Source organism: Apium graveolens, chromosome 5 (assembly GCF_009905375.1).
Source record: "Apium graveolens cultivar Ventura chromosome 5, ASM990537v1, whole genome shotgun sequence".
NCBI classification, from domain to species: Eukaryota; Viridiplantae; Streptophyta; class Magnoliopsida; order Apiales; family Apiaceae; genus Apium; species Apium graveolens.
The window spans coordinates 127704182-127776270 of NC_133651.1; the positions used below are offsets into that span (position 1 = coordinate 127704182).

The 72089-nt window shown below is 35.1% G+C and overlaps 1 pseudogene; it reads right to left on the reverse strand.

The window, feature by feature from the left end:
- Window positions 1-28382: 28382 nt before the first annotated feature.
- Window positions 28383-30967, reverse strand: LOC141724480 (uncharacterized; annotated as a pseudogene).
- Between the last annotated feature and the right edge of the window lie 41122 nt (window positions 30968-72089).

Sequence of the window (72089 nt, forward strand, 5' to 3'; positions counted from 1 at the left end):
ATTTGCATGCTTATTGGTTAAAAATTTAATTTTTATGCCATGTTTAATATTTTATGTAGTGGGTTTGATGTTTGATAGTGTAGATCTTAATTTGGTGTGTGTTTTGGTATGCTAGTATAATGGGTCCGTGAGTTTAATTTGATGTTTGCATGTGGGTGTTGTTAATTTGCTACTTTAAAATTTCAGATCTAGTGTTTTGAAGTAATTTTGGTGGTGTGTGATTTTTCCGGCGTGTTTTTAAACTTTTCCGGCCAAGTTCCGGCACAAAATCGATTTGTGTTAGGGTTTGGTAAATATTTAATTTTTTGTAATAATTATTCAGCATATATTTTAACTGTTTTTAGTAGTTTATTTTAATTTTTGTTTCAGTTTTATTTAAATAATAAAAAAAATAGTTTAACAGCTTTATTTCTTTCTCCCTTGTCACTTGGATTTTTTTAATTGTCTGCTTCTTCCTCCTTGTGCAACTGTTTTCTTGTGCAACCACAATCTCCCTCTTCTCCTCTTTCAATTCTCTACCACCTTATAACTCCACCATACACCATAAGCCATCCCTTCCATCATTTTCTTTACCCCGTTCTCTCTCTCTCTCTCTCTCTCTCTCTCTCTCTCTCTCTCTCTCTCTCTCTCTCTCTCTATCTCTCTCTATCTCTCTCAACAGTGCACACAACATAACACAACCTCGTTCTCGATTTAATTTAGAAATTAAACGAAGAATATATAGTCTCTATGGATACAAATCTGAAATATTAAAACGATTATCATGCGCTTGCGATATTAAAACTCTATTTCCGGCACATCAGGCACCTTGAGAAGGGATCTGAAATTCTATTAATATTTAGAATTAGTTTTCTCAAACGTTGCCCCAAATCACATAAACCCTTATTTCTTCCCTAAGATATCTAAATCCTAATTTTTGTAGTTCTATACGATTACTAGATCATAAATCTCAATTTGATATTTCGTCCTTGACAAATATTGGCATCAACATTTGGTATCTTCTATGAGAACTATGAAGAGAACAAATCACCGTCAAAGTCATCTATAATTATATTTGGCTAAAAAAGAATTGATGCTAAGAAGTAAAAAGATTGCCAATTCAATTTTCACGAATCATGATGTATAAATTTTATTCAATGTTTAATTCAATGTTTTAAATTTTATTCAATACTTAATTCAATGTTTTAAATTTTATTCAATGTTTAATTCAATATAAATCTCTTTCTTAATTTTTATTAAGTACTTTATTTTTAAAAAATAACTTAATTGTTTTAAATTATAAATATTATATTTGTTTTAAATTAAAAATATATTTAAATCAGAAACACATTTAAAGCACATATTATTTAAATAAAAAATTAAAAAAAAAGAACAAAACGCTTCCGCGTTGTATCAATGCGGCTTCCGCAATGTATCATAGCGGATGTCTTCCGCATTGTTTCATTGCGGACGCCTTTTTTGTTGGCTCCAAGCCACGTGGAGCCAACCGTGGCTGTGGAACTTTTGTCATTCAAGTTTTTCATCATCTCTCTATCTCTCTCTCTTTACTTTCATGCTTTTAGATCTACTTTCATTTCCATGGCTATGAATTTTTATAAATCCAAGAGGAGGATCGCGTCTTTGTATTACCACTTTTGGTTAAAAAATGCGTTTTAAATAATGTTCTTAATTTAGTTTAAGTGATCCTTAGTTTTAGCCCCTTTAAATTTTCGTTTTACTGTTGGATTTGAATGTCTGATGAGTTATTATGATTGTTGCCTTGTTCTTGATGATTTGCATGCTTATTGGTTAAAAATTTAATTTTTATGCCATGTTTAATATTTTGTGTAGTGGGTTTGATGTTTGATAGTGTAGATCTTAATTTGGTGTGTGTTTTGGTATGCTAGTATAATGGGTCCGTGAGTTTAATTTGGTGTTTGCATGTGGGTGTTGTTAATTTGCTACTTTAAAATTTTAGATCTAGTGTTTTGAAGTGATTTTGGTGGTGTGTGATTTTTCCGGCGTGTTTTTAAACTTTTTCGGCCAAATTCCGGCACAAAATCGATTTGTGTTAGGGTTTGGTAAATATTTAATTTTTTGTAATAATTATTCAGCATATATTTTAACTGTTTGTAGTAGTTTATTTTAATTTTTGTTTCAGTTTTATTTAAATAAAAAAAATTAAAATAGTTTAACAGCTTTATTTCTTTCTCCCCTGTCACTTGGATTTTTTTAATTGTCTGCTTCTTCCTCCTTGTGCAACTGTTTTCTTGTGCAACCACAATCTCCCTCTTCTCCTCTTTCAATTCTCTACCACCTTATAACTCCACCATACACCATAAGCCATCCCTTCCATCATTTTCTTCACCCCGTTCTCTCTCTCTCTCTCTCTCTCTCTCTCTCTCTCTCAACAGTGCACACAACATAACACAACCTCGTTCTCGATTTAATTTAGAAATTAAATGAAGAATATATAGTCTCTATGGATACAAATCTGAAATATTAAAACGATTATCATGCGCTTGCGATATTAAAACTCTATTTCCGACACATCAGGCACCTAGAGAAGGGATCTGAAATTCTATTAATATTTAGAATTAGTTTTCTCAAACGTTGCCCCAAATCACATAAACCCTTATTTCTTCCCTAAGATATCTAAATCCTAATTTTTGTAGTTCTATACGATTACTAGATCATAAATCTCAATTTGATATTTCGTCCTTGACAAATATTGGCATCAACATTTGGTATCTTCTATGAGAACTATGAAGAGAACAAATCACCGTCAAAGTCATCTATAATTATATTTGGCTAAAAAAGAATTGATGCTAAGAAGTAAAAAGATTGCCAATTCAATTTTCACGAATCATGATGTATAAATTTTATTCAATGTTTAATTCAATGTTTTAAATTTTATTCAATGCTTAATTCAATGTTTTAAATTTTATTCAATGTTTAATTCAATATAAATCTCTTTCTTAATTTTTATTAAGTACTTTATTTTTAAAAAATAACTTAATTGTTTTAAATTATAAATATTATATTTGTTTTAAATTAAAAATATATTTAAATCAGAAACACATTTAAAGCACATATTATTTAAATAAAAAATTAAAAAAAAAAGAACAAAACGCTTCCGCGTTGTATCAATGCGGCTTCCGCAATGTATCATAGCGGATGTCTCCCGCACTGTTTCATTGCGGACGCCTTTTTTGTTGGCTCCAAGCCACGTGGAGCCAACCGTGGCTGTGGAACTTTTGTCATTCAAGTTTTTCATCATCTCTCTATCTCTCTCTCTTTACTTTCATGCTTTTAGATCTACTTTCATTTCCATGGCTATGAATTTCTATAAATCCAAGAGGAGGATCGCGTCTTTGTATTACCACTTTTGGTTAAAAAATGCGTTTTAAATAATGTTCTTAATTTAGTTTAAGTGATCCTTAGTTTTAGCCCCTTTAAATTTTCGTTTTACTGTTGGATTTGAATGTCTGATGAGTTATTATGATTGTTGCCTTGTTCTTGATGATTTGCATGCTTATTGGTTAAAAATTTAATTTTTATGCCATGTTTAATATTTTGTGTAGTGGGTTTGATGTTTGATAGTGTAGATCTTAATTTGGTGTGTGTTTTGGTATGCTAGTATAATGGGTCCGTGAGTTTAATTTGATGTTTGCATGTGGGTGTTGTTAATTTGCTACTTTAAAATTTTAGATCCAGTGTTTTGAACTGATTTTGGTGGTGTGTGATTTTTCCGGCGTGTTTTTAAACTTTTTCGGCCAAATTCCGGCACAAAATCGATTTGTGTTAGGGTTTGGTAAATATTTAATTTTTTGTAATAATTATTCAGCATATATTTTAACTGTTTTTAGTAGTTTATTTTAATTTTTGTTTCAGTTTTATTTAAATAATAAAAAAAAATTAAAATAGTTTAACAGCTTTATTTCTTTCTCCCCTGTCACTTGGATTTTTTTAATTGTCTGCTTCTTCCTCCTTGTGCAACTGTTTTCTTGTGCAACCACAATCTCCCTCTTCTCCTCTTTCAATTCTCTACCACCTTATAACTCCACCATATACCATAAGCCATCCCTTCCATCATTTTCTTCACCCCGTTCTCTCTCTCTCTCTCTCTCAACAGTGCACACAACATAACACAACCTCGTTCTCGATTTAATTTAGAAATTAAACGAAGAATATATAGTCTCTATGGATACAAATCTGAAATATTAAAACGATTATCATGTGCTTGCGATATTAAAACTCTATTTCCGGCACATCAGGCACCTTGAGAAGGGATCTGAAATTCTATTAATATTTAGAATTAGTTTTCTCAAACGTTGCCCCAAATCACATAAACCCTTATTTCTTCCCTAAGATATCTAAATCCTAATTTTTGTAGTTCTATACGATTACTAGATCATAAATCTCAATTTGATATTTCGTCCTTGACAAATATTGGCATCAACATTTGGTATCTTCTATGAGAACTATGAAGAGAACAAATCACCGTCAAAGTCATCTATAATTATATTTGGCTAAAAAAGAATTGATGCTAAGAAGTAAAAAGATTGCCAATTCAATTTTCACGAATCATGATGTATAAATTTTATTCAATGTTTAATTCAATGTTTTAAATTTTATTCAATGCTTAATTCAATGTTTTAAATTTTATTCAATGTTTAATTCAATATAAATCTCTTTCTTAATTTTTATTAAGTACTTTATTTTTAAAAAATAACTTAATTGTTTTAAATTATAAATATTATATTTGTTTTAAATTAAAAATATATTTAAATCAGAAACACATTTAAAGCACATATTATTTAAATAAAAAATTAAAAAAAAAAAAGAACAAAACGCTTCCGCGTTGTATCAATGCGGCTTCCGCAATGTATCATAGCGGATGTCTTCCGCATTGTTTCATTGCGGACGCCTTTTTTGTTGGCTCCAAGCCACGTGGAGCCAACCGTGGCTGTGGAACTTTTGTCATTCAAGTTTTTCATCATCTCTCTATCTCTCTCTCTTTACTTTCATGCTTTTAGATCTACTTTCATTTCCCATGGCTATGAATTTCTATAAATCCAAAAGGAGGATCGCGTCTTTGTATTACCACTTTTGGTTAAAAAATGCGTTTTAAATAATATTCTTAATTTAGTTTAAGTGATCCTTAGTTTTAGCCCCTTTAAATTTTCGTTTTACTGTTGGATTTGAATGTCTGATGAGTTATTATGATTGTTGCCTTGTTCTTGATGATTTGCATGCTTATTGGTTAAAAATATAATTTTTATGCCATGTTTAATATTTTGTGTAGTGGGTTTGATGTTTGATAGTGTAGATCTTAATTTGGTGTGTGTTTTGGTATGCTAGTATAATGGGTCCGTGAGTTTAATTTGATGTTTGCATGTGGGTGTTGTTAATTTGCTACTTTAAAATTTTAGATCTAGTGTTTTGAAGTGATTTTGGTGGTGTGTGATTTTTCCGGCGTGTTTTTAAACTTTTTCGGCCAAATTCCGGCACAAAATCGATTTGTGTTAGGGTTTGGTAAATATTTAATTTTTTGTAATAATTATTCAGCATATATTTTAACTATTTTTAGTAGTTTATTTTAATTTTTGTTTCAGTTTTATTTAAATAATAAAAAAAAATTAAAATAGTTTAACAGCTTTATTTCTTTCTCCCCTGTCACTTGGATTTTTTTAATTGCCTGCTTCTTCCTCCTTGTGCAACTGTTTTCTTGTGCAACCACAATCTCCCTCTTCTCCTCTTTCAATTCTCTACCACCTTATAACTCCACCATACACCATGAGCCATCCCTTCCATTATTTCCTTCACCCCGTTATCTCTCTCTCTCTCTCAACAGTGCACACAATATAACACAACCTCGTTCTCGATTTAATTTAGAAATTAAACGAAGAATATATAGTCTCTATGGATACAAATCTGAAATATTAAAACGATTATCATGCACTTGCGATATTAAAATTTTATTTCCGGCACATCAGGCACCTTGAGAAGGGATCCGAAATTCTATTAATATTTAGAATTAGTTTTGTCAAATGTTGCCCCAAATCACATAAACTCTTATTTCTTCCCCAAGATATCTAAATCCTAATTTTTGTAGTTCTATACGATTACTAGATCATAAATCTCAATTTGATATTTCGTCCTTGACAAATATTGGCATCAACATTTGGTATCTTCTATGAGAACTATGAAGAGAACAAATCACCGTCAAAGTCATCTATAATTATATTTGGCTAAAAAAGAATTGATGCTAAGAAGTAAAAAGATTGTCAATTCAATTTTCACGAATCATGATGTATAAATTTTATTCAATGTTTAATTCAATGTTTTAAATTTTATTCAATGTTTAATTCAATGATTTAAATTTTATTCAATGTTTAATTCAATATAAATCTCTTTCTTAATTTTTATTAAGTACTTTATTTTTAAAAAATAACTTAATTGTTTTAAATTATAAATATTATATTTGTTTTAAATTATAAATATATTTAAATCAGAAACACATTTAAAGCACATATTATTTAATTAAAAAAATTAAAAAAAAAACAAAACGCTTCCGCGTTGTATCAATGCGGCTTCCGCAATGTATCATAGCGGATGTCTTCTGCATTGTTTCATTGCGGACGCCTTTTTTGTTGGCTCCAAGCCACGTGTAGCCAACTGTGGCTGTGGAACTTTTGTGTTCAAGTTTTTCATCATCTCTCTATCTCTCTCTTTATTTTCATGCTTTTAGATCTACTTTCATTTCCATGGCTATGAATTTCTATAAATCCAAGAGGAGGATCGCGTCTTTGTATTACCACTTTTGGTTAAAAATGCGTTTTTAATAATGTTCTTAATTTAGTTTAAGTGATCCTTAGTTTTAGCCCCTTTAAATTTTCGTTTTACTGTTGCATTTGAATGTCTGATGAGTTATTATGATTATTGCCTTGTTCTTGATGATTTGCATGCTTATTGGTTAAAAATTTAATTTTTATGCCATGTTTAATATTTTGTGTAGTGGGTTAGATGTTTGATAGTGTAAATCTTCATTTGGTGTGTGTTTTGGTATGCTAGTATAATGGGTCCGTGAGTTTAATTTGATGTTTGCATGTGGGTGTTGTTAATTTGCTACTTTAAAATTTTAGATCTAGTGTTTTGAAGTGATTTTGGTGGTGTGTGATTTTTCCGGCGTGTTTTTAAACTTTTTCGGCCAAATTTCGGCACAAAATCGATTTGTGTTAGGGTTTGGTAAATATTTAATTTTTTGTAATAATTATTCAGCATATATTTTAACTGTTTTTAGTAGTTTATTTTAATTTTTGTTTCAATTTTATTTAAATAATAAAAAAAATTAAAATAGTTTAACAGCTTTATTTCTTTCTCCCCTGTCACTTGGATTTTTTTAATTGCCTGTTTCTTCCTCCTTGTGCAACTGTTTTCTTGTGCAACCACAATCTCCCTGTTCTCCTCTTTCAATTCTCTACCACCTTATAACTCCACCATACACCATAAGCCATCCCTTCCATCATTTCCTTAACCCCGTTCTCTCTCTCTCTCTCAACAGTGCACACAACATAACACAACCTCGTTCTCGATTTAATTTAGAAATTAAACGAAGAATATATAGTCTCTATGGATACAAATCTGAAATATTAAAACGATTATCATGCGCTTATGATATTAAAACTCTATTTCCGGCACATCAGGCACTTTGAGAAGGGATCCGAAATTTTATTAATATTTAGAATTAATTTTCTCAAATGTTGCCCCAAATCACATAAACCCTTATTTCTTCCCCAAGATATCTAAATCCTAATTTTTGTAGTTCTATACGATTACTAGATCATAAATCTCAATTTGATATTTCGTCCTTGACAAATATTGGCATCAATATTTGGTATCTTCTATGAGAACTATGAAGAGAACAAATCACCGTCAAAGTCATCTATAATTATATTTGGCTAAAAAAGAATTGATGCTAAGAAGTAAAAAGATTGTCAATTCAATTTTCACGAATCATGATGTATAGAAAAAAAAAGGTGAATATCAACTCGAATGACCATATAAGATTTCTACAAACTATCTTTTTATCTTGGTGATTTGGATGTCATGATAGATCAATTTAATTTATATAATATGTAAGGACACAAGATTTGAGCATATTAGATTTCAATATTGTAAAACATTATTGTATACACATATGTGCATATAGATTATAACCTATTGACTGTGCTCGTTAGATTACTTATTTTTTAAGTTTGACCAGCCAGAAAGTAACATGTTGTCCCAAATTAGCCAACTTGTTTTAAGCGTACCAATTACAACTAAGTCAACCGGTGAACCTGGGAAACTCTGTCAAATCTAAAAATTAAGCAGATTGTAAACACACCACGTTGCAACTAAGTCATACTTAATCTTGGGCATCTTTGTCAAATCAAAAAAGTAAGCAGAAAGTAAATACATCACATTAATGACAACTAAGTCATACTTAATATTGGAGCACTATAAAGCATGCCCCAGATTTGTGATCTGCCGAGTATTACATGGTGGCAGCAAATTGATCAAATTCTAGATTTGTGATCTGTCGAGTATTACATGGGGGTAGCATATTTGAGCAAAATCCCGGACTTATGGTCCATTGACGGTAACTCAGGATAACAAATTTTATCTGTCCTAAACTAGTGATGTACAATTTTAACATTAAAAATAATAAATCACTTATAAGCAAAAAATATGTACGCTTTTGTGCGCATCTGAATCAAAGATATTTATATAGACTTTTTAGATTGGAAGCATAAATTGAACCGAAAAATTATATTTAGTACTTTGATGGTTCATATACCAGGGATTTTGTACCAACACTACAACATAAATTATTTTCAACAACATTCAAAAACAGTGTTGCCACAAAAAATGTTGTCTTATGTGGCCTAAAATTGAAAAGAATGATGTATAACAACATCATAACTGAATGTTGTTATTAATGTTGCCTAAGATTTGCTATGCCAACACCCATATCGTTGCTGTTGCTTTAGACAGGTGAAAAAATGAAAAAAAACGGGGAAAAAGTCTCGCTCAAATAAAATAAAAAGCCCGCTCAAGTAAATAGAAAGCCCGTACTCTTCTTTTTCAATTAAAATACAAACACACTCCTCTCCACATCAACTCAAAAACACTCCGCTCCTTTCCACACCAACACAAAAACAATTCGCTTATTCATCCATTCCGTCGTCGCCGCTGTTCATCTCTTTTCAAAGCTCAGTCACTCATATCTCTGTCACAAAGCTCTAGTTCATCTGCTCGCCTCTGTTTCAAAACTCCACAATTCGTTCTCTCTTTTCAAAGCTCTAATTAAAGGTACACCCCGATTATAATTTGTTAATATCGGGTTTACAATCCCTAATTATTGGGGTTCGATAATATTTGTTTACAAACCCGAATATATTGGGGTTTTGTAGAATTTCTTCACGAACCCTAATTTTTGGGGTTTTTTTAGAATTTGTTTACAAACCCTGATTTTGGGGGGGTTTATTTGTTAAATTTGGGGATAACAGTTTTAAAAGATTCTCTATGTTAGTATTTTTAATGTTAGTGATGAAATTTAATTTACATAGATCAGATTAAAAGAAAGCTTTCGTGTTTTTAATGTTTTGTTTATGGTTAACAGGAAGCTTGATGAATATAGGAGCTTCTAATCTAAACTATCAGAATCTTTTATGCCAAGTCTTTTTTAAAGATTTTCTATGTGCAAAAATTAACATTATATGTGAACAATTTTGTAGTGTTGAAGGAACAAATTTACGAGGAACATTTTCGAAAAGAATGGTATAGTGTATGTTGGTCAGCACCCTGGCACCCTGGTCAGAAGCAGTAATAGTTTACATGGACCTTACCATGTTTGGAGGAGAATTAGATTATCTGAAAGGGGCCATGTTCTTTTTGGGGTAGAATGACATGGCTTTTAGGATTCCTTTTTGCACATTCAATCCGTAATAGATGATGTTGATATACAAAAATAATCAAATTTTAGTGTTAAAGCTGGGTAGCTAAAGGAAATTGTTAGTCCCTTAACAATATAGCAAGAATTACAGAAGGGGGGTTGAATGGAATTCTTGAACCTTTTTCTTGAAATAAAAATGTTCAACTCGATTATGGATATATTTGTTTTGATTAGCACAATGCGGAATGTAAACTTGAATGAATCAAAACATAAGTAATTAAAAATAAGAGTCTTTAAAAACTTTCTGGTGGATTTAAACAATTCCACCAGAGATATATTTAATATATCGAGAGGACTCTGTGTGCAGAAATGCTCACAGCTGCTTACACAAAATAGAACTGCTAAGAACACAGAAAATGCTAAAGATAGTGCTTACAAAGATTTCTCTGTTGTTGTTTCTTAGCTATCTCGGTTGTTTTTCTATTTGCTACTCTCTTGGTTTATATATTACCAAGATTACAAAGTCAAAAGAACTGAACAAATATAAAATCTAACAGTCTTGATCTTTGCTGCTTTTCGTCCTTTATTACCCAGTTAATGGGCTTCCACAGTGTACTTGTATCCAACTCAACGGCTGTGTGTCAGCTTTCACTGTTCAACTGATGTTTGAATCTTGAAATGATCATCTGTCGACTTTCAGATCATCCGTCGATGACTTCATTGATCATCTGTCGACTGCTATGTTAAACATCCGTTGATAGTCATTTGATCATCCGTCGAAGCTTTGTTAAGCATCCGTTGGTAGCTATTTTGGTCATCCGTCGAAGCTTTGTTAAACATCCGTTGGTAGCTATTTTGGCACTTGACTTCATTTCACTTATACAGAATTACAAGACATTGCTTATGTACAGTTAATCAACCTATTCTGCATATCTAGTTAAAGTCAACATGACTTATATGCTACTCCAGATTCTATACAAAGGTGCATACAACACTGTGCTACAAACTTATTATTACATAAGCTACTCACTCAATGGATAATAAGTTAATCATCCGTCGGGACTATAATGAGTTATCCGTCGGGATTATAATTCTTATCTGTCGACTGCTACATTATTTCACTAAGTAAAATCTACTTAGATGTTTTGTTTAGGTAATCATCAAGTACACAACATATTCACAACAATCTCCCCCAATTTATGTCTACTGGAATTGTAGCCATAAATTAAGAGATACTTGATGATAACAAAACATCCTAAACATATATCTTTAAAGATAAGTAGATAAAACTGAAAGTGCTTCAATTTAAACAAAAATGTACAAGGTTTGGCTCACAGTCAGTTCAAGATGCTCCTCTAGTCTGAGCAGATTTTTCTAGATTCTTGAAGGTCTGGATCTTCTTCCAAGCTTTCTGTTATTTTCTTCAATTTGATTCTGGAGCTGTCTGTGGAATTCTAATTCATCAGATTCTGAGAGATCTAACATTTCTTGCATTTCCAAGAGAGTCTCATTGCTAGAGATACTCAATTGGTCTTCTAATCTGAAGAATCTTCTCACACCCTTGTCATCCATGAATTCCATCAGCCAGTAGGGCCTTAGATGCACTCTTCTCCCTGTGTATGGGATGATAAGAGTTTTGGGTAGTGCATCTTTGGCTCTAACACTCCTTAGCTCTTCAATCTTCTTCAATACTAATCTTCTTGCAGTTACATTGAACCCAAAGTTTTTCTTGAAGGATGAATAGACTTTGATCAACACAGCTTGGCTTTCTTGAAGTATCCTGTGAAGAGGCCACTGAATCTCCCTTCCCCCTTTGTACTTGAACACCAACCTTTCAGGTAGGTTTCTGTATGCATCAATTGCCCTTACCTCATCCAGCTCCTCCAGATAAAGGTTTAGATCTGAGAATTCTTTGATGTCACACAAGTACAAGTAGTCTCCCATGTTGACCTTGGGTTGAGCTTTGACTACTGACTTGGATTTGAGAGGTGACAGCTTCACTTTCTTGACTGTACTTGATTTTGTCCTTCTTGGCTTAGTAATAATTGGCAAGTTGAAGTCAGGAATTGGTAATTTATCCCACTCTATTGGCTCATCCTTTGGCACAATAGGCTCTCCATGTATGTTCCAGTAGGGGTCCACCACCCTTATGTCTTCAAACACCACAGAGGGCTTTGATGCTTGAGTTTCAGCTTGAGTGGATTCCTTTGGAAATTGATCTTCCAATTCCTTGTCAACAACATCCAACTTTCTTTTTGTTCTTTTAGCCAGTTCTTTCTTTCTTGGGGATTTCTTCTGTTTTTCAATCTTCTTCTCTGATTCAGTAGCTTGAGATGGTTGAGAGGGAATTTGTTGAGAAGAATTCACAGCCTGTAGCTTGGCCAAGATAGCAAACTGTTCTTTCTTTTGTTTAGACTTCTTTGCATCTAGAGCAGCTTGCCTCTTTTCCTGCTTCAATCTAGCTTTTTCTTCTTCCTTTGCATGAGCAAATTGTGGATGTCCAGCTACCACACAAATTTCCGTCCCATTTCTGAATATCTTTGCAATTCTCTTTCTTGAGGCTGAATCAGCTGGATCTTTGTAGAGGAGAATAAATCTTGACAGAAGCTTCTTTTCATCAGGCTTGGGTGTCTCATACACAGAATCCATAGGGTTCTTCAAAGATAACTTTTGATAGTTTGCCCTTGGTTTAAGAATTATCTCAGCCTTTGTAGTCTTGATGCAGGAAGATTGTCCTTTCTCCAGATAGTTCATGCTCATCTCATTCACATTGATTGGCTTGACATGAGAGTAATGGATGGTTGACTGATCTGGTTCCTTGACTAATTGAAACTTTTTCTGTATTTCCTCATCAATCTTTTTCCAGTTGATCAGAGTCAACTCTTCTTTATCAGCATCTTTCAAATTTGCTGCTGCTGCATTTATAAGATCTATACCATCTGCAACTGGTGGCTTGGAGATAGTAATTGAAGGTACAATTACTTTGTTGATTTGAACTAGAAGTTTCTCCCCCTCAGTTGGTCCTTTCTCCCCCTTACTTGATTCTCTCTCCCCTTTTTTGTTATCATCAAGTGGAGGAGTAAGGCCTTGTGCTTTAGCCAGTTGCATAAGAAGATTTGTCTGAGTCTGTTGATTTTGAAGAAGTAGAGCCACTGAATTCTCAATAACCCGAACTCTGTTCTCCAGCTTGGCTATCTTCTTGTCAGAATCTGATTATCTCCTTAATTTTAGTAATAGATCATGCATGGTATATATGGCATTATTGAATCCAGCTTCTCAGAGTTATATGTCTTTAAGTCAGCTATCTCCTTTTTCAATTCATCCATACTGAGATTCTGTCTTGAGTGTTGGATCTTCATTAAATGTAAAGACTCTAGGTAAGCTTGAAGAACAACCTTGGTACCAGCATCTAAAGCTTCCTGAAGGGCCTGCTGAATAGCTATTACTTGTTTTACCAAAGACACCTCAAATTGCCCTGGTGAAAATTCCTTTGCCCATGCCCATTTAGGTAAACTGAAAGCAGAACTTGGGCCTTCAGCTCCCCCTAAGTTCATGCTTCCATCCAAAGAACCAGAGTCATCATCATCAGAATTTACTCCAAATTCTTTATATGGCTCTCCAGCTTGAGAAGGCATTCTGTTCACAACAGCTTTATCTCTTTGAAGAGATTTTGTGGTGTGCACTAAATTCAATGTCTGCTCTGCCTTCACATTGCCCTGAGTAGCCAACAGTTGATAGGCTGAAACAGGGTGAGTAAAAGTGTCATCATCCAAGGAAATGTTATCAATTACAGCTTTGTAATGTTGCTGAAATTGTCTTTCCTTTTCAGCATCATCCACAATCATTGACTCACTAGCAATGGCTGGTTCCATCCTTATTTCTCCAGTACCTGACTTTCTCTCATATTCTCTCTTTTGTTGCATCAGGGTCTCACCCTGGCTCCCCACCTTCACACCCTCACCTTCACCTACTAAGGTGGGACTCCTCTCACTCACTTTTGCCAATCCTGAATGAATGGATTGCTGAGATTCACTCTTTTCCTCTCCTTTTGCCTGGGAGCAACCCAGCCTCTCACTCAATGCACTCTCCTCTCTCAGTCCTAAGAGTGATTGTATTACCACCAAATCTTCTGCACTTAAAATGATTGAAGTTTGAAGTTGTGCAGAGACACTCGACGGATAAGTGATATCCATCGGGTGAGTGGTAAAGCTATCCGACGGATAACTGCTGTTAAGCTTATCCGTCGGGATACAATCACTACTCGACGGATGAGCAATATCCATCGAGAGAGTAGAAATGAATGAGGTGGGAAGAGAAACTATTGTTGACTCTGTGTTGATTGAAGTTATTTGAGGCACAGATGTCACAATAGAATCAGAAAGAATTGGCAAGTGAGCCAACAAATCATCTAAAAGATGATGCTCACTTGCACTAGATTTTGGCTTCCCCAACAGAGTTAAAGAAGGGGAATCAGGAATTGAAGTGTTTATCATGTCCACTTCCAGTGAGTTAGTTGGTGAGTATTGTGTTTCTGTGGCTTATATTATGAGAGATTTTGGCTGTGACTCTACATTTATTGGAGCCACATCAATCTGAATTTGAGAAGGTGCAAGGACTGTGTCTTTAGCACCAGTTTGCACTAAGTGTGTACCCTGTGCATCCCTAGTTGTTTTGGATTTCTTCTTTCTAGTGTAAGTTTGGTGTGAGCTTGTGTCCCTAACCCTCTTGGCCTGTGCTCTTGGATGAGAGCTTTGTTCAATAGCCACATCCTTTTGGGAGGATGCAGCTAGAAGTGAGCTTTTGTCCTTTTTAAGCACTACAGTTTATTGGGAAACTGCAGTGTGGCTAGGCTGGGATTCACTCAACTTTCCAACCTTATCCTTGGGGTTTCTTTGATGTTCACCCCTTCCCTCACCTATCTTACCCTCCTTCACACTCCCCTCTTTGGTTTTGGTAGATTTTTGAACTGGTACCTTTTGAGAGATACCAGAGGGGGGTTTCTTTGATTTGGATTTAGAAATTGCAGTTGTTTTGGCAGCTTTGGTAGGCAACTGTTTGGTCATTGCCACAGTTGCCATAGCCATGCCTGAAGTCAAAGAAATAGAAGAGATTGGAATGGTTGAGGGTATGGATGAACTTACCTCACTTACCTGAGGTGTCAGCATTACAGGAAAATAGAACATTGGCACATCCCTGTGATGGTTGGCTCTGTTCAAGACTGCAATGATTCTTCTCTCTTGAACCTAACAAGCTAATTTGTTGTTAAGGTTCTCAAGTACAATCTCTTGACAAAGATGGTTAGCCAAAAGCATAAAAAATCTAGCATAGTAAACATTCTTTCCTCTTTTGGCTAAGTCACCTAGTTTAAAACCTAACTCATACACAACAAGGTCACTGAAATTGTAATATTTGTCTGTAACTAGCATGTATAGCATGTTAAGCATGGAAATATTCACAGAATCAAAATTACTGATTTTTCCAGAAAAGACTTTAGTTACTACATCACACAAGTAACTCCATTCCTTCCTAAGACCTAGTCTTCTAATTTCACTTAGTTTTGCAGTAGGAAGTGCATAATGAATGGAATTAAGCATATTGACAATATCAGTGTCAGTGTGTGGTGCAGTCACATTATCATCAGGAATCTTGAAACATGCTTTTATTACATCACTATTGATACAGAAATCATTACCTTTGATGGTCAGAGTGATTGTTTTGTCAGTAGAGTTGTAGATTGCTGTTGTCCACATCTCCTCAACAACTTCACAATAAATTGTGGGTGATTCCAGCATTGCAAAACTTAACTTGCAGTTTTTCACGAAGTCCATCATCTTATGATAGTCTTCAGATTGATGAATTCCCTTATTGACCAAAGCAGTGAAGTTGTTCTTCTCATAGATGAACCCAGTCTGTGACATGATCTTTACTACGGATGCCATTGTTAGAGAAGAAAAGCTTGAAGAGAAAGAGGATTTTTGCTTGAGAGAGAATGAAATAACACAGTTGAATTTGAGAGTGATAAAAGAAAATGATTAGAATGAAATAAGCTTTTATACTTTACTCAAAATCAACGGATAAAAATAATAAAGAGAAGTAAATTACCCAAAAGAAATTGCCTAAAACAGCCGTTTTAAAATAAACTGTAAAAATTCTACCCATTATCCGTCGTGTAATGCTTACAAACTGTAAGTATACTCGATGGATAATGTTCAGGGAATTCACAGTTAAGATTTAGACACTTCGACGGATGAGGATAAGCTGTTATCCGTCGAGCTTTAAATACTCCAGAAAAGTAATTAATTTTTATTTACAATTTGTATATCGACGGATGACTCAACTCGATGGATAATGGTCATCCGTCGAGATGCAAATTTTGTCTTAGCCAAAATTTTCATCCAAGACTAAAAATCAGTTAAATTTCTGGCTACTTTTCAACTTGCAAAATAATTCAGATAAATTCAAGAGTAATTAAGCATGCCTAACTCACTTACCAACCTAGAAAAGGTGGATTCATCCAGTGGCTTGGTAAAAATATCTGCAAGTTGCTTCTCACTTGGAACAAAATGTAACTCTACAGTACCATTCATTACATGTTCCCTTATGAAATGGTACTTGATGTCTATATGCTTTGTCCTTGAATGTTGCACTGGATTTTCAATGATGGCAATTGCACTTGTGTTGTCACAGAAAATAGGAATCTTTTCAACTTGCAAACCATAGTCTAGCAATTGATTTTTTATCCATAAAATCTGTGCACAGCAACTGCCAGCAGCAATATATTCAGCTTCAGCTGTAGAAGTAGAAACTGAATTTTGCTTTTTACTGAACCATGACACAAGCTTGTCTCCTAAAAATTGACAGGTTCCTGTTGTGCTTTTTCTATCAATTCTGCAACCTGCATAATCTGCATCTGAATAACCAGTTAGATCAAAGCCAGAATCTCTAGGATACCAAATGCCAAGGTTTGGTGTTCCTTTGAGATATCTGAAGATTCTCTTAATAGCTATCAAATGAGACTCTCTAGGATCAGCCTGAAATCTAGCACACAAATATGTAGCAAACATTATATCTGGCCTACTAGCTGTTAAGTACAGAAGTGAGCCAACCATGCCTCTATAACTTGAAATATCCACAGACTTTTCAGTTGTGTTTAGTTCAAGCTTAGTTGCAGTGGCCATGGGAGTTTTTGCAGATGTGCAATCCATTAGATCAAACTTCTTTAAAAGATCAAAAATATATTTAGTTTGACTGATGAATATTCCATCACTAACTTGCTTAACTTATAAACCAAGAAAGTAAGTTAGTTCTCCCATCATACTCATTTCATACTTGCTTTGCATCAGTTTGGCAAACTTTTTACAAAGTTTCTCATCTGTAGAGCCAAAAATAATATCATCTACATAAATTTGAACAAGTATGCTAGAGCCATTCATATTTCTGAAAAATAAAGTTTTATCTACAGTACCTCTTGTGAAGTGATTTTCCAAAAGGAACTTTGATAAAGTGTCATACCAGGCTCTAGGTGCTTGCTTCAGTCCATAAAGTGCTTTCAGTAGATAATAGACATACTCTGGGAAATTTGGATCTTCAAAGCCAGGAGGTTGACTTACATACACTTCTTCCTCCAAATCTCCATTCAGAAAGGCACTTTTGACATCCATTTGATAGACCTTGAAATTGGCATGGGCTGCATAGGCTAAGAAGATTCTAATGGCTTCAAGTCTTGCAACAGGAGCAAATGTTTCATCAAAATCTATTCCTTCTTGCTGACAATAGCCTTTAGCAACCAATCTTGCTTTGTTCCTTACTACTATGCCATTTTCATCCATCTTGTTTCTGAATACCCATTTGGTGTCTATTGGATTCTTTCCTGTAGGCTTGGGTACCAGCTTCCATACTTTATTCCTTTCAAATTGGTTTAGCTCCTCCTGCATAGCTAAAATCCAATCAGGATCTAACAAGGCTTCTTTTACCTTCTTTGGTTCTTCCTTAGACAGGAAGCTACTGTATAGACATTCTTCTTGAGTTGCTCTCCTGGTTTGAACTCTGGAAGAAACATCACCAATAATCAGTTTAAAGGGGTGATCTTTTGTCCATTTTCTTGGTTGAGGTAGATTAGCCCTAGATGAAGAGACCTCAATGTTGTCTTGATGTGTGATTGAGTTTTGATTGCTAGAAACTCCCCCTGAGTTTGTGGATCTTTGATTTGAGATTGGGGTGCTTTCTATGGGTGATCTGCCTTGACTTCCTGCTCCTTTTAATAACCCGACGGATGGTGAATTTTGAGTACCGACGGATGAGGCAGGTTGTCTTCCGACGGATAATACAGATTGCCTTTCGACGGATGAAGCATTATGTAACTCGACGGATGTTGAGTTTTGTGCTTCATTTGTAGTAGATTTGTCTGCATTATCCTTAGACACTGTTTCTTGATCACTCTCATCATCACTTTCATCACTGACCATCTCAACATTGTCGAATTTGAGGCTCTCATGGTAATCTCCATCTATTAGTCCTTCAATCTTTTTATCATCAAACACAACATGTATAGATTCAACAACAATGTTGGTTCTTAGATTGTAGACTCTATATGCTTTACCAACAGCATATCCAACAAAAATTCCTTCATCTGCTTTAGCATCAAACTTCCCATTTCAGTTTGATTTCTCAGAATATAGCATTTACAGCCAAAGATATGAAGAAAGTTCAGAGTTGGCTTCTTGTTCTTGAACAATTGATAAGGTGTCATGCATCTTGCTTGATTAATCAGAGAGATGTTCTGAGTGTAGCATGCAGTATTTACAGCTTCAGCCCAGAAGTATGTTGGTAGTTTTGATTCTTCAAGCATTGTCCTTGCAGCTTCAATAAGAGATCTATTCTTTCTTTCCACTACTCCATTCTGTTGTGGAGTCCTTGCTGCTGAAAACTCATGCAAGATTCCATTTTCCTCACAAAATGCTCTCATGATATAGTTCTTGAACTCAGTTCCATTATCACTCCTGATTCTTCTAACTTTGAAATCAGGATGATTGTTAACTTGCCTTATGTGATTGATGATGATTTCACTAGCTTCATCCTTGGACTTTAGGAAATAGGTCCAAGAGAACTTTGAGAAATCATCTACAATTACTAGGAAAAATCTTTTCTTTGAGATTGACAATATATTGACTGGTCCAAACAAATCCATGTGAAGCAGTTGCAGAGGCTCTTCAATTGCTGAATCAAGTTTCTTCCTGAATGATGCTTTAATCTGCTTCCCTTTTTGGCAGGCATCATACAGTCCATCCTTTGTAAACTCCACCATAGGAATGCCTCTAACTAGCTCTTTCTTTACCAGCTCATTCATGGTCTTGAAGTTCAAATGGGATAGCTTCTTGTGCCATAGCCAACTTTCATCTTGACTTGCTTTACTGAGAAGACAAGTTACAGATTCTGCTTTAGTTGAGTTGAAGTCAGCTAGATACACATTTCCTCTTCTCACACCAGTGAGAACCACTTTGTTGTTTTAATTATTAATCACAACACAGGTTTCTTTGTTGAAGGTTACTGAGTTGCCTTTATCACAAAGCTGGCTGATACTCAACAGATTGTGTTTGAGACCATCCACTAAGGCAACCTCTTCAATGATGACATTGTCCTTTAAAATCAAGCCATATCCCACAGTATAACCTTTGCTGTCATCTCCAAAAGTGATACTTGGGCCAGCTCTCTCTTTAAACTCTGTGAGCAGGGTAGAATCACCAGTCATGTGTCTTGAACAACCACTATCCAAGTACCCAAGATTCCTTCTGTTTCCCTGCACACATCAAAATCAAATCAAGTTAATTTTGGTACCCAAGTTTCCTTGGGTCCTGCCTTGTTAGCTTTCTTCTTCTGTTTCTTAGGTGTTAACTCATTTGACTTAGGAATTTCAGATTCTTCCTTAGTCATTTGGGTTGGGCCTTTGAAACCACTAGATGCAACAGAATTATCATGCATGTTATGGCTAACAGGAAATGGCATGCTTGGTGCAAACATGTTATTCCAGTAAGGCATGCTAAATGGCATTTGAGGCATATTGTATGCAACATAATATGGATTAGGTGCAAATGGCATATTAGCAAACTGTGCATTCATGTTCTGTGTAGGCATAGCATTAACAGGCATGGGAGGCATGGCATTCATGTTAGAGAATTGAGGCTGAACAGACATGGGAGTAGGCATGGCAGATTTGCAATTAACAGACAAATGATTTACACTACCACATTTGACACAGATTTTTCTAGGAGCATATTTGTCAGGTGTGTAGTAATTATGTTTGTTAATCCCTACTTTACCATTCCTATTGTTTTTCCTTTTAGTCTCTGTTTTTACCTCTATCTTCTCAAGTCTGTCACTGAACTGTTTGACAGTCATGTGACCAACATTAGCCTTCTTCCCTTTCTTGGCTTGACTTGACTCTCCTGAAACAAAGTTCTTGGAAATAGACCAATACTTTTCATTTAGCTTGGTTAATTTGGCTTTGCTAATGGGTTTGCTCACAGCCGACGGATGAGGATTTTTATCATTCGACGGATAACACTTTTTGTTATCCGACGGATAGTTCTCATCATCCGTCGAGTCTACATCTGTCAGCAATCCATCTACCAAAATAGGTTCTAGTTTCTCCTTATTCTTTTTCCAGGATTCATCACAAAAAGACTCAATTCCTTGAACCTTGGTGATTTGAGCATGAACATCTCCAGATGTTTTTCATGCTTTAATCACCTCCTGTTCACGATCGAGCTGCTTCTTTAAAATTTCTTCCTTTTTCAAGGACTCAGTTAATTCCTCCTTGGCAATTCTACACTCAATTTTTATTTTCTCAAACTCAACAAACTGAGACTCAAGCACATTATTCCTCTCACTCAAAAACAAGTTATTTTCTTTGATTTTAGCATTTTCTTTAGTGAGAGACTTAAGTGTAACACACAAATGATACAATTCTGTAGACATGTCATTTATTGCATCATTACACTCAGCTTTAGATAAATGTGCAAGGTTTGTAGTGATTACCTGATTGCTTGAGGAACTTGTCTCTGTTTCATCAGACTTGGTCATAAGGGCTAGATTGACATAGCTGACATCCTCATCTTCATCCAAACCATCAGCTGCCCAGTCATTCTCTTGTGTTATAAAAGCCCTTTCCTTCTGTTTGAGTAGATCAAAGTATTTTTGCTTATAATCTACAGACTCAAATATTTTCTTACTGGAATCTGACTTTCTACACTCATTTGCAAAATGCCCTGCCAAGCCATATTTGAAACACTTGAATTTTGATTTATCCACCATGTTTCTATTAGGCTTGGCAGCTCCAAAGTTCTTCTTGAACTTGAGCTTGGCAAATCTTCTTGAAAGGAATGCTAGGTGCTCATCAATGTCCTCCATGTCATCTTGACTCAATGAATCTTCACTTTCTGCAGCTAGCCCTTTACCCTTGCTTTCACAGGCCTTTGAAGTTGATTCCACAGCTTCCATCTTCACTTCCTTCTCCTTTTCCAGTTCAGCCACTAGTGCAATGGATCCTCCTTTCTTCTTTCCTCTCTCCATTCTTTCATCCTGCTCTATCTCAAGCTCATAGGTCTTCAGAATGCCATACAGTCTCTCCAAAGTAAACTCCTTATAATCTTGTGAGTTTCTCAATGAGACTATCATTGATTTCCATTCCTTTGGAAGAGATCTGAGAAATTTCAGATTGGAGTCTTTAGTCTAATAGACTCTTCCATGCAATTTAAGAGCATTTAGTAGCTTTTGGAATCTACTAAAAATGTCAATGAGTGACTCACTTTCTTCATTGTGAAAATGCTCATATTCCTGAATCAGGAGCTGCATTTTATTTTCTCTTACTTGCTCAGTACCATCACAGATTATCTGTATTGTGTCCCAAACTTCCTTGGCAGTCTTGTAGTTGATGATGTTATCAAACATGTCTGCATCAACACCATTGAACAGAATGTTCATGGCCTTTTTATCTTTCCTGACTTGTTCAATATCAGGATCAGACCATTAATGCCTTGGCTTTGGAACAGATGGTTCATTTCCTGTTGCAGCTCTCATAGGAACATGAGGGCCTCTTTCTATGCAGTCCACATAGGCCTCATCTTGAGAAAGCATATGAAGATGCATCTTTACCTTTCAATGATGGTAATTATCTTTATCAAGAAAAGGAATCTTGACTCCAACATCTTTCTTGTTCATCTTGCTGAATTGTTTTGATCTTTAAACTCTTTGTAGATTAAGAGCTTGCTCTGATACCAATTGATAGTCCCTTAACAATATAACAAGAATTACAGAAGGGGGGTTGAATGGAATTCTTGAACCTTTTTCTTGAAATAAAAATGTTCAACTCGATTATGGATATATTTGTTTTGATTAACACAATACGGAATGTAAACTTGAATGAATCAAAACATAAGTAATTAAAAACAAGAGTCTTTAAAAACTTTCTGGTGGATTTAAACAATTCCACCAGAGATATATTTAATATATCGAGAGGACTCTGTGTGCAGAAATGCTCACAGCTGCTTACACAAAATAGAACTGTTAAGAACACAGGAAATGCTAAAGATAGTGCTTACAAAGATTTCTCTGTTGTTGTTTCTTAGCTATCTCAGTTGTTTTTCTATTTGCTACTCTCTTGGTTTATATATTACCAAGATTACAAAGTTAAAAGAACTGAACAAATATAAAATCTAACAGTCTTGATATTTGCTGCTTTTCGTCCTTTATTACCCAGTTAATGGGCTTCCACAGTGTACTTGTATCCAACTCAACGGCTGTGTGTCAGCTTTCACTGTTCAACTGATGTTTGAATCTTGAAATGATCATCTGTCGACTTTCAGATCATTCGTCGATGACTTAATTTATCATCCATCGACTGCTATGTTAAACATCCGTTGATAGTCATTTGATCATCCGTCGAAGCTTTGTTAAGCATCCGTTGGTAGCTATTTTGGTCATCCGTCGAAGCTTTGCTAAACATCCGTTGGTAGCTATTTTGGCACTTGACTTCATTTCACTTACACAAAATTACAAGACATTGCTTATGTACAGTTAATCAACCTATTCTGCATATCTAGTTAAAGTCAACATGACTTATATGCTACTCCAGATTCTATACAAAGGTGCATACAACACTGTTCTACAAACTTATTATTACATAAGCTACTCACTCGATGGATAATAAGTTAATCATCCGTTGGGACTATAATGAGTTATCCGTCGGGACTATAATTCTTATCCGTCGAGTGCTACATTATTTCACTAAGTAAAATCTACTTAGATGTTTTGTTTAGGTAATCATCAAGTACACAACATATTCACAACAGAAATGATCATGAGTCGGATGCAAGCATAGAGCGTAGTGATTTTGTCATGGAGGATATGATGATTTTTTAGCAGTTGGACTTGGGGACTCATGTACAGGTTTATAATGATCCTATCATTTTAGAGACTATATGTATGAAGAAAAGCAGTTGTTTTAGCCTATAGTGTTTTTGTACAGGAAATATGCACTGAATGGGAGCAATATGAAATTGCACAAGAGCTCAGGAACAAACTTACTAAGGTGAGATGATATACTTTTATCTAAATGATATATAGTTGTTACTGATTATTTTTCATAATATTTGTCATTAAGGAACTAAAGTTGTTCTTTGATTTACTATGTCTTATGCAAAAATGTTTCATATTCTACAATTACAAAGAAAATTACTAAATTATTATTTGAAGTTAACTACACTTGTTGATTAAGTTATCCTATTAAAAGGTTGATGCTGAAGTTATCAAGTAACAGGAAGCGAAAAGGGGATCGACTTTGAAAAGTGAGTCTCATGACAAATCTATATGCATTTTAGGACTTCGGTGAATTTATAATGTACTTGAAACTGCTTGGTCTTCTGTATTTCCATGTAAACTATGTTGTATTATTTTTTTGGTTCCATCGTAGATAATTTTGTTTTACCGAAGCATCCATTTTAATGTGCTTCATTCTTTCAGGGCAGACCTACATGATGCAATTCAGAGTGAGAATTATGCCAAGGCAGCTTCACTACGAGATGAGATTTCGGAGCTAGAGTCTCAGTCTCTAGTTGTATCTATTAAAGCTCATGCATACATCAATACTCAGTTTTCATTTCGTTTAGGTTAAAGATAGCCGGGCCTCCCTAATCTAAGGCAGAGGTTCCAGAAGGTCATTCAGATTGAGAATCTTACGGTCTGCTTTTTTGTTTTACAATTATTGCTTACTGAGCCGTTACTTTTATGTGACCGGAAGTTTATAACTTGTACTAGTTATATAATTTAAGTAAGAATTTAAACTTTAGGTTGGAATTGTTATCTAAGTTTGACTTGAAACTTTCAAGTTGGAAGTTTTTTAATCAAAGTATTTATGTTGGATTTTAAGTTGATTTGCATTTGGTTGATATATTGTTGGGATGAATATTGATTAATATCAAGATTTATTTATTTTTTTGGAAAAAAGCTATTAAATAATTACCACAAAAAATGTTGCCTTAGCTTGTAAAAATTTTGTTAAAACCTTAACAGTGCAAACTAGTCCGTGTTGCTATAAACTGCTATAGAAGGGAAAAGATGTTGCAATAAAATTTAAGGCAACACCCTATGAATGTCGCAATTGACTAAAGGGTGTTGTCAAAGGGTCAAAGCCAACACCGGTACTGGTGTTGCTATTGAGTAAAAAATATTGCTATAGAACTCTAAAATAACATAATATGGATGTTGACATAGCTTTCTAAAATGTGTTGGCATAATATCAAAGGCCACATGCAAATTTCCAACACTCTCAAAATTGACTAAAGTGTTGCCTTATGTCTTATGGCTGCATTTTTCAGCATTTTTAACATTTTTTTTTGATATTGCTGAAGACCATTTATGGTGTAGTGCAAGAGATAATAAATTGGTAAGTAGAGTCCTTAGGCAATTTTGTGGATTACAGACAACCCGCATCAATGTGTAAGCAGAGTCAAGTATAATATCTAATAATTCAAAATAAACGATGCTTGAAAGCATACAATGCGCAGGCAGACTCAAACATGATTCGGATCCGAATCGAATTGTCAGAGATTGCAAAACAAGGGTTTAACCATAAAATCTCTCATATATATTAACTTATGGAAGGGATAACAAAAGAAATATCTTAGAAAAGATATATCCTAGTAATTGTTGTTGTAATAATATGAATAAAATTAAATTAGTTTCTTTATTTTTATTTTTATTTTGTAACTCCTAATTTAGTGATATATTAATGGGGAGGTTAAAAAATTAAATGTATATAATCATGACACAACCATTTGTAACTTATTAAAAACCATTTAATTTTGTAACCTCCCCGTTAATATATCACTAAATTAGGAGTTACAAAATAAAAATAAAAATGAAAACATTAATCTAACTTTATTCATATAATTCCAACACTTGCGTGTATGTACTTTGTATCCATGTACTACATGCTAGAGAAATTAGAGAATTGTTCGTGACTCGTGAGTATGAAACATAAAAATTACAAATTAAAAGGTCAGAGATATGTCTTAGTTGACCTTAATGTATGGTAGAGACAAATCAAACCTCGAATAACTAGCTATCGTAACAAGTTTAATTTTATATTAACTTAGCAAATATAAGTAAGCAAAATAAAAAACGTAAGGTAATCAAAACCTTGAATAACTAGCTATCGTGACAAGTTTAATTTTATGTTAATTTAAGAGATATGAGAAAGTAAAATAAAAATAAGTATTCACTCAAGGAAACCTTTAGTAAATAGGGGGACTTGTTGATACTATATATAAACCTAATTTCATAATTGTTATCGGGTCATAATAAAAGATTAATAAAGGTCCAGGTCATTATAAAACTAAAAAATCAAATATAATGGAAAAAGAATAATAAACAAAGAAACTTATTATATACGGATGACTTACTCCCAAAGAAAAGAATTATCGGTTCCAACACGAATTACGTGGACTTTATTCCTATACAAGAATACATAAATATTTTGAGAAAAGATTCGAAATTGTTATCATTTAGAATTAGTTTTTTGAAGTGTATCCCCAAATCACATAAACCCTTGTTTTTTTTCCAATAATATCTTAACCCTAATTTTTATAATTCTCTACAATTACTCGATTGTTACAATTTAATATTTTGTTATGGTTGACATATTTGTAAATATTTATAAATATATTTGAGCGAATTATTGTAAATAAATATGTACATGCGTATTTATGTATGTGTATATTTGAGCGAATTGTTTAGATAAATATATAAATATCTGAATATGTATGTTGCCAAAAAACTGTTAACTTTATTTTTAAAGAACCCAATGAATGTGGCATTCTATTCTGGATTATATAATATCTGGTAATTGTAATTGAAAAAAGAATAAATAATCATGAATTTGGTTTTCTTTAAATTTTGGACTGTCAACCCCTATTAAGAAAGAATTTTTGCGCTTACCTCTCATTTTTGTTCTAATATAACAAATTTAATAAAAATCACATCACTTACAAAGAAGTACAAATATGCACAACTGACTAAACAACATTCTAAAAATACATTTGTGGAAAAATGAAGATGCTAAGGTTATCTTTGGCTCAGATGTAATGACATGCAGGAAGATGTATTCTAGAAAATAAAAGATTAAATTAGAACTTCAACCTTCAACATTTTGCCAGAATCTCTGTGGTACGAATAATCTTAGTTCACAACAACTTTTGTGAACTTTTATGCATGGGAATGAAAATAATTCTGGGAGAATGGAACTTCTGATATACACTAAGCACAATAACAACAAAGCACATGAAGTGACATTTAAAAAATAAGCTTGACGATTTATGAACATAAACTGTTGTAGGAAGGAGGCCACATGATAACATCAAGGGAAGATTTGCCATAATTTCTTTTCCATCTGACATATATTGCTTCTTTAGTAATGCAGATGTACATATCTCGAGGTTCTACTTAGAACATGAAAGGCCCTGTTTGAAACTGCACACGTAAACCTTAGCATATATCTCAAGAGCCTTATGTACGCAACCTATCAGACACTAAAGTATATTCAAATCCAGGTCAAAATAATATGGTATAACAACATCAATAAGCTCAAGGAGATATTGATGTAGCGGATGATAGATAATGATAGAGATTCATAATTTGTCGGACTTTGTGGCAACAACACCATGCAATTTAACTTTGAACGTCAGCTACACATGATAAGAATAAGAATTAAAAAAAATTCCAAGATCAGACCAACTAAACTTAAAATGTCAATCTAGTAGGATACAAGACAGAAAACAATTAGCAATAGGATATAAGATTGTTGAATTGTAACCATAGAGAAGACAGAGAACCACATAATTGAATGATTATTATCCTGCCAAAGCCAGAAAAAAGGATTATGACAGAAGGGGAAGATTCATATTGTGGCAGTGCTGTATAATGATGTATAGACTAGTGTACAAAGCTTGAGGTTCTTACATTTCCACATTCTAATTTGGAATCATTGTAGGCCTTGTGCTAGCTCAAAATTCTTACATACACAATCTATACGATGCTACAGTATATTGAAGGCCCAAATTATAGTATACAACAGCATATATCACTGGTCATTGTCTGACCAGCATACTACATGTTACAGGCAGCATAAGTGGCTAGCAAGATCATTAGGGGTGAGCAAAAAACCGCATAAACCGCTCGCACCGCACCAATCCGCACCGCAAAACGCGGTTTTTAATTTTCGTGGTGCGGTTGCGGTTTCAATTTTTAATAAACCGCGCGGTGCGGTGCGGGTTGTGGTTTAAATTTCTGAAATGCGGTTCAAACTGCACTGCACCGCAATATTTAATATATATAAATAATACTTATATTTCATGATTCCATTTATTAAGTTTGATTTCATTTAACATACTATGAGTGTTTGCTTAGTGATCATCTTGTTTCTGCAAGACCAATTGTTGTGTGACGATCATCCTATTTGTGTTTTTTCAAAAATATTGAGAAACATGGTACAAAGCCACCTATTTAATAGTGAACTCATTTAATTTAATTTCCGAGCCAAGCTTCTACGTTAAACTTTACAGTAAATTTCTAATTTGCATTATTGAAGAATATTGGCGACTTTGTTATATTATTCGGAAATTTAATTAATTTAAGTTTTGTATTTATTTAAAATTTTCGAACTTGTAATGTATAAACCACAGTGAACCGCACCACACCGCACGGCATTTTTGTGGTGTGATTTATGCGGTTTTTGAGGGTACGCGGTGCGGTTGCGGTTTGAAAATTTGATCAAACCGCATGTGCGGTTTAGTTTGCGGTTTGAGGAAAAAACCGCACCGCCCGCACTGCGCTCACCCCTAAAAATCATAGTGACTTTCAGGAATTCCAACTGAAACTGCAACTTTATGTGTCTATAGGTTCAATAGCATGTTCAAAATGATTTCCTCTCTCTTAATTGGTCCACCTTCGCAATTCTGTCTGATAGTCTACTCTCTTCCCCTTTACGAATGTGTGGATCAAGTTGGCGAACATTCGCAATAAATTTAATTGCCTCGCCACGACGGTTAAGCTTACAATACCAATCTACAATGGCATTGTATGTGCTTTCATTTGGTCTACATCCTTGCTTGATCATGTATTGAACCACATCAACAGCTTCCACGAACATTGCATCAGCTGCATAGCTAGCCACAAAGGTGTTGTATGTGATTGCATCTGGAGTAACTCCGGATTTCTTCATTTCTGTAAGCAGACGTGATGCGTCTTTTAATCTACCTCGTCTGCAGTAAGCATATATTACTGTTTTATATGAAATGACATCAGGCTTGATTTCTTTCCCTAAAAGATCTCTCAGTAGTTCTTCAGATTTCTCATAATTTGCTGATCGACTATACATGTATATCAAACTAATTTATGTTGTCAAAGTAGGAGTTACCCCACTCCCTAACATGAAGTTGATAATCTCATTAGCCTTGGTAACAAGCTGTCGCCGGCCATATATAGAAACCATGGCATTCAGAATAGTTATATCAGGGGAATAACCTTTTTTTCTGAACTCCAAGAAAGCCCTTTCAGTTTCCATTAAAAGGTCGCATTTGCTACTGACCAAGATAAGGGACTTTAAAAGAACAACATGTGGCTCAATCTTGCCGGAATAAATATCATCTGCAAGAACACGCACCCGTTCAATTTCTTTTGCATTTGCGTAAGCATGCAGTAACGAACTATATGTTTGCTCATTAGGCTTGCATCCTCTATCCTTCATTTCAGCGAGTACTTCCTCAGAGTCTTCCCAAATCCCTCCTCGTGCCAATGCTGCTAAATAAGTATTATAGGTGGAAAGGTCAGGAGTTACTTCTGCTTCTAACATCCTCTTATAAACAATCATTGCTTGGTCAAAAGCTCCGCACCGGCTATATGCGCTAATTAAAGTATTAAAAGTGTCCCTTTCAGCAGCAAATCCCGATCTCTTCATTTCTTTAAATACTCCAAAAACCTCCGTATCCATACCATTCTGCCCGAACACTGCCAGAAGTGTATTCCAAGTGACAATATCCGGATCACAACCAGAAAGCTTAATCTCTTCAAAAACCTTCATCATTTCATTAAAATTCCCCCTGTTACCATGCATCTTAATCAGGGCATTAAAGGTACAGATATTTGGATTGCATCCTGTACTCCTCATCTCTTCATAAATCCTTGTTGCAGCCTCATCTTTGCCAGCTTTCTCAAAGCCTGACAATAAAGTAGTATAAGTGAACACATCTGGCTTCATCCCTTTTTCCACCATTTGACTTTTAAACTCCATGGCTTCATCCAACATACCATCCCTAGCATAAGCTGAAATTAACGAATTGTAAGTAACAACACTAGGCAATAAACCATGGAACTCCATCTCCTTCAGAACATTCATAGCTTCCTTAGGTCTCCCGCACTTCCCATAAACATCCAATAACGTATTGAAAGTAACCTTATCCGGTGTAAAGCCGGCTACTTTCATTTCCTCAAAAATCTGTTTAGCTTCTTCATACAAAGACCCACGTCTACAAGAACTTATCAGAGTATTATAAGTATATGCATCGGGAGCAACCCCGGCACGCTTCATACCATCAAAAACTACCATAATCTTTTTCCAAGGCATACCCATTTTTGCATACACATTCAAAATCACATTATACGTAATCAAAGTAGGCTTACAACCCTCTTCCTCCATTTTCTTGAAAATCGATATAGCTCTCTGTACCTCCCATTACTAGCACACGCAGTTATTAAAGAAGTATACGCGTAAACATCAATTCCAACAAAACCATCTTTTTCAAGTTTATGAAACAAATTTGAAGCAGTCGAAACCTGACCATCTCTACCAAGCATACTAATTATCACAGCAACAACAGACCCATCTAACAAATTCTCCAAACCATCCCGATTTCAAACCCACTCAAACACCCTCAAAGCTAAATCACATTTCTTATGATACCCTAACCCCTTAATCACCCCCAAAACATCAAAAGACAAAGACTTTACATCATAACAAGATTTATCCTCAACTGAACTCAACAAATTACACAAAATTCCATCAAATTGATCAGTTTCGAAATCAGAATTCAATAAAGCTTGAAGGGTTTGCTCACCTACTGGAGAAAGATTGGAACTTGACCATGGCTTGCCTTTATTTGGGTCCTTATGCTTTCCAATACGCTTTCGAGTTCTCGAAAAGGAATTGAAATTTGGGGTTTTGGGTTTATGGGTTTGTGGGGTTTTGCTGGAGAAGATAATCTTGTAAAAGAGGGGTTAGTGAAGGAGAAGTGGTGGTTGGATTGTGGTGATTTTCTTGAAAAAATGGTTTTGTGGGTGGTGGGTTTGGAAGAACAAGAGGAACTGAAAGCTTCTCAGCCATTAAAGATTTTAGTTGAACAAAGGAAAGTATGAAGAGATTTTTTGGGGGTTATGAGAATATGTGAATTGGGTTTTAGCTTCACAAAGAGTCAAGGACACTAACTGCTTTGAGCGGTACTGACAATTTGACAAAGACCGCTAATTAGGGCATCTCCAAGGTTTAAAATAAAATTATTTAGCATTCCAATCTTCCTATCTCCTTAACAAACAAAAATATATAGATTTATATTTAGTTTGTTGTAAATTAATAATATTGCATAAAATATTATACGAGGTAGGGGTGTATACGGATCGGGTTGGGCGGGTTGAGGGAATTTAGCAACCCAACCCAATTAATTCGGGTTTTCAAAATGTCAACCCAAACCGAACCGTTTAAATTTGTAAACCAAACCAATTTGTAATACTTCGGTTTGGATCGGTTTGATCGGTTTAGTAAATATTCAATACAAATACTAATAATTATAAAATAAAGCGGAAAGTCTCAAAGTCTGAAACACTCGAAAATAATTCAACAAAATATTACAATCATCAATGTCAGATATGACTTAAACATCCAAAAGAGAGTGATAATACAATATTTAGTCTTTAAACATTGAACTCGATAAACAAAAAGAATGACACATTCTTTAAAAAATTAATAAATTAACATGTAAATATATTTTTAATCGGGTTGGACTGGATCGGTTTAAAAATATCGAAACCCATATCCAACCCAATTAAATCGGGTCGACATTTTTTCAACCCAAATATGTATCGGGTTGAAAAAAATCGGTTTGGATCGGCCGAAATAGGGTCGGTTCGGATTGGTTTGGTCGGTTTGATTGGGTTGTGTACACCCCTAATACGAGGACAAGAGGGGTGGGAGAGAACTTGAGGATATATTATTACTCTTTCCGTCATTCTAGTTAAGGCAGACACAAGTCCTATTTATAGGACTCCGGAGATTTTGCCGCCTAAATATAGTAATATATATAAGTTTTATCTTTCTAACTAAGTTTCTTAACCGACTTATATACAAGCTTCTGGATTATCTGGCAATCAAATATTACAACACTCCCCCTTATGGTCAGATGTGAACTTTTACAGGTATTGACTGCCTCGTTAAAACCTTGCAAGGAAAAACCCGATGGGATAAAAACCTTGCAAGAAAAACCCGATGGGATAAAAACCTTGACGAAGGAAAAAAGTCTTACCCTGAATAAAATATCTCACATGTTGACATCTCGATGTAATAAGTTCTTCAATCTTCGCATTCCGATATTATTTCTCAACTTTTCAAATGTTGATGTGGGTAGTGACTTTGTAATTATATCCGCCAAATTATCACATGAGCGAACTTGTTGGACCTCAATATCACCATTCTCTTGTAATTCGTGAGTGTAGAAAATTTTTGGTAAGATGTGTTTCGTCCGATCTCCCAATCTCCCTTGATATATCCTTTTTTAGCTGTTTAATGCAGGCCGAATTATCTTAGAACAAAATAGTAGGATTGTCTGTGACATTTGATAATCCACATGATTGCGGAATATGTTACGGATCGTAGCCAGACACATTCTTTGTTTGCTTCATGAATTGCTAGTAATTCTGCGTGATTTGATGAAGGTGCAGCCATGGTTTATTTTGTAGATTTCCAAGAGACAGTTGTTCCATAGTATGTGAATAAGTATCCTATTTGTAATCGTCCAATATGAGGATATGACATATACCCAGCATCTGCGTATCCAACCAGTTGCGATTTCGAACTATTTGAAAAGAATAATCCCATGTCAATTGTTCCACGGAGATATCTCAATATATGCTTGATTCCATCCCAATGTCTCTTAGTTAGATCAGAACTGAATCTTGCCAATAGGTTCACAGTAAAAGCTATATCAGGTCTTGTGTTGTTTGCAAGATACATTAGAGCGCCAATTGCACTGAGATACGGTACTTCAGGTCCAAGTGAATCTTCATCTTCTTTCCTAGCATGGAATGGATCCTTTTCAACTTCAAGTGACTGAACAACCATTGGCGTAGTTAGTGGATGAGATTTGTCCATGTAAAACCGATCAAGAACTTTTTCGGTGTAAGTTGATTGATGAACAAATATGCCCGAGGATAAGTGTTCCACCTGTATACCTAGACAAAACTTTGTCTTTCCAAGATCTTTCATTTCAAACTCATTTTTCAAATAATTAGCAGCATTAGTAATATATTCAGAAGTACCTACAATATTCAAATCATCTACATATACAGCAATAATAACGAAACAAGTTTGAGATCTTTTAATAAAACACACAGACATACTTTATCGTTAACATGCCCATCATTCAATAGGTATTCACTAAGTCTGTTGTACCACATACGACCAGATTGCTTCAATCCATATATTGATCATTGTAATTTAACTGAGTATAAATGACGAGACTTAGTCTCATCCAATTTTAATCCTTCAGGGATTTTCATATAGATATCACTATCAAGTGATCCATATAGGTAGGCTGTCACAACGTCCATCAGACGTGTTTCCAGTTTTTCCATACAAGCCATGCCCATAAAAAAACGAAAAGTGACTCCATCCATTACAGGAGAGTAAGTTTCCTGGTAATCAAATCCAGGCCTTTGAGAGAATCCCTAGGCTACCATCCAGGCTTTATATCTCACAATTTCATTTCTCTCATTTCGTTTTCGTACAAATACCCATCGATTCCCAACAGGGATCACACCAGCTGGTGTTTAGACTGAAGGGTCCAAATACATTTCTCTTGCGCAAGGATTGCAATTTCTTCCTGGATTGTAATTTTCCATTTTGGCCAATCATCCCTTTTTCGACAATCTTCTACACTTTGTGGTTCAAGATCGGAGTTCATAATAATATCACATGCCACGGAAAAAGCATATACATCATCAACATCAGTATTCTCACGATCCAATAATTTTCCGTCATGTACATAATTCAATGAGATCTCATAACTTTCAGGTACCTCTGTTTCTCTTGAAGTCTGTGCCACTTCAGGGGCAATATCCTCTTCAGGAGGCATTTCCACTTCTAGTGGTTTTATCATAGCCACTTCAGAGGCTTTAACCTCTTCCGGAGGTAATACCACTTCTGGGGTATTATCTGGAACACTTACCACTTCTGGGGCATGTCCAGTTAGTTTTCATTTTCGTGGTACAACATCTTTTGCACCAACAAGTCTCCCACGCTTCTGGCGTGTTTTTGAATTACTTACCATTTCTTCGGGAATTGATTTAAGAATAGGTATTTCAACCCTTGTCGGAGCATTAACAGCAGGTATATGTGATTTTATAATATGTTTAGAATCACTAAAAGCATCCGGCATTTGATAAGCAATATTTTGCATATGAATAATCCTCTGAACTTCAGCTTCACATTGATTAGAACGTGGATCTAAAGCATTTAATCCTGATGCATTCCATGTCAATTCAGTTTTTAACTTATGCAATAATTTATCTCCCCCTAATGTCGGGAATACTGACTCATCAAAATGACAGTCAGCATAACGAGCAGTAAAAACATCTTCAGTCAGTGGTTCAAGGTATCTTATAATAGATGGTGAATCAAAACCGACGTATATACCTATCCTCCTTTGCGGTCCCATCTTTGACCTTTGTGGTGGTGGAATGAGAACATATATGGCACAACCAAAAATCTTAAAATGAGAGACATCAGGAATTTGACCAAGAGCTAGTTGGTGGGGAGATTGTTTATGATAGGAGGATGGTCTGACCCTTATTAGATTCGCAACATGTAATATAGCATGACCCCAAACAGATGTAGGCAAGTTGGCTCTAAGAAGTAACGGACGAGAGATAAGTTGAAGTCTCTTAATTAAAGATTCTGCCAACCCATTTTGTATATGCACGTAAGCTACTGGATGTTCGATTGAAATTCCTACTGACATACAATAGTCATTGAAAGTTGAGGATGTAAATTCAGCAGCATTATCTAATCGGATTGATCTAATAGGATGTTCAGGAAATTGGGCTCGTAACTTGATTATTTGGGCAAGTAGTTTGGAAAAGGCTAAATTTCGGGTAGAAAGAAAACATACATGAGACCATCTAGTTGATGCATCAATTAAAACCATGAAATATCTAAATGGGCCTGAAGATGGATGAATGGGACCACAAATGTCACCTTGTGTCCGTTCTAAAAACTTTGGGGATTCAGTTTGAAGTTTAACAGGAGATGGTCGGACAATTAATTTTCCTAGAGAACACGATGAACAAGGAAGCTCATCTTCTGGTATGATTTTATGGTATCTAAGGGGATGTCCCGTAGAATTTTCTATAATACGATGCATCATAGAAACTCCCAGATGACCAAGTTTATCGTGCCACGGAATAAGGGAATTTGGATTAACAATCTTGGGAATAGTGACATTGTGAGACTCAATGACCTTGATTTGTGTAGTATACAACCCAGAAGAGACTGATGGTAATTTCTCCAAGATTTTCTTATAGCCTGAGGTAGTTGAAGTGATTAGGAGATATTCTTTTCCACCCTCACTAGTAGTTTCCACGTGAAAATCGTTAAGACGAATATCTTTAAAGCTTAAAAGAAATCTAGTTGACTTGCTAGAGTATAGAGCATTTGGTATATGAATATGTGTCTCATTTGGTAGAATAAAACTAGCTTTCCCAAAACCTCAATTATATTAGACGTACCCGAAATTGTCCATACTTGTGAGTTGGTTTTAGTTAACTGTGAAAAATACTTCTGATTTGTAGAATTGTGTGAGTAGTTGCGCAGTCAGCAATACATATGTCTCCCATATTTGTGCTGTGTACATATATGTAAGTAAGAAAACAACTTTATTAAGATAAATAAAGTACATAAAACTAGAACATAGAACAAGAACATAAAAAAAGTACACGAAAGTAGATGCCAAAACAAGTAGATGCTACACATGACATAAAAGAAGTGCATATGAAAACTACTCATCTAGGCCATAGTAGAGATTAGCAGCATTTTCTAGTTCAATTGAGGACTTATTCATCGGTTCATCATTATAGCTAGCCAAGTTTGTTTCCACCCTTTGTCCGTTCTGCTTTTTAGATGACTCGTAAAGTTCTACAAGATGTTTGGGTGTGTGACAAGTACGAGTCCAATGTCCATGAGCCCCACATCTAAATCAGATATCTCTAGTATCCCCTTCTGGTGGTGCCTTCCTTTTATTTGGCACCTCATTCTGCCACTTCTGGTGGCCAGAGTTGTTGTTGTAGCCATCACGCTGCCACTTCAGGTGGCCGGAGTTATACTGATTACGAAACCGACCATGAAAATTACCGCGTCCACGATTCCGTCCGTAATCTCGTCCTTCTCTATGTCTTTTCCCACATCCATTCTTCCGGAATGACGTGTTATGTACTTCAGGTAACTGGGCAGAGCCTGTGGGACGTATCTGATGATTTTTTAATAACAACTCATTGTTCTTTTTAGTTACAAGAAGGAGAGATATCAGCTCACTATATTTTTGAAAGTTTTGCTCCCGATATTGTTACGCCAGAATCATAGTGATGGGGTGAAAGGTTGAAAGCGTCTTTTCAATCATGTCAGCATCAGTAATATTCTCACCACACAAGGTCAATTTTGAGCTTATTTTGAATAAGGCGGAATTATATTCAGCAACAGATTTAAAATCTTGTAACCTTATATTAAGCCAGTCATAACGGGCATGAGGTAGATGAACAAGTTTTTGGTGATCAAATCTATATTTGAGATTATTCCAAAGGGTGAGTGGGTTTTTGACGGTTAAGTATTCATATTTTAAATTTCATGAATGTGTGATGCCTAAGGAAAATGATAGCTTTGGCATTTTGTTCAATGCTTGGAGTTTTTCCCGATTCCATGGTGTCTTTTAACCCGTTAGCACTAAGGTATAATTCAACATCGACTACCCAAGATAGATAATTATCCCCAGATACATCCAAGGCGACAAACTCTAGTTTTGCAAGATTCGCCATTCTGAATAAATTTTAAACAAGACATTATATTTAAACAAGCAATTTGAAATAATAACATATATAAAATAATTTAATACAAAAGTTACGACGGCATAGCCGGCCAGAAAACTTTTGATTTCTACTTGACGACAGCGCCATCTTTATAGTAGTATTACTTGACGGCAGAGCCATCTTTATAGTATTACTTGACGGCATAGCCATCTTTATAGTTTTCAATCAGTAACATAAATCAATATGTAAAGAACAATAATAATTAGAATAAAATGAGTAGAAGAAATCATACCTCTTTTATGAAATAATTTTAGTTGACAGAGCCTCGTGAGTAAGATTAAGTCGTACCTCTTTCCAGAATCAAGTTTCAGTTGGCAGAGACTCGTGCTGATAACGTGTTGTAAATAAATAATATTATATAAAATATTATACGAGGAAAAGAGGGGTGGGAGAGAACTTGAGGATATATTATTACTCTTTTCGTCATTCCAGTTAAGGTAGACACAAGTCCTATTTATAAGACTCTGGAGATGTTGCCGCCTAAATATAATATATATATATATATGTTTTATCTTTCTAACTAAGTTTCTTAACCGACTTGTATACAAGCTTCTGGATTATCTGGCAATCAAAAATTACAACATAGTTGACTTTATATGTTCAGATAAAAAATTATTGAGTAAAATTTATATAATTCTGACTATATATAATTTTATTGGAGTTTATATCAAAATCTTTACATAAAATTTCACATAATTATAATAATAATTATTATAACCAATCATTTTACCTAATAACATTGGAGATATTCCTATTATAGAAAGAATAATTTTTGAAAATTTATATGTAAAGGATCCGGTTCGGAGACAATTGATGCGTTAAGAGCGAAAATCGAATATAAATTTTAACCGGCCTCGGGCATGGAGATCAAAATGTTTCCACTTTTGTTTAACATTGCAGGGAGAATGTTCCATATTAGGGCATCTCCAATGGGAAGTACCAATCAAAGTTGCCAACATGTCCAAATCATCAAAAATATTAATATACTCCCTCCGTCCCACTTATTTTGTCATCAATCATTTTCCCACCTTTTATTCAATCGTATTAAACAAACTAATAATTACCAAAAAGTTGTATTGATTTTCAAATATGTTAATATAATTCTCACTAAAATTACCATATTAACTAAATGTGGACATCAATTTCGGGAGGGACAAAATAGGAAATGTGGACCAAAAGAGTGGGACGGAGGGAGTATTATTTTTTCTTTTTTCAATAACATTATTGACACCATTTCAAAAAATTTCACTCCAATGGTTGACACTCAAAGTTGATAATCTATTTATACATATACAATTAAAAGTAGATACAAAATATATGGCTTTAATGTAATGAAATGCATTTTTGCTATTTTGGGAGGGTGCCAAAAGTTGGTCATATTGCTTGGCACCCCTAACACTCCAATGGATAGCCAACAAGAGTACAATGCCACATTATACCACATGGCACTTTGGTACCATTTTTGGAATCCCCATTGTAGATGCTCTAAGATGCTTGAAAAGGCTAATGCACTCAACATATTTCAAGGAGTTAAAATTAATAGCATCATCGTCATTTTCTACTTATAATTTGCGGACTACACCATCCTTGGATGAAACCTCATCAATTAGAGGTATCAAGAGAATCCTTTTGTTATTTGAACTATCACCAGGAGTAAAGATAAATAATTAGAAGAGTTCGATCTGCGGGTCACTTGAGAACTTGCACAAGATCAACCAATGAGCGAGCATACTCGGTTGTAAAGTGGGTTTGCCATTTTTTATATTTAGGAGCCTCAATCGATGCATCTCCTAGGAATCTAGATTTTTGGCAACCGCTCATCAAAATTATGCAAAAAATATTATAGAAGTGAAAGTGCATTATCACAAACATAGCAAGATTAGTGGTTATTCCAAAGGAGGTTTTGGAAAATATGTCAATCTACTTGTTAAGTGTCTATAGAGTATCAATCGGCATCATTAAATGCATATCAGAAGAGGATTCATTTGGAATGGATCAAACAATAAGATGCACAAACTGCACATGTTGAGATGGAACAAAGTACGCATGCACAAGGATAAAGGAGAATGGGGCATTAGTTCCATAGAAAGAAGGAACATCTCATAATTAGCAAAGTGGTGGTGGAGACACAACAAAGAAGCGTAAGGCCTGTGGAACAAACTTCTTTTTGATATATATGGTGATTGGGAAAAAATTTCTAATAGTGGGATGTCAAGCAGATATTCACCCATTATGGAGTAGCGTTCTACCAGTCTCCAATTCTTCATAACTCAATTTTTTTACAAGAAATGACTTCAAATGAAAGCAAAAAATGGGGAAATAAATCCATTGGCATGCCAACCAGCCCTAAAAGGCCATTTCCCATGGTTATTTAAACTAAGTTTGCATAAATTCATCACTCTCAGTTCATTATCTGATAAATGGAACAACATGAACCAGAACACATATAGTCTTTGGAGAAGATAAGGTAATGGGAAATGGAAGAAGTGAATGTCTTTAATCCAATAGTAAGTTCGTTCCATCCACCAAGTTTTCAATACTCAATATCCTGAAAATTCAATCAAAAATTCTAAAACAGCAATAAAGGTTACAAGATTCTCTCATGTATTGATACCACCAACAATAAGAAATTAAATTGGATATGAAAGAGCAAAGTCCTGCCAAAAATTAAATATTTTGAAAATTAAACCATGGAATCATCCCCACAAAATCCTTTCTTATTGAAAGAGGTTTTTCAATTAGTAATACATGTTCTTGGTGCCACCAATACTACGAAAACGCTAACCACATTTTTTTGAGATGTCCTCTGGCAAACATATTCCATATTAGTTTATTGGATAAACATCAACATGTTCAGGATGTCTAATAACATTTTCAATTTGTCTTATTATTCTCACTTAAACAAGGAAAAGAAATAAGGAAGTCATGGCACATGTTTACTTCATCTTGTCTATGGTCCATTTGGAATGTGAGAAATGAATACACTTTCAAAAACTTGAGATCTTATAGCAGTAAATATGGGGTTCATTTTTAAAAGAACAACTTTCAAATGGTTGAGGAATAAAGGAAGGGCATCAGAATTGATTCATGGCATGGAGAATATTTGAGCTTCCAGCCCAATGGGATATTTGAAAATACAAGCCAACAACAAGAAGGACATTCTTTTAGGCTTACTTCTTAATAAATACTCCCTCCGTCCCACAATAGTAGTCTCTTTTGGGAAAAAAGAATTTCCCATAATACATATCCATTTTAAATTCCAATGCAAATATATTGACATTATTCCAAAATTACCCTTTTTGAAAGTTGTATAACAATAATGAGGGTTGGATTAGAGTCTACATTCATGCATTAATGAGGGGTATAGATGAAAAAGTATTATCAAATTAATGATTTCTTAATATGCGTAATTTTTTCAAAAATGACTTGTGTTGTGGGACGGAGGGAGTATGACCTTGTGAGCTTTATTGATGGATCGTGGGTAAACAACAATAGGGGCCATACAAAAGCTGGCTTTGGAGGAATAGTTCTCAACAAATTAAAGTGAACTATTTTTTTTTACTCAGGACCAACTCAAGCATTTTTTCCCATTCGAATCAGAGCCAACACCTGTTTGAAGAAATAAAAAAAATCAAAACTTTCGTATGCTAAAGTGATAATTTACACGGACTTGTATTCGCTTCAGGAGAAAATAAACAAGTTAAAATACTCTGATCAATATCTAAATAATTTCAATATCACTAAATATGATTGGGAAATTTATTTAGAGGCTTATTATCTAGCTACAGAGGGGCTAATCCCACAAAATATTGTCAGAATGGGAGGCATAAGTGAGCGAATAAGGATAATCATGAAGATTCTCTATATCTTTATGCATTCAAAGTTGTTCCCTTTCCAGTTAACAAAATAATTAGCCTTTTGCAAATAGGTGACATCAGGACTCTAAGAAACACACCTCTATTGGGCAGCCATGCACACTACATCGATAAACATAATCTTTACATGCATCAAACATTTTCCCCGATATTTCTTATCCTAAATTCCTCTCATTTCCACACAAATTGATTCACTTTCCCACATCTATATATATATTCTACAACGACAGTCCCAGTAATACAATCAACAATTCATACTCTTCACTTAGACTCTTTATCATGGAACAGCATTGGCTCCCCCCCCCCCACCTAACTCAGTAAAAATCAATGTTCACAGGGCATCCCCTTCTTTCCATTCCTAAACAACAATATTGATCTCTCACAATATGTTACATATTGTGTTATGATTTTACAATTACATGAGAGTATTTATAAAAGAAGAAATAGAGTCTAACCCAAATTATAGTCCAAATCTGAAAAGTATACTAATCCAAAAACTAGTCTGAATCTGAAAAGTCTATTTTTTATTGGTTTAATTTGACTCCACAAAAAATCTAACAATCTCACTTGGAGTCTAATCACATCTTCACTTCACTCTTGTAAATATAGTAAAATCAATACTTCAATGAATAACTCTAACTAGTGCAGCGCCTTCTCATCAATCAATTCTGAAGGCTAGTTGAAACTACACAAAACTTCAAATTTTCACTAGTAACCACCTTAGTCAACATATATGGAGGATTCTTCGAACCAAGGATTTTCTTCAAGGACAATGTCTGTTGCTAATTAATTCTTTTGTAAAGTGATATCTCAGCTGGATATGCTTCATTCTAGCATGAAACATGAGATTTTTCGCAAGATGAATGTCACTCTAAGTGTCGCTATACAAAGAACTGTCCGCCAATTTTTTACCCAACTCCTTAAAAAAATCTTCAACCAAATCATCTATTTGCTAGCTTCAGAGATAGCCATATATTCTGCTTCTATGGTTGAAAGAGCAACACTCTTTTGTGTTAGATATATTTGATAATGTCATGGCTAATATGTTTTATGTTTAGCTTTCAGATCTTACTTGAACAGGATAAATCAGTACTTAACTGTTGATCAGTACTTATACTGGAAGTCAGGTTTTAAGGATATCAGTACTTATGTTATCAGGAGGTAATCATCAGAAGATAGATATCAGAACTTAAGTGCTAAAGGACGATCAGATAAGGACAGTAGCTGATTAAAGGAAAGAAGATTAAGATAAACATAAGAAGAGATATGCATGAAGAAGGAATTCTGTAAAGAATGGAATACTTGGAAGAAAAGATATCTGATTGATATATTTTAGGAAGCAGAATTATATTTCATATCAATTAGCAATTATCTTGTAACTGTGTAGTATATAAACACAGACATAAAGGTTACACTAAAAGTGTTATCATATTAGAGAAGATTATTCATTGTAACCCTAGCAGCTCTCGTGATATTTGTTCATCACTGAGAGGTAACAGTTCCATACTGTAACAGAGTTTATTGTTTCAATAAAGTTTGTTTTCTGTTACTTAAGTTCTTAAAGTTCGATTTGAGAGTACTATACACTGTATTCACCCCCTCTACAGTGTGTGTGTGACCTAACAATTGGTATCAGAGCCTATCTGTTAACATACATATAGTTAAAGATCCAAACACAATCATGTCGGACACAGAAACTCCAACTAAGCCTACCAAAACTGAGGAATCACCAAAGACACAAATTCAGAGTCGGTATGAGACCATCAGAATTCCCATACTGAGACCATCTGAATATCCCATATGGAAGGTAAGGATGACCATATTCCTGGAAGCAACAGATCCAGAATACCTTGATAGAATCAAGGAAGGCCCTCACAAACCAACCAAACTCGTTGTTGCAGTTGCAGGTGAAGCAGCAAAGACCGTACCAAAAGAGAAGAGTGATTATACTGCTGAAGACATAGCATCAATTGCTAAGGATGCTAAGGTACGACACTTACTGCATAGTGCCATTGATAATGTAATGTCAAACAGGGTAATCAACTGCAAGACTGCTAAGGAGATATGGGATGCTCTGGAAACAAGGTGTCAGGGAACTGACACAATTAAAAAGAACAGGAAGACAATACTCACTCAAGAGTATGAACACTTTGACTCAAAGACTAATGAGTCATTGAATGATTTATATGATAGATTTGTCAAACTTTTGAATGATTTGTCATTGGTTGATAAATAGTACTATCTTGAAGATTCAAACCTTAAGTTCCTGTTAGCTCTTCCTGAATGCTGGGATTTGAAGGCAACGACAATAAGAGACAACTACAATCTTGATGAAACAACTCTTGACGAAATCTATGGAATGCTCAAGACTCATGAGCTGGAGATGGAACAAAGAAGCAAGAGGAAAGGAGGAAAGTCAAGGACAGTTGCTCTTAAGGCTGAAGAAGAATTCCCCAAAGCAGCTTCCTCAAAGAAAGACAAGGGTAAAGCTCTTTTCATAAAGTCTGATACTGAGTCATCAAGTTCTGAGAGTGATAATGACTCAGATTCTGAAAGCTTGCCTGAGACTGATGCTGATGAGGAGATGATGAAGCTGTGTGCTCTTATGGTGAAAGGAATCACAAAGATTGCATACAGGAAGTTCAGGAAGGGAAAGAAGTTTTCCAGGAAAGGCATAAGTTCTGATAAGAAGAATTTCAGAAGATCTGAAGGCAGAGGAGGAAAGTCTGACAGAGGAGATTACACCAATGTTAAATGCTATAACTGTGGTGAGAAAGGCCACATATCTCCTGATTGCAAGAAGGTAAAGGGTGACAAAGGCAAGGCTCTTGTCACAAAGCAGAAAAGCTGGACAGACACCTCAGACTCTGAAAGTGAGGAAAACTATGCATTGATGGCAAATTCTGATAAAGAAAGTGCTGAGAGCAGTTCTGAAGCTGCTGAAACAAAGGTACCTCAGACTACTTATGCTTTTCATACTGATGATATTAATGAGTTGAGAAGATATCTTAAAACCATGTTTGTTAGTTATAGAGATCAAACTTTAACATGTGAAAGATTAACTTCTGAAAATCTTTCATTTAAGAAAAGAAATGATTTCTTAGAAAAAGAGTTAGTCATGTTCCATTAAACTCAGAAGGATAGAGATGATGCTTTTTATGTTAGGAATGAAGTGCTAAAAATAAATGAATTTTTAAAAACTGAGTTAGAAAAGGAAAGAGAGATTATCAGGACTTGGACTAACTCTGGCAAAACAACTCAAAATTTGCTAAGTAGTGGAAACTGGAAAGAGGGCTTAGGTTATGGAGAAGATAAGAATGATAAAGGAACTGAAGAAATTAAGTCTGTTGATAAGCAAAAGCCAAGGCTAAAACCTGTTAAGTTTGTAACTGTAAAGTCTGAAAATGAAAAATCAGAAGTTACAAAGAAATTAACTTCTGACAAACTAAAACAGGAAAAGACAGCTGAAGTGAACATAGGCTTAATGACAAAGAAGCAGCTTAAGCATAAGCTGATAGATGTTAAGAATGCAAACAAGGTAAAATCACCTAGAAAAAATAGGAATGGAAAGGAAGGAGTGAATAAAAGCAATAATTATAAACCTGTTCCTGATGCTTCTAGGAAAATATGTCATAACTGTGGAAGTTCTAACCATCTGGCTTCTTTTTGCAGGAGGAATAAGAATATTAACTCCTTACCTTCAAAGTCAGGAGTTAAGAGTCAGTCTGTTAGATACAAACCACAAAATCCTTGTTTTCATTGTGGTAGTTTATGGCATTCCATTTATACTTGTAAGGAATATCATAGCTTGTATTATGATTATTATCAAATAAAACCTTCTTTGAAGAAAGTTTCCATTGTTCCTTCTAGTGTAAATTCTGATACAAAGTCTGATAGTGTAAGTTCTGATAAGAAAAATGTTAACATAAACTCCGATCCTAAATCCGCTGCAAATGTTAACAAACTTAATAAGGCCAAAGGATCCAAGCAAGTCTGGGTCCTTAAAACTAATAATTAGTGGTCTTTGTTATTGCAGGGCAACAGGAAAAATATTCTAGTTCTGGACAGTGGATGTTCAGGACATATGACTGGAAATAAGGCCCTGCTATCAGACTTTGTGGAAAAAGTTGGCCCAAGTGTTTCTTATGGAGATGGCAACATTGGAAAAACATTGGGATATGGCAATATCAATCTTGGAAATGTCATAATTAAACAAGTAGCTCTGGTCTCAGGACTTAAACACAACCTATTGAGTATAAGTCAAATCTGTGACAGAGGTTATCATGTTGATTTCTTTGAAGAACACTGTGAAATTGTGAGTAAATCTAAAGGCAAAGTTGTTCTGAAAGGATACAGGCGTGGTAACATTTATGAAGCTAAGCTTTCAACAAGTACTGATGGTTCTGCAATCTGTCTGATGAGTAGAGCATCAATTGAAGAAAGCTAGAATTGGCATAAGAAACTCTCTCATTTAAATTTCAACAATATAAATGAACTGGTCAAGAAAGATCTTGTGAGAGGATTGCCAAACACAGTATTTGCTCCTGATGGTCTTTGTGATTCATGTCAGAAAGCCAAACAAAGGAAATCTTCATTCAAGAGTAAGACTGAATCATCAATTCTTGAGCCTTATCATCTACTACATGTTGATCTATTTGGTCCAGTAAATGTCATGTCTATTGCAAAGAAGAAGTATGCGTTGGTCATAGTGGATGAGTTCACCAGATACACATGGGTGTATTTCTTGCATACAAAAAAAGTGAAACTGCATCAACCTTGATTGATCATATCAAACATCTGGATAAAATGGTCAAAGATTCTGTGAAAGTTTTAAGGAGTGATAATGGCACTGAGTTCAAGAATTTGATAATGGAAGAGTTCTGCAAAAGCCATGGAATAAAGCAGGAATTTTCTGCTCCTGGAACTCCACAGCAAAATGGAGTTGTTGAAAGGAAGAATAGACCTCTCATTGAAGCTGCACGTACAATGCTTGAAGAAGCAAAGCTTCCAACCTATTTCTGGGCTGAATCTGTACAGACTACTTGTTTTACTCAAAATGCAACACTCATTAACAAGCATGGAAAAACACCATATGAGATGGTGAAGAAAAAGAAGCCAAATCTGAAATATTTTCATGTATTTGGATGCAAGTGTTTTGTTCTCAAGACTCATCCTGAACAGCTATCAAAGTTTGATCTAAAAGTTGATGAAGGAATCTTTGTTGGATATCCACTTTCCACAAAAGCCTTCAGAGTCTATAATTTGAGAACAAAAGTGGTCATGGAATCTATCAATGTCTCTTTTGATGACAAAAAGATTACTGGTCTTGAAGATTTTATTGACCATGATTAGCTGAGATTTGAAAATGAAGACTCAAATTCTGATACTGAAAATCCTGACAGTCTAAGTCCTGATACTGTAAACTCTGATGGATTAAACTCTGATGTTATTGAAACTGTGGTGACTACGTCAAAGAAAGATGCACCTATACAGGGGGAGCATACTCAAGATCCTACCACATCTCAAGAGACATCTGAACATGCATCTGGCTCTTCAAGTTCTGATTCGTCAAGTTCTGATAAGCCAAGTTCTGATAGTGCTGAAAATCTAAATACTGAAGAATCCAACTCAGAGAGCATAGTTTCAGGGGGAGCATCAGAAAATGAAAATGAAGATAGCATGGATCATGGGGGAGCATCCAGTTCTAGAGAAAACCTTCCATCTGCAAGGAAGTGGATAAAATCACATACACCTGATTTGATAATTGGAAATCCTGATGCAGGTGTCAGAACTAGAACAGGTACTTCAAATGAATGTCTTTACAATTCTTTTCTCTCTCAGACTGAGCCAAAGAAAGTGAAAAAAGCTCTTCTAGATGCTGATTGGGTGCAAGCAATGCAGGAAGAGTTGAATGAATTTGAAAGAAACAAAGTCTGGACCCTAGTGCCAAGACCAAAGAATAGATCTGCTGTTGGTACAAAGTGGGTATTCAGATACAAAACTGACAGTGATGGCATAATTACAAGGAATAAGGCAAGGCTGGTTACAAAAGGATATTCTCAACATGAGGGAATTGATTATGATGAAACATTTGCACCAGTTGCTAGGTTAGAAGCCATAAGGATATTCTTGGCTTATGTTGCTCACAAAAAGTTTACTGTCTTTCAAATGGATGTGAAAAGTGCTTTTCTCAATGGAGAATTGGAGGAGGAGGTATATGTTGAACAACCTCCAGGTTTTGTAGATACCAAACATCCACATTATGTCTACAGGCTTGATAAAGCACTTTATGGACTTAAGCAAGCTCCTAGAGCATGGTATGAGACTTTAGCTCAGTTTCTTCTGGAAAGTGGATTCAATAGAGGGACAATAGACAAAACACTGTTCTACCTCAACCATGGAAAGGACTTACTTCTGGTCCAGATTTATGTTGATGATATCATTTTTGGATCTATAAATGACAAACTTTGCAAGAAGTTTGCCAAACTAATGCAGTCAAGATATCAGATGAGTATGATGGGGGAACTTAGCTATTTTCTGGGCCTTCAAGTCAAGCAGAATGAGGAAGGCACTTTTATTTGTCAAACCAAGTACACCAGAAACTTGCTGAAGAAATTTGGAATGCAAGATTGTTCAAGTGCATCCACTCAAATGGCCACTGTAACAAAACTGGATAAGGATACCGATAAATCAGTAGATATTACTGACTACAGAGGTATGATTGGCTCTCTACTCTATCTAACTGCTAGTAGACCTGATATCATGTATGCTACCTGTCTTTGTGCAAGATTTCAAGCAGATCCAAGAGAACCTCACTTAACAGCTGTAAAAAGGATCTTTAAGTATCTTAAAGGAACAGCTGCTCTGGGATTATGGTATCCTAGAGAATCAGATTTTAAACTAATAGGTTACTTAGATGTAGATTTTGCAGGTTGCAAAATTGACAGGAAAAGCACAAGTGGAAGCTGCCAATTTCTTGGAGGCAGATTGGTTTCTTGGTACAGCAAGAAACAAAAGTCAATTTCCACATCAACTGCAGAAGCAGAGTATATTGCTGCCGGAAGCTGTTGTGCACAGATTCTTTGGATGAAGAATCAGTTACTGGATTATGGGTTAACATATTTCCAAATCCCTATTTACTGTGATAATCAAAGTGCTATTGCTATGACAGGTAATCCAGTTCAACACTCTATGACAAAGCACATCAGCATTAGGTACCACTTCATCAGGGAACATGTGGATGAAGGTACAGTGGAATTGCATTTTGTTCCCACAGATCAACAACTAGCAGATATCTTTACAAAACCACTGTGTGAAGCTACTTTTACAAGATTGGTAAATGAACTTGGAATGGTTTCAGGTTCTTTCTCTAAATCTGCTTAGTCTTGTTCTGTGTTATCAGACTTTATGCTCAGTATTTACAGAATTAATCTCATTGTGTATTCTGTGCTTAATTGATAAATGTCTTTAAGTACTGACTGTTGTCTGATATATGTTTCTAAACTCTGATATGTGATATGTCTGTTATAGTACCTATTCAATCCTATGAGGATAACTGTGCTAGATACTGACCTAGTAGTCTTCAATAAACAAATGATTCCATGTAAGAAGTAATTATTTCAGTGGAAATCTTATGACACTAGCAAATTCTGATAATTGAGCTTAGTTAAGTTTACTTGGTATATCTTATTACTAAGTCACAAATTAGAATAATGCTACTCATCTGTTAAGTTCTGATACTAGTAAAACTGCTGAATGTACTAAGTGCTGATAAACCTCACTTATCAAAAGAAAAAGCAAAAAGATCAAAGAATAAAATCAGGTACTCCTTTGAGATCTAGAGTAAAAATGTGGAAGGGACGACCCAAGTGCATTGCTGGTATTAAGTAAATATGCATTAGAAAAACAAAATATTTTCTTGGTGACTTTTCACACTCTATGATTACTGGAGAAATACTCTGATAATAGCAAAAATTCTGATAAACAGTCGTGACTCACTTACACTGAGAAGCCACTGTAAAATAAAATTTCAAAAGATGCATAAAATTAGCACAAAACAGTTGAGGTGGACTCAAGCATGAACTCATTCATCAGTAGGTTTCAGGACAATGACAGCTCTTTAACAAAATTTTAGTTATGCCTTATTTCTAAGATGTACTGAAGTGACTCAGACTTTACTCTTTGTTTGTTATTTAGCTTAATGCACACACTAATCACTCCATATGAATGATGAAAATTAATGTGGTGGTCTATGTTATTCTAGATAAACAGTCACTTTGCACAAATTTTGAGGACAAGTTCTAGTTACACGTTCTAATGATTAAGTTCTGACGTCTATAACTCAGAACTTGTATGAGTATTTACTAGATGGGCATTCCTTTTTCGAGTTAAGAAATTATGTTCTGATGACTGTTAAGTTCTAATATAAGTCTAAGTTCTGATATTACAGTCTAATCCTTTACTTGGCTTATCTGTGAATAAAATTTGGTAACAGTCTCAGTTCGAACTTGAATATGTTGAAGTGGAAGATTAATAGTCACTATGGTTAGGGTTAATGGTATTTGTACCTGAACAGTCCAATGTTACTTGTTTCTTATGCGCTTTAAACCATGTTTCCTCTTTCCAATGAATGTTATTCTTTTTCACAGTCTAGGGAGACGAGGTAGAATTAATTCTATCTGTCAATATTCAATTTCTTTGCGTCTCCTGGCATTCTCTTGCCTATATATGCAACCACTTCACATCAGCCTTCCCATCACACTTTTATCACAAACTCACTCTCGTTTTTCATTTATCATCACAAATGGCTGAATTTGGCTGGTTCTACAATTATGGTGATGAGACTGTTCATGTCTTTTTGAATGGAATTCCAACTCCATACCCTATCACCAACATTCCTCACAATCTCTGGATTCAATTTCCAGAGGTTATCAAACGTGATCTGGTGGTCGTTCGAAGAGAACTTCATCTTCATCGTCTTCGCCAGCAAGAGCGAATCATCCGACTGGCCATTCTGTTTGTCGAGAGCAGGAAGAAGAAGATGACTTAATCTTGTCTTCTTCCTTTTTTCTTCATCATCAGCTTTGTCAGGCTTCTTAGCTAGGACTAAGGCTGTTGATGTTAGGTTTAGAAGCTTAGGGAAAATCTTGTCTAAGTATTGATGTAATTTCCATTTCATAAATGTATTGTCTTGATATATTAATGAAAGTTGTTTTTACTTCAAGATTTTGTCTCTGAGTTCTTTTATCTTGTGTTGATAAATCCTGATTGATATTCTGATGACCATATAAATTTTGTTTTATATTAAGTTCTGACTCATTTTCAGCACTTCTTATCTAATTTATCTTGGTCATTTTCATGTGATGTATTTTCAGAATATTAATGATGTAGTGAAAAATAATTCAATCAGTGATAACGGTTTAAATTTTGAATTAAAACTGTTTCTCTTGATAAATGGAACGGTTTTTCCTTGAAACTAGGCAAATGGGTAAGTAATGATTCCTGTTTTCTCGAGCCCAGTAATTGTCCGTTATTACTGCATGTCTGACAGGTGTCCAACGGTAACATTTTTGTTCAGAGTATAAGTACAACAGAGAGAAGATTTCTTTAATCTTTTATTTTCTTCATATTTTATCTCTCTCCTTACTTTTACTCTCTTTCTCTTTATTTCTCACGTTGGTTTTTCATACAGACATTATATCAAACACCTAACAGGCATACTTGAATCTCAATTTTTTTTCACATGGCACCAAAGGATTTAATCATTGATGGAGCTAAGTTTGTCCCCAACAACTATGCTGCAGTTCTTGATCACACTGAATCTCCATCTGAATTGCACTTTGTGCAAGATCTTCTTGCACATAGTGAGGTTGGGTATGCATTAACACAGCCTGAATTCTTTTCAAGCCAACAAGTTCTGAGGTTTTGGAGGACTGGGCTTTTTGATGATGGTGGTCAACGTGGAACTCCCAGTATTATCTTCCAAGTGGGTGATTCATCCTTTGTAGTCACTCCTGGTACAGTACGCAGGGCTTTACATCTTCCAGAAGATTGTACTTTCTCAATTCCAGAGGACTCAGCCCTTCGGGAGTTAATGGCTGAATTGGGATATGAAAAGAGTCTGACGAAACTTGGACAGTTGAAACGGGCTAATATCAGAAGAGAATGGAGTTTCTTCTTTGATTGCATCACCAAAGCTTTTTGGAACAAATGTTCGAATTTTGATGTTATCCCAATTCTGAGTCAGCACATAGGGTATGCTATTATTCATCAAACTCATTTTGATTTTGCAACTGGAATAATTGGTTTTATTGGGGATAGGATGACAGAGGATCGAGATGTTGTTTATTTTGCTAGATTCTGTCAACTTATTTACACTTATTGTACTGATGAACCTCATTTAGTCAGCACCAAAACCCCACATTTTAAGGTTGCAAAACGATACTTTAATGACCTGGTAAATGCTGATACTAAGAAAAAAGTGGTTAGACCATTACAGATTCCTCAGTCTGTAAAACAGATCCTAGTAAATGCTGATCCTGATACTTATAGATCTGTTTACTCTGATGTCCAACCAACTCCAAACACCCAAAATCCATCAACCTCAGTACCTACCTCTCATACTACTCAACCTACCCTCAGAACATATCTCAAATCTTATCTCTCCACTTCACAGACTGCTCAACCTTCATCTTCAGCACCTACTGTGAAATCTTCATCTTCCAAGCCAAAGAGAATAAAGAATGTTCCTCAAACTCCTCAAAAGAGAAGAAGGATTGCATTGAGAGATGAATCTGATTCTGAGGAACCGGTTCCTGCTAGAGAACCTATTGTAACTGAAGCTGAGAAAGAGATTTCTCAGAAGGATTCTGAAATTGGGGGTTCTAGGCTTCTCAAGAGGCTTAGACGAATGACAGTTCCTGAAACTCCTAAGGAATCTAAATCAACAAGAAAGTACAAGAAACAGAGGGCACAAAGGCCAGTTTCAGATGATGAAGAGGAAGCAGCTAAGGAAGGGGATCAGGAATCTCTGATCTCACAAGACAAGGAATTTGCTCCAGTCACTTCTTCTCCATCAACTCCATCTCAGGAAGCTATATCTGACAAGGCTAACTCACCATATGTGTCTCTTGTTGATCCAGGCACAAGTGCTGATATTGATGTTCAACACTTGGTTGTGTCTGAAGTATTTCTCTTAGAAGCTCCAACAGCATATAATCCTTCCACAACACCTGTTACTGATGCTGTTCAAACTCCAGAGTTATCAACAACACCTTCTCTGCATCAAGATGCTGATGATCAGACTTTAGGTGAGCATCAGGATATGGCTGTTGATCAGAACTTAGTATCAGTTCAGTAATTAGAGGATGCGGAAGCCTCCATTGCTACTCACACTGTTGTCTTATCAGAAGATACTGATTCTTTAAGTTCTGATGCTGCAAATGCTGGAGATACTGGTGATGCTGCTCCAACTGTAGATGCTGATGAAGCAGGTCCTTCAGGACATACTCCTCAACAGACTCTTCCTAAGTCTGAACTGGTAAAGAAGTTTGTTACCGGGGAAGCACCAGTACCTTGGAGTGAAACTCCTGCAGGTCAGGAGTGGACTAAGGAATGGAATTCCGTTTCATGTGTTCCAACTGACAAACATTTTGCTGAGCACTTGACTAAAGCTGATGAAATGTTAAATTCTGATGATTTTAAAACCCAGCTTAGAGTCACTGCATTGAGTACTAAATATCTATAAGATCTTCATTCAATTACTCATGCAGAGCTACACAAGATTCAGGAGAACTTTATCAAACAGGAACAAGTTTGGAAAATTGATAAGAAAAAGTTCTTTCAACCTACCATTGACAGGATTGCTTATATTGAGCAAACTCAAGAGAAACAACAAGCTCAGATTGATGAAATTCTGACAAATCAAGCTTCTCAGCAATCGCAACTTACTGAAATCCAATCCTCAGTGGAATTACTTATCTCTCTTTTACTACCTGCTGATGCCAAAAAGGGGGAGAAGGTAATTAAGTCCAAATGCAAAACTAACAAGACACTGCAAGGAAAGGATGATGGAAATGATGATCAAGGATACTCTGGAATGGGTAGCGGTCATAGTCAAGGTAAAAGGTTTACATCAAGACAAGCTAGTCACAGGACAAGTTCTGATACTGGGAAAAGAATAAGTTATGCTGTTGGTAAAAGGATAAGTTCTGATGAACTTCTAGATCTTGATGAGGAAATGTCAAGACAGTTATTTCTTCAAGAAAATCCAGGAATGGACTTGGAAAGTTTAAAGGAAGAAGAAGCCAGACTTAAATCAGAGAAAGTCACATCTAAATCTGAAGCTTCTGGTAAAAAATCACTTCCAAAACTCAAAGGCATTGTGATCAAAGAAAGGACACATGCTGAAGCAACATTGGCTAGATCACAACCACAGATAGATTCAAGATCCAAGGGTAAAGAAAAGGTTGGTGAACCTATCAAGGTTTATGTACCTCCTGAGGAAGAAGAAATTACTGATGAAAAGGATGATCTTGCTCTGACTACAAGAAAAGTTCTTAAAACAACCTCTGACATGGCTCAAGTTGTTCAGAGTCAATAAATTGTAAGTTCTGATATTCAGAAGAAGCAAGTAACCTCTGACATAGCTCAAGTTAACTTGATATCAGAAAATAGATCAAAGACACTCTTACCAGGATTCACTAAAGCAAAACAGACTCAATCTTTGAAGACTACTGCAAGTGGTTTTGAAGCAAGAGTAGTTACTGGAAAGGAAGCTAGAGATAAAACTGGATTGGGAAGTGCTGATGAAAGAAGAGTACACAACACTACCAATGATCCAACTTCCTTGAGTGAACCAGGTATTGGATCAACTCCTGAGAGATTGAATCAACTGGAATCTGTACAGATGGTTTACCATACTTACTTGAAAGAATACATCATGTTGTATTTCATGACAGATATAGGGTTTATCATATAAGACAAAATGCCATTCCATTGAAGTATTTTGAAGGATTGGAACATGTACTTTTCTTACTTCAAGTGGATGACAGAATAACAGGGACTGCTGCAAACTACTTAAAAGAACATATTCAGAGCTTTATTCTGTTAAGTCTGACAGCATATATGTTCTAAAGTACAGAGATCACAATGGTGATATTGTTGATATGAAGCCTAATACTGCACAGATCAGAACATATCTTGGTATTAAGGGACTTGAATTAAATCTAGAGTCTGACAAAGCTTATGTCATAAGACTAGATCAGGAGTTGAGAAAAGCAAAGATCAATGATCTCAGAGCTGCAATCTTTCAAACTGGTGAAGATACTGCAGAGCTTAAAGATGTCAAAAGGAGAATGATTAATGAACTCAGATATGCTGAGAAATGTTTGTTGAAGAACTATCTCAAAACAACTCCTGACGTCAGAGAGATCAGAAAATGATGAAGCCAAGTCAAAGATCTACAACTGCTTAAATTCTGATATTTATACAGACTGAAGTTGTTATCAGAAGTTGAAATTGGTAAAAGCTTTAAGGACTGTAAGTTGTAGTTATCTAGTCTAATTCTCATGCATTTGTACTTAATGTTTTTGACATCATCAAATATTTGTTAAACTTGTATATTATGTTAATTTACAAGTTGGGGGAGATTGTTAGATATATTTGATAATGTCATGGCTAATATGTTTTATGTTTAGCTTTCAGATCTTACTTGAACAGGATAAATCAGTACTTAACTGTTGATCAGTACTTATACTGGAAGTCAGGACTTAAGGATATCAGTACTTATGTTATCAGGAGATAATCATCAGAAGATAGATATCAGAACTTAAGTGCTGAAGGACGATCAGATAAGGACAGTAGCTGATTAAAGAAAAGAAGATCAAGATAAACATAAGAAGAGATATGCATGAAAAAGGAATTCTGTAAAGAATGGAATACTTGGAAGAAAAGATATCTGATTGATATATTTTAGGAAGCAGAATTATATTCCATATCAATTAGCGATTATCTTGTAACTGTGTAGTATATAAACACAGACATAGGGTTTACACTAAAAGTGTTATCATATTAGAGAAGATTATTCATTGTAACCCTAGCAGCTCTCGTGATATTTGTTCATCACTGAGAGGTAACAGTTCCATACTGTAACAGAGTTTATTGTTTCAGTAAAGTTTGTTTTCTGTTACTTAAGTTCTTAAAGTTCGATTTGAGAGTACTATACACTGTATTCACCCCCTCTACAGTGTGTGTGTGACCTAACATTTTGAAGTCGAGACATCCAACTAACTGCGGGCGCCACCCAAAGTAAAAATATAACCTGTTATACTTTTTCTTGTATGCAAGCATCCACCCAAATCTACAGCAGAGAAGCCTTTCAAGATAATATCTTTCTTCCTAAAACATAATGTAATCTTGGATGTGCCTTTCAAGTTTAGCCATATCTTTCCTGTCTTCATTCGTTTTAGGTGATTGCTTTTTCGTGAGATCAAAATGAGTTGCCAGTGGTGTACTTCTGGTCTTTGTATCCTAGACACTGAATTTTTGCAACAATTTTTCAATGTACTTCTCTTAAGATAATTTTAAAGTATCTTCAGATATATCCTTTATGATGCTCATACCAACTATCTAATTTGCTGCACCCATATCCTTCATCTCAAACTCCTCAAACATCTGTCTCTTTAGCCTGTTGAATCAAATTATTTAAAGTAACAACGCTGACCCATAACACTCATCGTGTAACCACTTCATCATAGAGCTGTCAAACTTCAAGCACCATTGTCCTGGTGCTTGCTTCAAACCATACAAGTTTTTCATAAGCTTAAAAACAAGAATTTCTTTCCCAACTACCTAAAATCCCTCTAGCTGAACCATTAGTAATGTCAGTCTATGAAGCAGTCATGAAAGACTATATTTTCGGAACCGGTCACGAAGCCTTTCAGTTCGGAGGAGGTACATTTTATAAGCATGAAGTCCATTGTAGAGTCTCTAGTTAATCCCTTCCATTTAATTTTGTTTAGTTTGTTTATGTTGTTTAGTTCTATCTAGTAGTCAGGTCAGGAAAAGCTCATAGCTATTTTGTTTCAGAATCAGGATTAGCCTCAATTATGTACCTTTTTTGATTAATATATATTCTGGCCTTTCAAAATGAAAAGGAAAAGGTAAATTTAAAAATATAGGTAAAATATTAATAAAATATTTACCATTCGCATTTATTTCTAACTTCGTCCTATACCAAATAAACTCAAGTTTTTTGTAAATTTAAATATAAAATTTTAACGAACAAAATCTTAGACGTTCTACGTATATTATAAAAAGTAACATATTTCTAATACACCGGTTTAATAAAAATATAACATACAAAAAGATTTAAACATATAACATTATACCAATACAAGAAATTTTATTAAAAAATATGTTTAAAACGTATATAGCAGGAAAAGAGATAATACATGCATTTATACAAAAAAAAGTAAACCATGTTGTTTAGACTGTAACGATCATGGATTTGATTAAAGGGGATGTTTGAGTACATATAAGTTTGTTCCATAAGTTTTAACTTATGGAAAATTTTGGCAATTATATGAACGAAACTTATATTACTGCTTAAACGAGATAAGTAACAAGTTAACCACCACGTACTTTCCCCAGCTAGCTATTCAACTTATTTTCTTGTTTAAGCTATAGATATGGTAATCTGTATACATGTTTAATTTATTTCCTAACATCATTTAAATATTATTTCTTCTTTTTTCTAAATGATAATCATTTTTTTGGTTTATATGTTAAATGCAAAATTAAATATAGTTAGATTTAACAAAAATTAAAATTTTTATGTCAAATAAAGTATAGAATTTAATTTTTTATTTGATATCAAATTTTGAATTTAACAATAAACAAACAAAATAAATTTACAATTATTTAAAAATTTAAGTAGTTATTTTTTGTTTGTCTTTGTTTCTCTTTTAGAAATTTGTATTTCAATATTTTATTTTCTTACATTTGAATTTCCTTAGCTAAATCAATGTATTAAAATCTTAATATTAAATAATTAATTTTTTTTACAAAAAATCAGTTAACTTAGAAGTTATGATTCACCAAACACTCGGTTGTTTTATAGGTAAAATTATCCAACCACCATACATACATATAAGTAATAATTTATTTTTCGCTTATATTATATATATTCATTTTAATAAAAAGGTAACTCTATTTAAGGTAAGCCAAACAGCCCTAATGATAGACTGGTCTGATTTAAACTTTCATTTTGATAGTATTTTTCAAATAAAAATAAAACCGGGCTAAGCAAACCTCAGCCCTCCATCCAAGATCTTCGACAAATTATTAGAACTTCGATAAATTTCATCATTTTCAAAAGAAGAAAGAACCCCCTGCATGATTGTGAGTCAGAGTATTTTTTTAATTATAGAATTATTTTTATATATCTTGTGCAGAAGTTATATTTTGATTCATGCATCTTTGTGGTTATTATTAGCAAATTACTTTTTTGTACCTCCTTTACCATATGTTATATATTAAGCCTTCATCTTCTGCAAACTTTCATATTAGTCCCTTGGTTATCTGATATTTGATGTTAAGTAACTAAACTTTCAAAGGTTAAATTCTTATCTTTGTATTCATTTCAGACGAATTTTTATAAATTGGAGAAAGAAAATAGTTAACTGATTTAAACAATTTTGAATGAAAAGAACAATAAAATGTGGTCACAAGTTATGCGTAGTAATCTGAAATGAAAAAGATTTTGATTGTATGTCAATGGAGATTTTAATATTCCTACAAAAAAGAAAGACTAAATCGACTCCAAATTTAGCAATTGTATTGAAGAATGGAATGTAAAATGTTAGGTCACACTTTCACTGTAGAGGGGGTGAATACAGTGTTTATTTCAATCAAATCAAACTTCAAGAACTTATGTAACAGAAAACAAACTTTATTTAATCAATAAACTCTGTTACAATCTGGAACTGTTATCTCTCAGTGATGAACAAAATATCACGAGAGCTGCTAGGGTTATAGTAAATAATATTCTCGATAATGATAACACTTATAGTGTAAACCCTATGTCTGTGTTTATATACTACACAGTTACAAGATAATCGCTAATTGATATGGAATATAATTCTGCTTCCTAAAATATATCAATCAGATATCTTCTATTCCAAGTATTCCATTCTTCACGGAATTCCTTCTTCATGCATATCTCTTCTTATGTTTATCTTGATCTTCTTAACTTTAATCAGCTACTGTCCTTATCTGATCGTCCTTCAGCACTTAAGTTCTGATATCTATCTCCTGATAACATAAGTACTGATATCCCTTAAGTTCTGACTTCCAGTATAAGTACTGATCAGTTAAGTACTGATTTGTTCTGTTCAAATAAGATCTGAAATCTAAACATAAAATATATTAGCCATGACATTATCAAATATATCTAACAATCTCCCCCAACTTGTAAATTAGCAAAATATACAAGTTTAACAGATATTTGATGATGTCAAAAACATTAAGTACAAATGCATGAGAAATAGACAAGATAACTACAACTTACAGTCCTTAAAGTTTTTACCAATTCAACTTCTGATAACAACTTCAATCTGTATAAATATCAGAATTTAAGCAGTTGTAGATCTTCGACTTGGCTTCATCATTTTCTGATCTCTCTGATGTCAGGAGTTGTTCTGAGATAATTCTTCAACAAACATTTCTCAGCATATCTGAGTTCATCAATCATTCTCCGTTTGACATCTTTAAGCTCTGCAGTATCTTCACCAGTTTGAAATATTGCAGCTCTGAGATCATTAATCTTTGCTTTTCTCAACTCCCGATCTAGTCTTATGACATAAGCTTTGTTAGACTCTAGATTGAATTCAAGCCCCTTAATACCAAGATATGTTCTGATCTGTGCAGTATTAGGCTTCATATCAACAATATCACCATTGTGATCTCTGTACTTTGGAACATATCTGCTGTCAGACTTAACAGAATAAAGTCTTTTCTGTCTCTGAATCTGTTCTTTTAAGTAGTTTGCAGCAGTCTCTGTTATTCTGTTATCCACTTGAAGTAAGAAAAGTACATGCTCCAATTCTTCAAAATACTTCAAAGGAATAGCATTTTGTCTTATATGATAAACCCTACCATCTGTCATGAAATACAACATAATGTATTCTTTCAAGTAGGTATGGTAAACCATCTGTACAGATTCTAGTTGATTCAATCTCTCAGGAGTTGCTCCAATACCTGGTTCACTCAAGGAAGTTGGATCATCGGTAGTGTTGTGTACTCTTCTTTCATCAGCACTTCCCAATCCAGTTTTATCTCTAGCTTCCTTTCCAGTAACTACTCTTGCTTCAAAACCACTTGAAGTAGTCTTCAAAGATTGAGTCTGTTTTGCTTTAGTGAATCCTGGTAGGAGTGTTTTAGATTTATTTTCTGATATCAAGTTAACTTGAGCACTGTCAGAGGTTACTTGCTTCTTTTGAATATCAGAACTTATAATTTCTTGACTCTGAACCACTTGAGCCATGTCAGAGGTTGTTTTAAGAACTTTTCTTGAAGTCAGAGCAAGATTATCTTTTCCATCAGTAATTTCTTCTTCCTCAGGAGGTACATAAGGCTTGATAGGTTCACCAACCTTTTCTTTACCCTTGGATCTTGGATCTATCTGTGGTTGTGATCTAGCCAAAGTTTCTTCAGTATGTATCCTTTCTTTGATCACAATGCCTTTAGATTTTGGAAGTAACTTTTTACCAGAAGCTTCAGATTTATATGTGACTTTCTCTGATTTAAGTCTGGCTTCTTCTTCCTTTAAACTTTCCAAGTCCATCCCTGGATTTTCTTGAAGAAATAACTGTCTTGACATTTCCTCATCAAGATCTAGAAGTTCATCAGAACTTATCCTTTTACCAGCAGCAGAACTTATTCTTTTCCCAGTATCAGAACTTGTTTTGTGACTAGCTTGTCTTGATGTAAACCTTCTACCTTGACTATGACCACCACCCATTCCAGAGTTTCCTTGGTCATCTTTTCCATCATCCTTTCCTTGCAGTGACTTGTTGGTTTTGCATTTGGACTTAATTACCTTCTCCCCCTTTTTGGCATCATCAGGTAATAAAAGAGAGATAAGTAGTTCCACTGAGGTCTGGATTTCAGTAAGTTGCGATTGCTGAGAAGCTTGATTTGTCAGAATTTGATCAATCTGAGCTTGTTGCTTCTCTTGAGTTTTCTCAATATAAGCAACCCTATCAATGGTAGGTTGGAAGAACTTTTTCTTATCAAGTTTCCAAACTTGTTCCTGTTTAATAAAGTTCTCCTGAATCTTGTGTAGCTCTGCATGAGTGTTGGAATGAAGACCTTGTAGTTGTTTAGTACTCAATGCAGTGACTCTAAGCTGGATTTTAAAATCATCAGAATGTAACATTTCATCAGATTTAGTCAAGTGCTCAGCAAGATGTAAAGCATTTGGAACACATGAAACTGAGTTCCATTCCTTAGTCCACTCCTGACCTGCAGGAGTTTCACTCCAAGGTACTGGTGCATCCCTGATAACAAACTCCTTTAGCAGTTCAGACTTAGGAAGAGTCAGTGGAGGAGTATGTCCTGAAGGACCTGCTTCATCAGCATCTACAGTTGTAGCAGCTTCACCAGTATCTCCAACATTTGCAGCATCAGAACTTAAAGAATCAGTATCTTCTGATAAGACAACTGTGTGAGTAGCAATGGAGGCTTCAACATCCTCTAATTGCTGATCTGATACTAAGTTCTGATCAACAGCCATATCCTGATGCTCACCTAAAATCTGATCATCAGCATCTTGATGCAGAGAAGGTGTTAGTGATAACTCAGGAGTTTGAACAGCATCAGTAACAGGTGTTGTGGAAGGATTATTTGCTGTTGGAGCTTCTAAGAAAAGTATTTCAGGCACAACCAAGTTCTGAATATCAATTTCAGCACTTGTGCCTGGATCAACAAGAGACCTAGAAGGTGAATTAGCCTTGTCAAATACAGGTTCCTGAGATGGAGTTGATGGAGAAGAAGTGACTGGAGCAAATTCCTTGTCTTGTGAGATCAGAGATTCCTGATCCCCTTCCTTAGCTGCTTCCTCCTCATCATCTGAAACTGGCCTCTGTGCCCTCTGTTTCTTGTACTTCCTTGTTGATTTGGATTCCTTGGGAGTTGCAGGAACCGTCATACGTCTAAGCCTCTTGAGAAGCCTAGAACCCCCAATTGCAGAATCCTTCTGAGAAGTTGCCTTCTCAGCTTCATCTACCACAGGTTCTGAAGAGGGAATCTGATCCTCAGAATCTGATTCATCTCTCAAAGTAATTTTCCTCTTCTTCTGAGATGTTTGAGGAACAGTCTTTGTTCTCTTTGGCTTAGAGGATGTAGGCTTCACAGTAGGTGCTGAAGAAGAAGGTTGAGCAGTCTGTGAAGTGGAGAGATAGGATTTGAGATAAGTTCTGAGGGTAGGTTGAGTAGAATGAGAGGTAGGGACTGAGGTTGATGGATTTTGGTTATGGTGAGTTGGTTGAACATTTGAGTAAACAGATTTGTAAGTAGCAGGATCAGCATTTACCAGAATCTGTTTCACAGACTGAGGAATCTGTAATTGTCTCACCATTGATTTCTTTGTGTCAGCATTTATCAGGTCGTTAAAGTACCTTTTTGCAACCTTAAAAGGTGGGGTTTGAGTGCTAACTAACTGGGGTTCAGCAGTACAATACGTATAAATAAGTTGACAGAATCTAGCAAAATAAACAACATCTCGATCCTCTGTCATCCTATCCCCAATAAAACCAATTATTCCAGTTGCAAAATCAAAATGAGTTTGATGGATAATAGCATACCCGATGTGCTGACTCAGAATTGGGATGGCATCAAAATTTGAACACTTGTTGCCAAAAGCCTTGGTGATGCAATCGAAGAAGAAACTCCATTCTCTTCTGATATTAGCCCGTTTCAACTGTCCAAGTTTCGTCAGACTCTTTTCATATCCCAAATCAGTCATTAACCCCTGAAGTTCTGATTCCTCTGGTATAGAGAAGGTACAAGCTTCTGGAAGATGTAATGCTCTTCGTACTGTACCAGGAGTGACTACATAGGAAGAATCACCCACTTGGAAGATAATACTGGGAGTTCCTTGTTTACCACCATCATCATAAACTCCAGTCCTCCAGAACCGCAGAACTTGTTGACTTGAAAATAATTCAGGCTGAGTTAAGGCGTACCCAACCTCACTATGTGCAAGAAGATCTTGCACAAAATGCAATTCAGATGGAGCTTCAGCATGATCAAGAATTGCAGCATAGTTGTTTGGAACAAACTTTGCTCCATCAATGATTAAATCCTTTGGTGCCATGTGAAAAAAATATTGAAATTCAAGTATGCCTGTTAGGTGTTTGAGATAATGTCTGTATGATAAACCAACGTGAGAAAGAATGAGAAAGAGAGTAAAAGTAAGAAGAGAGATAAAGTATAAAGAAAGTAAAAGATTAAAGAAATCTTCTCTCTGTTGTTCTTATACTCAAAAAAAAATGTTACCGTTGGACACCTGTCAGACATGCAGTAATAACGGATAGTTACTGGGCTCGAGAAAACAGGAATGATTACTTACCCAGTTGCCTTGTTTCAAGGAAAAACCATTTCAGTTATCAAGAGACACAGGTTTAATTCAAAATTGAAACCGTTAGCACTGATTGAATTGTTTTTCACTGCAACATTAATATTCTGAAAATGAATCATGTTAAAAATGACCGAGATAATTTCGATGAATAAGTGCTGATAAAGAATCAGAACTTAAAAAAAAAAATTTAAAAGGTCATCAGAATATCAAGCAGGATTTAACAACACAAGATAAAATAACTCAGAGACAAAATCTTGAAGTAAAAACAGTTTTCATTAATATATCAAGTCAATACATATATGAAATAGAGATTACATCAATACAAGATTTGCCCTAAGCTTCTAATCCTAACGTCAACAGCTTTAGTCCTAGCTAAGAAGCCTGACAAAGCTGAGGATGAAGAAGAACAGGAAGAAGATGAGATTAAGTCATCTTGCTCTTCCTATCTTCGACAAACAAGATGGTGAGTCGTATGATTCGCTCTTGCTGACGGATAGCTTCTCGCCTTTCCTCCTCTAGGCGCTCCAGATGGTGATGGTAATCCATCTCGAAGAATAGAAGGTGAGCCAGCACCTCCTGTGGGACAGAGTCCCAGATCTCCTCAGGAATGGCTGTTATATGCCACTCCTGCTGCCACTCGGCACAACTGAGCTCCATTGTGAAGGTTTGTGTGTTCAAAAACATGTTGTATCGAACCATTGTGTTTTTGACAGAAGAAGGAGGATAAGTGTGTGTGATGGAAAGACTAATGTGAAGTGGCTGTGTATATAGGCAAGAGAATGCCAAGAGACGCAAAGATATTTAATGCTGACAGGTAGAATTAATTCTACCTCGTCTCCCTAGACTTTGAAAAAGAATAACAGTCATTGGAAAAGGAATGTGCACATGTAACAAGAGTGAACTGTTCAAGGACGAGTGCCATTATGTTTTAACCATAGACTATTAATCTTCCACTTCAACATTTTGAAATTGAGCTGAGACTGTTACCAAATTTTACTCACAGATAAGTCAAGTAAAGGGTTAGACTGAAAAATCAGAACTTAGACCTATACCAGAACTTAACAGTCATCAGAACATAATGTCTTAACTCGAACAAGGAATATCTATCTTAGTAAATACTCATCCAAGTTCTTATTTATGAACGTCAGAACTTAATCATCAGAACGTGTAACTAGAACTTGTCCTCAGAATTTGTGCAAAAGTGACACAATGACTGTTTATCTAAAATAACATAGACCACCACAGAAATTTCATCATTCATATGGAGTGATGTGTGTGTGCATTAAGCTAAATAACAGACAAAGAGTAAAGTCTGATCTACTTCAGTACATCTTAGAAATAAGTCATAATTAAAATTTTGCTAAAGAGCTGTCATTATCCTGAAACCTACTGATAAATGAGTTCATGCATGAGTCCATCTCAACTATTTTTGTGCTAATTTTATGCATCTTTTGAAATTCTATTTTACAGAGGCTTCTCAGTGTAAGTGAGTCACGACTGCTTATCAGAATTTATGCTATTATCAGAGTATTTCTCCAGTAATCATAAAGTGTGAAAAGTCACCAAGAAAAAATATTTTGCTTTTCTAATGCATATTTACTTAATACCAGCAATGCACTTGGGTCGTCCCATTCACATTTTTACTCTAGATCTCAAAGGAGTACCTGATATTATTCATTGATTCTTTTTCTTTTTCTTTTGATAAGTGAGGTTTATCAGCACTTAGTACATTCAGCAGTTTTACTAGAATCAGAACTTAAACAGATGAGTAGCATTATTCTAATTTGGGACTTAGTAGTAAGATGAATAAAGTAAACTAAACTAAGCTCAAGTATCAGAATTTGCTTGTGTCATAAGATTTCCACAGAAATAATTACTTCTTTCATGGGATCATTTGTTTATTGAAGACTAGTAGGTCAGTATCTAGCACAATTATCCTCATAGGGTAGAATAGTTACTGAAACAGACATATCACTTATCAGAGTTTAGAAATATGTATCAGACAACAATCAGTACTTAAAAACATTTATCAATTAATGCACAGAATATACAAAGAGATTAATTCTGTAAATACTGATCATAAAGTCTGATAACATAGAACAAGTTTAAGCAGATTTAGAGAAAGAACCTGAAATCATTCCATGTTCATTTACCAATTTTGTAAAGGTAGCTTCATACAGTGGTTTTGTGAAGATATCTGCTACTTGTTGATCTGTGGGAACAAAATGCAATTCCACTGTACCTTCATCCACATGTTCCCTGATGAAATGGTACCTGATGCTGATGTGCTTTGTCATAGAGTGTTGAACTGGATTACCTGTCATAGCAATAGCACTTTGATTATCACAGTAAATAGGGATTTTGAAATACGTTAACCCATAATCCAGTAACTGATTCTTCATCCAAAGAATCTGTGCACAGCAGCTTCCTGCAGCAATATACTCTGCTTCTGCAGTTGATGTGGAAATTGACTTTTGTTTCTTGCTATACCAAGAAACCAACCTGCCTCCAAGAAATTGGCAGCTACCACTGGTGCTTTTCCTGTCAATTTTGCAACCTGCAAAATCTGCATCTGAGTAACCTATTAATTTAAAATCTGATTCTCTAGGATACCATAATCCTAGATCAGTTGTTCCTTTAAGATACTTAAAGATTCTTTTTACAGCTGTTAAGTGAGGTTCTCTTGGATCTGCGTGAAATCTTGCACAAAGACAGGTAGCAAACATGATATCTGGTCTACTAGCAGTTAGATAGAGAAGTGAGCCAATCATACCTCTGTAATCAGTAATATCTACTGAATTACCAATATCCTTATCCAGTTTTGTTGCAGTGGCCATGTGAGTGGATGCACTTGAACAGTCTTGCATTCCAAATTTTTTCAGCAAGTTTCTGGTGTACTTAGATTGACAAATAAAAGTTCCTTCTTCACTCTGCTTGACTTGAAGGCCCAGAAAATAACTAAGTTCTCCCATCATACTCATCTGATATCTTGACTACATTAGGTTGGCAAACTTTTTGCAAAGTTTGTCATTTGGAGACCCAAAAATAATATCATCGACATAAATCTGGATCAAAAGTAAGTCCTTGCCATGGTTGAGATAGAACAGTGTTTTGTCAATAGTTCCTCTGTTGAATCCACTTTCCAGAAGAAACTGAGCTAAAGTCTCATACCATGCTCTAGGAGCTTGCTTAAGTCCATAAAGTGCTTTATCAAGCCTGTAGACATAATCTGGATGTTTGGAATCTACAAAGCCTGGAGGTTGTTCAACATATACTTCCTCTTCCAATTCTCCATTGAGAAAAGCACTTTTCACATCCATTTGAAAGACAGTAAACTTTTTGTGAGCAGCATAAGCCATGAATATCCTTATGGCTTCTAACCTAGCAACTGGAGCAAATGTTTCATCATAGTCAATTCCCTCCTGTTGAGAATATCCTTTTGCAACCAGCCTTACCTTGTTCCTTACAATTATGCCATCACTATCAGTTTTGTTTCTGAATACCCACTTTGTACCAACAACCGATCTATTCTTGGGTCTTGGCACTAAGGTCCAGACTTTGTTTCTTTCAAATTCATTCAACTCTTCCTGCATTGCTTGCACCCAATCAGCATCTTGAAGAGCTTCTTCCACTTTCTTTGGCTCAGACTGAGAGAGAAAAGAATTGTAAAGACATTCATTCGAAGTACCTGTTCTAGTTCTGACACCTGCCTCAGGATTGCCAATTATTAAATCAGGTGTATGTGATTTTGTCCACTTCCTTGCAGATGGAAGATTTTCTCTAGAACTAGATGCTCCCTCATGATTCATGCTGTCTTCGGTTTCATTTTCTGATGCTCCCCCTGAAACTATGCTCTCTGAGTTGGATCCTTCAGTATTTAGATTTTCAGTACTGTCAGTACTTGGCTTATCAGAACTTGACGAATCAGAATTTGAAGAGCCAGATGTATGTTCTGATGCTTCTTGAGATGTGATAATATCTTGAGTATGCTCCCCCTGCATTGGTGCATCTTCCTTTGACGTAGTCACCACAGTTTCAATAACATCAGAGTTTAATCCATCAAAATTTACAGTATCAGGACTTAGACTGTCAGGACTTGAGGTATCAGAATATGAATCTTCATTTTCAAATCTCAGCTGATCATGATCAATGCAATCTTCAAGTCCAGTGATATTCTTGTCATCAAAAGAGACATTGATAGATTCCATGACCACTTTTGTTCTCAAATTATAGACTCTGAAGGCTTTTATAGAAAGTGGATATCCCACAAAGATTCCCTCATCAGCTTTTAGATCAAACTTGGATAGCTGTTCAGGATGAGTCTTGAGAACAAAACACTTACATCCAAATACATGAAAGTATTTGAGATTTGGCTTCTTATTCTTCACCATCTCATATGGTGTTTTTCCATGCTTGTTAATGAGTGTTGCATTTTGAGTAAAACAAGCAGTCTGCACTGCTTCAGCCCAGAAATAGGTTGGAAGCTTTGCTTCTTCAAGCATTGTTCGTGTAGCTTCAATTAGAGTTCTATTCTTCCTTTCAACAACTCCATTTTGCTGTGGAGTTCCAGGAGCAGAAAATTCCCGCTTTATTCCATGATTTTTGCAGAACTCTTCCATTATCAAATTCTTGAATTCAGTGCCATTATCACTCCTCAAAATTTTCACAGAATCTTTGATCAATTTATCCAGATGTTTGACATGATCAATCAGGATAGATGCAGTTTCACTTTTTGTGTGCAAGAAATACACCCATGTGTATCTGGTGAACTCATCTACTATGACCAACGCATATTTCTTCTTTGCAATAGACATGACATTCACTGGACCAAATAGATCAACATGAAGCAGATAATAAGGCTCAAGAATTGATGATTCAGTCTTGCTCTTGAACGAAGATTTTCTTTGTTTAGCCTTCTGACATGAGTCACAAAGACCATCAGGAACAAACACTGATTTTGGCAGTCCTCTCACAAGATCTTTCTTGATCAGTTCATTTATCTTGTTGAAGTTTAAATGAGAGAGTTTCTTGTGCCAATTCCAGCTTTCTTCAGTTGAGGCTCTACTCACTAAACAGATTGCAGAACCATCAGAACTTGTTGAAAGCTTAGCTTCATAAATGTTACCACGCCTGAATCCCTTCAGAACAATTTTTCCTTTAGATTTACTAACTATTTCACAATGTTCTGCAAAGAAATCAACATGATAACCTCTGTCACAGATTTGACTTATACTCAGTAAGTTGTGTAAGTCCTGAGACCAGAGCTACATCTTTAATGATGACATTCCCAAGATTGATATTGCCATATCCCAAAGTTTTTCCAATGTTGCCATCTCCATAAGAAACACTTGGGCCAGCTTTCTCCACAAAGTCTGATAGCAGGGCCTTATTTCCAGTCATATGTCCTGAACATCCACTGTCCAGAACTAAAATATTTTTCCTGTTGCCCTGCAATCAAAAGGACCACTAATTATTAGTTTTAAGGACCCAGACTTGCTTGGATCCTTTGGCCTTTTTAGGTTTGTTAACATTTGCAGCGGATTTAGCATCAGATTTTATGTTAACAGTTTTCTTATCAGAACTTATACTACCAGACTTTGAATCAGAACTTACACTAGAAGGAACAACAGAAACTTTCTTTAAAGAAGGTTTTATTTGATAATAATCATAGTACAAACTATGATATTCCTTACAAGTATAAATGGAATGCCATAAACTACCACAATGAAAATAAGGATTTTGTGGTTTGTATCTAACAGACTGACTCTTAACTCCTGACTTTGTAGATAAGGAGTTAATATTCTTATTCTTCCTGCAAAAAGAAGCCAGATGGTTAGAACTTCCACAGTTATGACATGCTTTCCTAGGAGCATCAGGAACAGATTTATAGTTATTGCTTTTATTCACACCTTCCTTTCCAATCCTGTTTTTCCTAGGTGATTTTACCTTGTTTGCATTCTTAACATCTTTCAGCTTATGCTTAAGCTGCTTCTTTGTCATTAAGCCTATGTTAACTTCAGCTGTCTTTTCCTGTTTTAGTTTGTCAGAAGCTAATTCCTTTTTAACTTCTGATTTCTCATTTTCAGATTTTTCAGTTACAAACTTAACAGGTTTTAACTTCGGCTTTTGCTTATCAACAGGCTTAATTTCTACAGTTCCTTTTTCATTTTTATTTTCTCCATAGCCTAAGCCCTCTTTCCAGTTTCCACTGCTTAGCAAATTTTGAGTTGTTTTGCCAGAGTTAGTCCAAGTTCTTATAATCTCTCTCTCCTTTTCTAACTCAGTTTTTAGAGATTCATTCATTTTTAGCACTTCATCCCTAACATAAAAAGCATCATCTCTATCCTGCTGAGTTTGATGGAACATGACTAACTCTTTTTCTAAGAAATCATTTCTTTTCCTAAAAGCAAGATTTTCAGAAGTTAATCTTTCACATGTTAAAGTTTGATCTCTATAACTAACAAACATGGTTTTAAGATATCTTCTCAACTCATTAATATCATCAGTATGAAAAACATAAGTAGTCTGAGGTACCTTTGTTTCAGCAGCTTCAGAACTGCTCTCAGAACTTGATTTATCAGCATTTGCCATTAATGCATAGTTCTCCTCACTTTCAGAGTCTGAGGTGTCTATCCAGCTTTTCTGCTTTGTGACAAGAGCTTTGCCTTTGTCACTCTTGGTCTTCTTGCAATCAGGAGATATGTGGCCTTTCTCACCACAATTATAACATTTAACATTAGCGTAATCTCCTCTGTCAGACTTTCCTACTCTTCCTTCAGATCTTCTGAAATTCTTCTTATCAGAACTTATGCCTTTTCTGGAAAACTTCTTTCCCTTACTGAACTTCTTGTATGCAATCTTTGTGATTCCTTTCACCATAAGAGCACACAGCTTCATCATCTCCTCATCAGCATCAGTTTCAGGCAAGCTTTCAGAATCTGAGTCATCATCACTCTCAGAACTTGATGACTCAGTATCAGACTTTATGATAAGAGCTTTACCCTTGTCTTTCTTTGAGGAAGGTGGTTTGGGGGATTCCTCTTCAGCCTTGAGAGCAACTGTCCTTGACTTTCCTCCTTTCCTCTTGCTTCTTTGTTCCATCTCAAGTTCATGAGTCTTGAGCATTCCATAGATTTCATCAAGAGTTGTTTCATCAAGATTGTAGTTGTCTCTTATTGTTGTTGCCTTCAAATCCCAACATTCAGGAAGAGCTAACAGGAATTTAAGGTTTGTATCTTCAAGATCATACTCCTTATTTACTAATGACAAGTCATTCAAGAGTTTGACAAATCTATCATATACATCAGTCAATGACTCATTAGTCCTAGAGTCAAAGTATTCATACTCTTGAGTGAGTATTGTCTTCCTGTTCTTCTTAACTGTTTCAGTTCCTTGACACCTTGTCTCCAGTGCATCCCATATCTCCTTAGCAGTCTTGCAGTTGATTACCCTGTTTGACATTACATTATCAATGGCACTATGCAATAAGTGTCGTACCTTGGCATCCTTAGCAATAGATGCTATATCTTCAGCAGTGTAATCACTCTTTTCCTTTGGTACGGTCATTGCTGCTTCACCTGCAACTACAACAGCGAGCTTGGTAGGTTTGTGAGGCCCTTCCTTGATTCTATCAAGGTATTCTGGATCTGTTGCTTCCAGAAACATGGTCATCCTTACCTTCCATATGGGATATTCAGATGGTCTCAATATGGGAACTCTGATAGTCTCATATCGACTCTGAGTTGATGTCTTTGATGATTCCTCAGTTTTGGTAGGCTTAGTTGGAGTTTCTGTGTCAGACATGATTGTTTTTGGATCTTTAACTGTATGTGTGTTAACAGAAGGCTCTGATACCACTTGTTAGGTCACACTTTCACTGTAGAGGGGGTGAATACAGTGTTTATTTCAATCAAATCAAACTTCAAGAACTTATGTAACAGAAAACAAACTTTATTTAATCAATAAACTCTGTTACAATCTGGAACTGTTATCTCTCAGTGATGAACAAAATATCACGAGAGCTGCTAGGGTTATAGTAAATATTCTCGATAATGATAACACTTATAGTGTAAACCCTATGTTTGTGTTTATATACTACACAGTTACAAGATAATCGCTAATTGATATGGAATATAATTCCGCTTCCTAAAATATATCAATCAGATATCTTCTATTCCAAGTATTCCATTCTTCACGGAATTCCTTCTTCATGCATATCTCTTCTTATGTTTATCTTGATCTTCTTAACTTTAATCAGCTACTGTCCTTATCTGATCGTCCTTCAGCACTTAAGTTCTGATATCTATCTCCTGATAACATAAGTACTGATATCCCTTAAGTTCTGACTTCCAGTATAAGTACTGATCAGTTAAGTACTGATTTGTTCTGTTCAAATAAGATCTGAAATCTAAACATAAAACATATTAGCCATGACATTATCAAATATATCTAACATAAAAAAATATCACACTATCAATTTTTTTCGAGAATTCATCAATATCCAAAATCAATTTACAATCTGAGAATTATGAAATCGCAAAAGAAATTTGGGATTTGTTGGCATCACAATATACTACAAGGGATCTTTGTCATCAACATCAAAATGAGATCATTAAGTAAACAGAAGCAAGGGCCTAGTCAACTGGTATCAAATTTTCTCTCACTGATGCAATCACTTTGGGATCAGTATCTGAACCAAAGTGATTACACATAGAGGACTCAAAACTTTATTAGGCATATCGTGATAAATAATAACTCATCTAGATTTTAATGTTTCTCACTCATGATTTTAAACCAGTCAGAGTTCTTCTTCATCATTATGTTCCATCACCCCCTTTAGTAGGGTACTGTTGCTGGACTTATCTCCGAAGAAACCGAATTTGGCTTTGTCAAACTCAATCATGTGATAAATACAGTCCTTGTATTACCTCTATCATTCAGTATTGATAAATCATTTTTCAAGTTTTGTTGACAAAATGGACACATAAACAAAGATTATGCAAAACTTCGAAATCATACTTGTGAACATTGCTATCAAAAAAACCATTATTCTATACTATTCTGCAATAAAAGGTCTTTCTTTAATCTAAACAAATAATCTCACTCTTTCGTTGCTACAACCTATATCTCTATATCAAATACTGCACAAACCTCATCCATATACGAGTTTGAATTTTTACTCCGTTAGCTTTTATCTAAGACTAGTTCTTCATCCATTACATTCTCAATCAGTAGGTATTCTTGATATTTTGATTCTGCAGGTTGCAATCATATGACCAGTGATCCGTCCATATTTAACATGAAAACACACAATTCATTTCTTTACAAACATTCAAACTGTCGATGGCTCCACCATAAAAGTCACACATATTGGCACGATATTCGCGAAAGATCTTTCTTTTCCTATACTCTATGCCTAATCTTTCACCCATTCTTGTTTATGAATCAGTTATATTGATCTCGATCTTAATATTGCCTTTACCTTTTCTGGTTGTCACGTACATGATACTTAAACAAGATAAACTCCTGTGACATGACGTAAATGTGGACAATTTGTTGGAGCTCACTTCCTTCATTCCCCAACACCAACATCATTCACTTATCTAATCATATGTCTGTTTCATTTACATTTACAATATTACATTATTAATTGGTCATCCGTTATATTCTCATGTACAGAGTCTAATTTTTAGGGGTCATTTAG